The sequence below is a fragment of the Mustela putorius genome, unplaced genomic scaffold (assembly GCF_011764305.1).
Source record: "Mustela putorius furo isolate JIRA1106 unplaced genomic scaffold, ASM1176430v1.1 tig00003972_pilon_pilon_pilon, whole genome shotgun sequence".
NCBI lineage: Eukaryota > Metazoa > Chordata > Mammalia > Carnivora > Mustelidae > Mustela > Mustela putorius.
The window spans coordinates 10,039,398-10,111,486 of record NW_025422115.1 but is presented as its reverse complement, the minus strand read 5'-3'; the positions used below and the strand labels follow the sequence as shown (position 1 = coordinate 10,111,486).

At 37.2% G+C, this 72,089-nt stretch overlaps 1 pseudogene; it reads left to right on the top strand.

The window, feature by feature from the left end:
- Nucleotides 1-22,237: 22,237 nt before the first annotated feature.
- LOC123389279 lies at nt 22,238-60,246 on the top strand (annotated as a pseudogene).
- The last annotated feature ends 11,843 nt before the right edge of the window (nt 60,247-72,089 follow it).

Genomic DNA, 72,089 nt, shown 5'->3' with positions numbered 1-72,089 from the left:
TATTTATAACTTTCTGAGGAACTTCCATGCTGTTTTCAAGAGTGGATGCAGCAGTTTGCATGCCCCCACTGTAAGTGTTCCTTTTTTTCTGCTTTCTTTTATTTAAACAATGAGGTCCTTGACTGTTTCCTACCTTTATACTGATGTGTTTGGTTTCTCCTTTCCACTCAGAGTCCCCTGTAATATTCCTTTCAGGGCCAGTCTCCTTCAGTTTTTGTTTGTTTGATAAACTCTTTACCTCTTCTTGAAACCTGAATGATAACCCTTGTTGGGTAAAGTATTTTGGGCTATAGATATTTGCTATTCAGCACATTGAATATATAATGCCACTCCCTTCTGGCTTGTCAAGTGTTTATTGAAAAATCTTCAGCTAGCCCTATAAGTTTTCCCTTGTAAATTATTGATTTCTTTTGTCTTGTTGCTTTTAAGAGTTTTTTTCTTTATCACTATTTTGCCAATTTAATTACAATATATCACCTTTTGTTGATTTTTTTTTGGGGGGAAAGCAAAGCAACACTTATTGAGTGATAGGAAAGTGGTAATATTAAGCTCCCAAGGAAGGAGGGGACCTGAAGGGGTTGTCACCAGAGTTTCTAAGTCTAGGGGTTTTTATGGGATTGTTGGCAGGCTGTTCTAACTTTATTAATCCTTCCTGTACCTGTTGTCCAATCAGATTTTTGTCACCTATCTATCATATAGGAAGGGGTGGTAGAGGGTGGGCCCCTTTTCCCTGCTTGCCTGCCTTCCAATTATCCTTCATCATTTCCCTCTCTGAGGAGGTAACCTTAACTGCTGTTAGGGAAGAAGGGTGATGATAGATTGTACTTAATTCTTGTTGGTTGACTTATTGGTTGAGGCAGCAGTCAGGGTTTCTCTTGTCCAGATCTATCAAGGGGTCCCCTGTAGATGTCCAATTTGACTTCCATGTGAGGCTCCATCTTAACCACTACTTTATTCTGGAAGATATAAAGTAGGTTAGGACATTTAAGAGACAAGGCCCAAAGCACAGTGCAAGACTGGGTACAGTCAAGAGTCTGGTGAGAGATAGAGGATGTGAGTAAAAAACAGGCAACAGGCAATTCAAGACTAGTTTGAGGTCCTCTCTAGCTTCAGAGGGATTTCAGGTATCTAGGCTTCAACTTCAGGCACTTTGACTGCTGTTGGAATTGTTAAGTCACTGTATGCAGGCCTTACCAAACTGGTTCTAACAAGCACTTTGTTTGCAAGGTAAAATAGGAGAAGTTGGTTATTTTGGAGCTGGGAGTTAGGAAGCTCCTTGCAAGAGTAATGAAATTATTAAAGCCCAGAACCTTGGATACTTATTCTGTTATCACTCTGAAGGGACTAGGGGAGCCCAAACCAAGGGATTTACCAGTGACTTTATCACTTCTGAGGTTTTTTCAGTTTTACAGGTGAAGGCCTCAATCCAGTGCATGGGGGTATCTATCCAAACCAGGAGGCCCTATCTAAATTTCTCCTTGTAAAAAGTTTATGGGTCATTATGTCCACCTAAATGTAAAACTTAATGTAGGGTTTTTAGGACCATCCATTGGATAGCAGCTGGTAGGTGAAACCTACAACCTTCTGTTTGGAGCTGTCCTGTAGAGTGGGGAGTATATCCCTGTTCCATTGCTCATTTTCTCAACTGAATAGCAGGGTCTTCTCTGAGTTATGGAGCCATCCCAGACTAGGGGTAGTTAATCTGGTGGCTGATTTTGCTGCAGCATCAGCCAATGTATTTCAGATACTTCATCCATTCCTTTTTTTGGTGTCCCTTGCAATATATAACTGCCACTTCTGAGGGTTGATGTATGGCTAGTAGAAGCCATGTGATTTCCTGATGATTTCCATATTGTACCATGGGTGTGTAAAACCAGGAAGACGTATTTGGAGTCAATATATATACATTGACTCTTTTGTCCTTACTAAAGTCTAAAGCTCAGGCTTTAGCTCAGGCCCTCAGCTCAGCCAGTTAACGCTTGACCCTGGTGGGAGAGGGATACTCTCTATTGTTTCATATAAAGATACCACAGCACGTCCAGGCTTTCAGGTGCCCTGTTCAATAAATGAGGTCCCATCAGAAAATAACGTCCATTCTGGATTTTCTACTCTGGCTTCTTTTAAGTCCTTCTGGGCAACATAGGTTTGGGTTAAAACTGTTTACAGTCATGCTCTGCTTTTGTTGATTTTGATGAGAATTCTCTATACCTCTTCATCTTGATGTCTATTTCCTTCCCGAGACTATGGAAGTTTTCAGCTATTCTTTTTTCAACTGCATTTTTTGCCCCCTTTTCTCTCTTTTCTTCTTCTGGGACTCAAATATTATTATATTTGATGGAGCACTGAGTTCCTTAAGTTTATACCCTTTTTGTGTAGTTCTTTTTTTTTCCATTCTTTTTCATCTTGAATACTTTTCACTATTCTGTCTTCTAGACCATCAATTCATTTCTCTGCTTCTATACTGGTATTCACTTCATCATGTGTGTTTATCATTTCATTTATTGAGCTCATTATATTTGCTACATTAAGCCTTATCTCTGTGTTAAGACTCTTGCTGATGTCTTCTACTCTTTTCACAAGTACAGTGAGTATCCTTATGATCATTGTTCTAAATTCTCTATTTTTATTTATTTATTTTTTTAGATCTTTTCTGTGGCATTGTCTTGTTCTTTCATTTGGTATTAATTTGTCTGCCTCCCTGTGTTTGTTTCTCTGTGTCTTCTGCTCTTGAAAGTAGTGACTTCTTGGGGTACCTAGGTGGATCACTTGGTTAAGGGTCTGACTCTTGATTTTGGCTCAGGTCATGATCTCATGGTCATGAGATGCAGTCCTGAATTAGGTTCCATGCTGGACTGGAGTCCAGTATGATCCACTTATTTGATCACACCAGATCAAAAGCCCACCAAGTTAGTTTTTTAAATAATTTCTTTGGAAACCCTGAAAATGATGAGGACTCTCCAGAAGGAGCCTCCTTGTGCCAGCCACTCTTCTTAAATACAGTGCTTACAAGGCCTTGCTAATGAGATTATTTCCCCTACATGTTTACAGAAAGTGGAAACCGCCACCCTGGGACCAACCAGTGGCAGTTTGAGTGTCTAAAGAAGCAAAGAAACTCTCCACTTAGTGGACATGACACATATTCGGAGATGAGAGGGTACAAGAAAGCTACAGGTCCTGGCCTTACCCCACACTGGATGAAAAAAAAAAGAAATTCCTTTTTCCCTGAGAGCAACCACAGTAATCCTTAATCAAAAAAACCAATAGCTCAGTCAGAATGAACCCAACCCAAACTCATCTAAAATCAATGTTCTATGTGACTATGGCTATTCTTAGTGCTTTATACAGCCTGGGTGATAGGGTTGCTGGTAAACCCCTCAGGGCTAGTCATCACATGTATATATGATTCCAGCTCACAGTTCATTACTGTATGGAAAAGTGAGGAATGTTGAGAGCCCTTTTGGGACACAGGTCAGCATGCCACTGATTATTGTGGCAGATGGGCTGAATTATTTTTTTTTTTTTTCAGGCAATGGGCTTTCTGGCAGGAATGTTTAAAGTACACTTACCTTTGCTTTCTATACATCAAATATTGTTAAAAGCTGACTTGCTCTATGATTGTCCTTACAAAAACCTATCTGGTTACAGTATTGTAACCCTCCAAGATTTGTCCATTGCCCTCTGGGTGGTTCCAGGAATTGACAAATAGCATCTGCAGATCCCTCTTAGACTGGAATATTTATGTATCCTGAATCTTTATGAGCACTGGGTGAGTTCCTTGGGAAATGAAAAGAAAGCCACTTATTAGGTTACTAAATGTGCCCTTGATGATCCAAAGGAGCTCTTAACAATTTGTTTCAATAGCAGCCAGCACAAGATATGCAATTCAGTCTTCAGGGAAGCCCCCAAGTTATATTTTGACACTCCACCTCTAGCCCATGACCAGTACACTAACTGGATAGCCACGTGGATCACCCATATTCTATGTTGCCAACATAGAAAGACTCGGGACCTCGTCTCTGAGTGATAGAGATTCAATATTGGTAGGACACCATCTCACATGATGTAGCCCCATCCCAAGAGTTCGCTGTTGGTGTCCTATGCCTCCTTCAGCAGTTATGACACTCCAGAGACGAATAACCATGTCAGAGACTTCACTGCTTGTCCAAATGGTCCCACCTCCCTGGTTCACAGTGTTATAATTACACATAAAACTGTCAATTTAAACCCCAAATGGGTTTATTTAGGAATAACAGATAATTGCAATTTCCATGAAAGCTATGGCAAAGCCATAGGCAAGTCTGGGGGAAAAAAAAGGAAAGGACTATTCTTACAGAAGAAATGAGGTATTAGAAGGGGATTTTGTAAACATAAAGTTTATTGGGGTAAACTGGGAATACAAGTGTAGTGACTTTTCACTGGATACTTTTTTAAAGGTCTCTAACAGGTTGAGCTAAAGCCCACCAGGCAAACAAAACAGACAAACAAAAAAACAAACAAACAAAAACTTTTTTTTTTTTTACCTCCTGCTAGGGTAGCAATACATAATTTTCTTCCTCTTCAGGATGCAAGGTACCTCTCTTCTTGATGGGTCTGCAAAGGGCCAATAGGCAGTGATGTGGTGGGAGATCTCCTCTGACTGGACTCCTGACTCATTTTAGTGAAGTATTCCTATATTAATATTGCATTTTCTATTTTGATCAAGATCATTTCTCAAAGGCATCACTGATAAAAATACTAAGTTTTCCATATTTAGTGGTTTTGTCCCTCACAGGCCAGAAGAGATTATCCTGGTTGTCATGTCTCACTTCAGAGGGAAAGAATATATCTGGCAAATTAATGCCACATTTGAGGAAAAAAATTTAGGAAGGGAATTCCAGTACCTTTCTTCTGTAAAGCCCATAGATTCAAAGGTTGTAAGAATTGGGGATCATCTCAAAGCACTGAACCAGCATCTCCTTTTTAGGACCATCATTTTTATAAAAGTTTGACAGGCAATAAATATTGAATAAAAACTGCAATGATAATTTCAAACTGCATGATGACTATATAAACCAGATCAAACATATGTCACCAGCTAAATAGGCTAACTAGGCAGACAAACGTAAGCCATATGATTTGTTACAAAGGGAAAATAGAACAGTGAATACAACAAGAATAGAAATTGGGGAGACAGTGTAGAGATCAATATAAAGCAATAGCTGATACATTTTTTTGCAAGACAGAAAAATTTCAAAGATATTTTAAATTAATTTGTTATTTAAAAAGAACTGTTTGGAACCAAATGCATTATCAGTAATACAGTCTATAAAGATATAAATTCATGAATTCGGATAAGAACCCAGCATGCCATCAGGGAGATTCAAATTAAAACTACATTGAGATATCACCTTACAACAGTTAGAATGGCCAAAATTAGCAAGACAGGAAACAACATGTGTTTGAGAGGATGTGGAGAAAGGGGAACCCTCTTACACTGTTGGTAGGAATGCAAGTTGGTGCAGCCTCTTTGGAGCACAGTGTGAAGATTCCTCAAGAAATTAAAAATAGAACTTCCCTATGACCCTGCCATTGCACTCCTGGGTATTTACCCGAAAGATACAGATGTAGTGAAAAGAAGGGCCATCTGGACCCCAATGTTTATAGCAGCAATGGCCACAGTCACCAAACTGTGGAAAGAACCAAGATGCCCTTCAATGGATGAATGGATAAGGAAGATGTGGTCCATATACACTATGGAGTATTCTGCCTCCATCAGAATTGGATGAATACCCAACTTTTGTAGCAACATGTACAGGACTGGAAGAGATTATGCTGAGTGAAATAAGTCAAGTAGAGAGAGTCAATTATCATATGGTTTTACTTATTTGTGGAGCATAACAAAAAGCATGGAGGACATGGGGAGTTAGAGAAAAGGGGGTTGGGGTAAATTGGAAGGGGAGGTGAATCATGAGAGACTATGGACTCTGTAAAACAATCTGAGGGGTTTGAAGTGGCGGGGGGTGGGTGGGAGGTCAGAGTACCAGGTGGTGGGTATTATAGAGTTCACAGATTGCATGGAGCACTGGGTGTGGTGAAAAAATAATGATACTGTTATGCTGAAAATAAATAAATGAAAAAAAAATCTTAAAAAAAAAAAGAACCCAGCATGAATTAATAATCTAGATGAAGAAAAAACTTTTCTGAATCCTGAACCTTCTAACCCTTCAGAAAAAGAAAAAAAAAAAAGATTTCTTTGCCGGGAGATTATAATAACACTGTTTCTTTTTTGTTTGTTTTGGGAGAGGCTTCTTTTTCCTTTTTTCTTTTTTTCTTTTTTAAATTTAAATTTCTTTTTTTAATTTTAAATTTTTAAATTAAATTTCTTTTTTAATTTAAATTCTAGGGGGAGCAAGGCAAGCACAAACAGGTGGTGGACACCATGGAGAGTGGCAAACACCAGGACAGAGGCAGAGTTTCCTCTCCAGCATGGGTGCTGCAGTGACCAGAGCTTGCGCTCTACCCCTTGTGGAAGCAGCCACTAGCTCTGTGACTGACAGCCCAATTGCCACACCAGGGGTGGTAGCCTTGCCTCCTGGTGCCCCTGTGCTGGACTCACCAGTGCCCCAACTCCCCCAGAGGATAGAGGCCACCAGGCTCCCTGGGTGGCGACCAGAGCAGCAGTGGCAGAAAGACCTGCCTTTAAGATGAAGTCCCCCTCACTTTTCCTTTTTTCTCCTAATGTCCTCCATGTTATTTTTTATGCTCCGGAAGTAAGTGAAACCACATGATAATTGACTTTCTCTGATTGACTTTTTTCACTCAGCTTAATCTCTTCCAGTCCCATCCATGTTGATACAAAAGTTGGGAATTCACCCTTTCTGATGGAGGCATAATTGTCCATTGTATCAATGGACCGAATCCTTTTTATACATTCATCTGTTGAAGGGCATCTTGGTTCTTTCCACAGTTTGGCAACTGTAGCCATTGTTGCTGTGAACATTGGGTGTACAGATGGCCCTTCTCCTTACATCTGTATCTTTCAGGTAAATACCCAAGAGTGCAATTGCAGGGTCACAGGGTAGCTCTATTTTTAATTTCGTAAGAAATCTCCACAGAATTTTTTTTTTTTGGAGGAACAAGAATATTATTTATACAATCATTATCCAGGAGCCACTCTATGCAAAGTGCAATGTTAGTCATGGTGGGGAATACAAGATGAATGTGATCATCTAGAATTTTTAGTTTTTTCTTTGTACAGAGGCTATGCATCCTGGATTTTTTTTTTGATTTTTATTTTTTATAAACATATATTTTTATCCCCAGGGGTACAGGTCTGTGAATCACCAGGTTTACACACTTCACAGCACTCACCAAAGCACATACCCTCCCCAATGTCCATAATCCCACCCCCTTCTCCCAAACCCCCTCCCCCCAGGAACCCTCAGTTTGTTTTGTGAGATTAAGAGTCACTTATGGTTTGTCTCCCTCCCAATCCCATCTTGTTTCATTTATTCTTCTCGTACCCACTTAAGCCCCCATGTTGCATCACCACTTCCTCATATCAGGGAGATCATATGATAGTTGTCTTTCTCCGCTTGACTTATTTCACTAAGCATGATACGCTCTAGTTCCATCCATGTTGTCGCAAATGGCAAGATTTCATTTCTTTTGATGGCTGCATAGTATTCCATTGTGTATATATACCACATCTTCTTGATCCATTCATCTATTGATGGACATCTAGGTCCACAATAGCATCCTGGATTTTTTTAAGGGAAACATTTTAAATCTACAGATTGACACTTTCAATCTTGAATGGATTAAGCTCTTTTGTTGTTGTTTCTTGTTTGTTTCTCAGTAACCTCTGAAGTTTCATTAAATTATATACCTTAACACAGCAGAGAAACCTAGATTTTGTATATAAACTGTCCATCTTAAATGCTGTCACAAGTACCAGGAGAGAGGGGTATCTTGTGCATGATGTTCTTAGAGGTAATAATATATGAACTTGTTTTATACACTCTTGGACTATGTACTTGATGTGTAAAATATGTTCCGTATTATTGTCAACCATCTCTTAAAAGTGAGCCTGTAAATACTGTTGCATAATTTTTTTTTGGTCAAAAATACTTGGACTAAGTAATGCCATCTGTGTCAGGATGTTCTTCAGTGCCATTTAGCACACCAACTCTATTTAGTCTATGCAACTAGCAAAAATTTATATGATACAACAGAACACTTTACAGTTCTCACACTTTGAATTTCATGTGAGGGATTCTTCACTATTCTTCTGGAACCCAGTCTAGCAAAATTAGAGGAAAGGCCCTATGGAGATTTTTGATAAGGAGGAAAAAACCCTTTATTTTCAGGTTCAACTGTTAAGTCTACTATATATAACAATAGTGTCTACTATATCAACCCTCTTGAGTTTACAGAGTATTGGGACTCATTTATGCTTTCTGTGGGGGTACATGAATAAAATAGAGCAGCTCAAGTTTTCAGTTCCATATGCCTCCTAAATAAAAGAAATAAGTAGGTTACACATTGATTTTCAGACACAAGTAGCAAACTATCCTGAGTATTTGTTGTTAGGGGGGTTTGTATCTCTGTGTGTGTCTGTGTGCATTTTTTTTAAAAGGATTTTATTTATTTATTTGACAGAGAGAGAGATCACAAATAGGCAGAGAGACAGACAGAGAGAGAGATGAGGAGAAGCAGACTCCCTGCTGAGCAGAGAGCCCCATGCGGGACTCGATCCCAGGCCTCTGGGATCATGACCCGAGCCGAAGGTAGAGGCTTAACCCACTGAGCCACCCAGGCGCCCCCTGTGTGCATTTTTTAATAAACAGGTGAAATTGTCCAACTAGGAACATGTCATTTAACTTCCTGTCAATCAGACAGTTGTATAAAGCAGCAAAACTGAAGGGTGGGGATACTGATTGTTGTATTCATTCTAAATTGTTTTGTATAGTCTCGTTTGAGATAACTGGTGTAAGAATCTTGAGTGTTTTTTATATTAGAAAAGCAAATGAAAGTGGAAACATATTATCTTTCATTTTACCATAAAAAATTCAATTGTGGGCACTTGGGTGGCTCAGTTGGTTAAACATCTGCCAAATAGCAAAAAAAAATTCCTTTTTCATGGCGGCATAATATTCCACTGCATATATGTGTGTATACCATATATATATATATATACCAAATTTTCTTCCTTCCTTTTAATTTTTTATTACAATTTTAAATTATATTTTATTTTTCAGTGTACTGAGATTTATTGTTTCTACACCACACCCAGTGCTCCATGCAATATGTGCCCTCCTTAATACCCATCACCAGGTTCACCCATCCCCACACCCACCTCCATTCCAAAACCCTCAGTTTGTTTCTCAGAGTCCACAGTCTCTCATGCTTCATCTCCTCTTCTGATTTCCCCCAATTCACTTTTCATTTATTTCTCTTAATGTTCTTTGTGTTATTCCTTATGCTCCACAAGTAAGTGAAATGGTATGATACTTGACTCTCTCTGCTTGACTTGTTTCACTCAGCATAACCTCCTCCAGTGCCATCAATGTTAATGCAAAATTTGGGTATTCATCCTTTCTGATGGCTGTGTAATATTCCATTGTATATGTGGACCTTATTTTCTTTATTCATTCATCTGTTGAAGTGCATCTAGGCTCTTTCCACAGTTTGGCAACTCTAGCCATTGCAGCTATGAATATTGAGGTACCAATGGCCCTTCTTTTCACTACATGTGTACCTTTAGGGTAAATACTACCACTATGGAGTAATAGTGCAATTGCAGAGTCATAGGGCAGCTATATTTTTAATTTCTTAAGGAATCTCCACACTGTTTTCCAAAGTGGCTTCACCAACTTGCATTCCCACCAACACTGTAAGAGGGTTCCCCTTCCTCCATATTCTCTCCAGCACACATTGCTTACTGTCTTGTTAATCTTTGCCATTATAACTGGTGTAAGGTGGTATCTCAATGTTGTGTTGATTTGAGTCTCCCTGATGGCTAATGATGATGAACATTTTTTCATATGTCTGTTAGCCATTTGTATGTCTTCTTTGGAGAAGTGTCAGTAGTTCATGCTTTCTGTCCATTTTTTGACGTGATTATCAATTTTGTGTATGTGGAGTTTGAGAAATTATTTATAGACCTTGGATATCAGCCCTTTTACTGTCATTTGCAAATATCTTCTCCCATTCCATGGGCTGCCTCTTTGTTCTGTTAACTATTTCCTTTGCTGTGCAGAAGCTTTCTATCTTGATGAAGTCCAAAAGTGCATTCTCTCTTTGTTTCCTTTGCCTTTGGAGACATGTCTTGAAAGAAGCTTCTGTGGCTGATGTTGAAGAAGTTACTGCCTATGTTCTCCTCTAGGATTTTAAATAGATTATTGTCTCACGTTAAGATCTTTTATCCATTTTGAGTTTATCTTTGTGTATGGTGTAAGAGAATGGTAAATTTTCATTCTTCCATACATAGTGATCCAATTTTCCCAGCACCATTTATTGAAGAGGCTGTCTTCTATCCATAGTATTTTTTTTCCTGCATTATTAAAGACTATTTGACCATAGAGTTGTGGGTCCATATCTGGGGTCCCTACTCTGTTCAACTGGTCTATTTGTCTGTTTCTGTGCCTGTACCATGCTCTCTTGGTGATCACAGATTTTTAGTAAAGCTTAAATTCAGGCAATGTGATGCCTCCAGTTTCTTTCTCCTTTTTCAACATTACCTTAGAAACGTGGGGTCTTTTCTGATTCCATACAAATTTTAGGATTGTTTGTTCCAGCACTTTAAAAAAATGCTGATGGAGTTTTGATTGGGGTGTCATTGCAAGCATAAATTTCTCTGGGCAGTATAGACATTTTAACAATGTTTAGTCTTCTGGTCCATTAGCATGAAATGCTTTTCCATCTTTTTGTGTCTTCTCCAATTTCTTTCATGAGTGTTCTGTAGTTCCTTGAGTACAGATCCTGTACTTCACTGGTTAGGTTTATTCCAAGGTATACTATGGTTCTTGGTGCTATAGTAAATGGAATTGATTCTCTAATTTCCCTTTTTATATTTTCGTTGTTAGTGTATAAGAAAGCAATGGATTTCTGTGCATTGATTTTGTATCCTGCCACATGACTGAATTGCTGTATGAGTTCTAGTAGTTTTTGGATGGAGTCTTTTGGGTTTTCCATATAAAGTATCATGTCCTCTGTGAAGAAAGAGAGCTTAATTTCTTATTTGCAATTTCAATACCATTTATTTCTTTTTTAAATTAAATTTATTTATTTTCAGCATAACAGTATTCATTATTTTTTCACCACATCCAGTGCTCCATGCAATCCGTGCCCTCTATAATACCCACCACCTGGTACCCCAACCTCCCACCACCCCACCACTTCAAACCCCTCAGATTGTTTTTTAGAGTCCATAGTCTCTCATGGTTCACCTCCCCTTCCAATTTCCCCCAACTTCCTTCTCCTCTCTAATTCCCCATGTCCTCCATGCCATTTGTTATGCTCCACGAATAAGTGAAACCATATGATAATTGACTCTCTCTGATTGACTTATTTCACTCAGCATAATCTCTTTCAGTCCCATCCATGTTGCTACAAAAGTTGGGTATTCATCCTTTCTGATGGAGGCAGAATACTCCATAGTGTATATGGACCACATTTTCCTTATCTATTTGTCCGTTAAAGGGCATCTTGGTTCTTTCCACAGTATGGCGACCATGGCCATTGCTGTTATAAACATTGGGGTCCAGATGGCCCTTCTTTTCACTACATCTGTATCTTTGGGGTAAATACCCAGGAGTGCAATGGCAGGGTCATAGGGAAGTTCTATTTTTAATTTCTTGAGGAATCTCCACACTGTTCTCCAAAGAGGCTGCACCAACTTGAATTTATTTCTTTTTGTTGCCTGATTGTGGTTGCTAGGACTTCTAGTACTATGTTGAACAACAGTGGTGAGAGTGGGCATCCTTGTTGTGTTTCTGATATCAAAGGGAAGGCTGCCAGCTTTCCCCATTGAGAATGATATTGTGTGCTTTTCATAAATAGATTCTATGAAGTTGAGGGATGTTTCCTCTATCCCTATACTTTGAAGATTTTTTTTTTTTTTGTTTTTAACATTTAATCAGGAATGATGCTTTTCAAAGGTTTTTTTTTTTTTTTTGCATCAATTAAGAGGATCATGTGGTTCTTCTCTCTTCTCTTATTCATTTGTTCTATTACATTGATTGATTTGCAAACGTTGAGCCACTCTTACATCCCAGGGATAAATCCTACCTGGTCATGCTGGATAGTCTTTTTAATGTACTGTTGGATCCTATTAGCTAGAATCTTGTTGAGAATCTTGGCATCCATATTCGTCACGGATATTGGTCTGAAATTCTCCTTTTCGATGTGGTTTTTGCCTGGTTTGGGGATCAGGGAAATGCTGGTTTCATGCAAACAGTCTGGAGTTTTCCTTCTATTTCTACGTTTTGAAATATCTTCAGGAGAATAGGTATTTTTTTTTCTTCTTTGAATGTTTGGTAGAATTCCCCAGGGAATCCATCCAGTCCTGGGCTCTTGTTTTTTGGGAGATTTTTGATCACTGCTTCAATCTCATAATTAGATATTGGCCTGAATAGGTTGTCAATTCCTTCCTATTTCAGTCTTGGAAGTTTATAGGTATCCAGGAATGCATCCATTTGTTCTGTGTTACTTAATTTATTGACATATAACTGTTGAAAACAATTTCTGATGATTTTTCTATTTCCTTGACATTAGTCATTATCTCTCCTTTTTAATAACTCATAATTTTATTAATTTGGGTCTTCCCTCTTTTCTTTTGGATTAGTTTGGCCAGTGGTTTATCAATCTTATTGATTCTTTCAAAGAACAATCTTCTAGTTTCAATTTTGATGTGTTCTGTTGTATCTCTAGTTTCTATCTCATTGATCTCTGCTCTAATCTTGATTATTTCTTTTCTTGTGTGTGGGGTTGGCTAATTTTGTTGTTGATTTGCCAGCTCTTTAAGGTAAAAAAAGAGTTGGTGTATTTGGGATTTTTCAAATTTTTTTTTTTTTTTGAGTGAAGCTTGGATGACTATGTATTTTTCCATTAGGACTGACTTTGCTGTATGCCATAGGTTTTGGACCACTGTCTCTTCATTCTCATTGGTTTCCATAAATTGTTTCTTTGATTTACTAGTTGATCTAAACATTCTTAAGGATGGTGGTTTTTAGCTTCCAAATGTTTGAATTCATTCCAGGCTTTTTTTTCTTTTCTTTTCTTTCTTTCTTTCTTTTTTTTTTTTTTTTTTTTTTGTGATTGTGTTCCAGTTTCAAAGCAGTGTGATCTGAGAATATGCAGGGGAAAATACCAATTTTGGGGTACCAGTTGAGCCCTAATTTGTGACCCAGGATGTGGTCCAATCTAGATAAAGTTCCATGAGCACTAGAAAAAATGAGTATTCTGTTGTTTTAGGGTGGAATGTCCTGTATATATCTATGACGTCCACATGGTCAAATGTGTCATTCAATACTCTTGTTTCTTTATTGATTTTTTGCTGGGATGATCTGTCTATTACTGAAAGTGGCGTGTTAAGATCCCCTACTATTAATGTATTCATATCAATATGAATCTTTGTTTGATTAACAGTTGCCTTATGTAGTTGGTGCTCCTATGTTGGGGGCATAAATATTTACAATTGTTAGATCTTCTTGGTGGATAGACCCTTTAAGAATGATGTAGTGTCATTATTTATCTCTGACTACAATCTGTAGTTTAAAATCCAATTTGTCTGATATGAAAATTGCTAACTCAGCTTTCTTCTAGGGGCCCATTGGCATGAAAGATGGTTCTCCATCCCTTCACTTTCAGTCTGGATGTATCCTTAGGTTCAAAATGTATCTTTTGTAGACAACATATGGACAGGCCCTGTACTTTTATCCAATTTTCAACCCTGTACCATTTTATGGGAGCATTTAGGCCATTCATGTTGAGAGTGATTATTGAAAGATACGTTTTTATTGACATCATGTTGCCCATGAAGTCCTTGTTTCTATAGATTGTCTCTGTAAATTTCTGTTCTATGTCACTCTTGGGTTCTTTCTTCTTTTATAGAATCCCCGCTGCAAAATATTTCTTGTAGTGCCAGCTTGGTTGTCACATACTCTTTTAATTCTTGCTGGTCTTAGAAGCTCTTTATCTCTCCAGCCATTTTCAATATTAACCTTTCTGGATAAAGTATTTTTGGCTTCATGTTCTTCTCGTTTAGTGTCCTGAATATGTCTTGCCAGCCCTTTCTGATTAGCTAGGTCTGATGTTATTCTGATGCACCTTCTCCTGTACATAAGAAATCTCTTCCCCCAGCTGCCCTCAGAATCCTCTGTTTAAAATTATGTTTTGTGGGTTTCACAGTCAAGTGTTGGAGGAGTCTTTCTAGATTTGTTAATCTTGGTGGATATACTTTCTGCCTCTGTGACATGGAAGCTTGTTCCAATCCCCAGATTGGGAAAATTTTCATCCATAATTTGTTCAGCTATATCTTCTAGTCTTCTCTTTTTCTCCACTCCTCAGGGATCTCAATAAATCTGATGCTAGAATGTTCCATGGCATCATGATTCTGTTTTCATGGCCTCTAAGCTGTTTTTTTCCATGCCACCTTCTGACCTTTCTTCTCTATTCCTTTATCCTCTAGATCACTAATTCTGTCTTCTGCCTGGATTACCCTACCTGTTAGAGTATTTAGATTAGATTGGATCTCATTGGTAGCATTTTTATCTTCTGGCAGATCAGCTCTCACTTCTTCCCTATGTTGTCACTAATGGTTTTCTCCAACCTAGCTATTTCCAGGGTATTTGTTACCCTGAATTCCCTTACCAACATACTGTTTATGTCTGTATCCAATAGTTCTGATGGAGAGGACACAGTCTCTGAATTTTTACTCTGTGGGGTATTCCTCCTCATAGTCATTTTGGTGAGAGGTGGTTGAGGGGATACATAGCCAAATATATACCACAATACTGGCAAGGTGCTCCCTGGAATGTTTTGGAGCAATCAGAAGTCACCACCAAAAAGAAAGAAAACAGAAAAAAGATAGAAAGAGAGAGATAAAAAAGAGAAAACCCAGCCAAAATGAGACCCAAAAGTAATATTAATAAAGTATATAACAGAAAAGGACAAACAAAAGTAAATGAAAAGACCACATCTTCCTTATCCATTCATACATTGAAGGGCATCTTGGTTCTTTCCAAGTTTGGCGACCATGGCCATTGCTGCTATAAACATTGGGGTACAGATGACCCTTCTTTTCACTACATCTGTATCTTTGGGGAAAGAACCAAGATGCCCTTCAACGGACGAATGGATAAGGAAGATGTGGTCCATATACACTATGGAGTATTATGCCTCCATCGGAAAGGATGAATACCCAACTTTTGTAGCAACATGGATGGGACTGGAAGAGATTATGCTGAGTGAAATAAGTCAATCAGAGAGAGTCAATTATCATATGGTTTCACTTATTTGTGGAGCATAATAAATAGCATGGAGGACAAGGGTAGTTAGAGAGGAGAAGGGAGTTGAGGGAAATTGGAAGGGGAGGTGAACCATGAGAGACTATGGACTCTGAAAAACAACCTGAGGGTTTTGAAGGGGCAGGGTTGGGAGGTTGGGGGAACCATGTGGTGGGTATTATAGAGGGCACGGATTGCATGGAGCACTGGGTGTGGTGCAAAACAATGAATACTGTTAACGCTGAAAAGAAAAAAAAAAGAAAGAAGTTAGGCAGAGAAGGACAATTACCATGTGGTTTCACTCATATGTGGAATGTATGGAATAGTGTGGAGGACCACAGGGGAAGGGAGGGGAAACTGAATGGGAAGAAATCAGAGAGGGAGACAAACTATGAGAGACTCTGGACTCTGGGAACAAAACTAAGGGTTGAAGAAGGGAGGGGGGAGGGAAGGTGGGATAGCTGGGTGACAGGTATTAAGGAGGGCACATGCTGTGATGAGCACTGGGTGTTACACACAACTAATGAATCACTGAACACTACATCAAAAACTAATGTACTGTATTATGGCTAACTGAACATAATAAAATTAAGTAATTAATTTAAAAAAATTAAATGACAAGAGAGAGGAAAAAAAAGAGCCCAGCCAAAATGAACCCCAAGAAGATTTATATAAAACCAGAACAAAAACAAATACACATAAATAGGGACAGAAGGAAAAGATAAGAGGGTGGTTATAAATCTTCGATGTGGGCAAAGAAGTTTATTTCCTGGGCATTATCTTGATATCTTTGTTAAATGACACAATTTTGCAAAGATAAAGGGAAATTAAAACTGGTTTATATATAAGGGTAATATTAAATAGGGAAAAAGGATTACCTTGAAGCTTATATCTATATTTTTAAAAAAGAAAAAGGAAAACATGGGTATGTGTAAGAAAAAACTTCAGGTTAAAAGGTTATTATGGAATATGTTTCATTAAAACTCTAGTTGTAATGGTAAGTAGGTTAAAAAAATTAAAAGAACAAGAATCATAAGAATGAATTTTTTTTAAAAAGTTGTATCTATGAAATATACAGATTGGAGCTTAATATATTGTTTTCCCATAATGTTGGAGTTTCACAGTTTTATGGGAACCCTGTGGCGGTTGTCCTCTTGTTCTTTTGGCTTGCTTTCTGGGGGAAGAGATATGCTGCAGTGTTTTTCAGTCAGTATTGCTTGGATTGAGTGGTCTGTCCCCTATCCAGTGGCTGGGCTCTATGGAAACCAGTTTTTCAGGCTTGTTATCTGAAAGGTTTTTGTTTTGTTTTGTTTTCTGAGCCATTATTATATTTTAAGAAAATGAACTATATAAGAACTGCATTGAAGAAGTTAAGTCTATTGGACAGAAGTACAGGTGTTGGAAAATACCCAGGTTTTTTTTTTTTTTTTTTTTGGTCTTGTTTTGCTTTGTTTTGTTTTTTCTTAGGAGGCCTTTTGAGGCTTTTCAGAGGTTTAATGGGAAGAAAACTGCACCCAGACCTCCACTTCAGATAGCAGCCTCAGTATGCTCCCCTCTGGGTGGTCCAGAATACACAGACTCCCTGTCTGCAAACTACACTGAACAGTGCAACCTCCACAGGTAGTTTGCACCCCCAGACGTTGTCTCAGTGGCTGTCCAAGGTGCCCGCTAGTCTCTGCACTCCTGTGCCACTAAAACCATGAGCAATATTGGTCCAGGGAGCCTGCTTCCAGTGGGTGCATTTGCCAAGACTGCTGTCTGGAGTCCAGGCCCACGCAGGGTACATTCAGACCCCACCAGGTCATACAGGTCGAGCAAGGCTGCTACTGAGGGATCCCAACCAGACATCGTGCTGAGTTCTCTCAGGCATGGCCTGGGAGAGTTCAAACCTTTGGTGGGTGGCAGAAGACCGAGGTCCTAGAGACCACCAGCTGGCACACACACCAAGTTCTCTCAGGCATGGGAGGGAATGTTCTCAGACACTGGGGTCATTCAGGGCATGCAGAGTGTGGAAGACCATGGACCTAGAGAGCGCTGGCGGGTGCCCACACTAAACTATTTCATGAGAGTGCTGGAGGGCGGCCACCAAGTGGTGGTACAAACAGCAGAAAGCCAGAGGCTAGGACCACAGACTGGAGGCTCTGCTGTACTCTCTCTGGCATGGGTGGTCACCAGTGGTGGCTGTTCTGGGCCCATGGGCTTTGGCCTGTGTCCATGACCACCCGATTCCACCAGTTGCCCCTTAAGATCTTTTGTTCTTTTGAGTGCTTTAAACCAGACTCCAAGTTAATGCTGGTCCCTAACCACAGGAAACTTTCATATTGGGGTATTACCTTCCAATGATTCACTTCTGATGGCTCCCTCCCCCTTCTGTTTATCCTCTGATATCAGTCTGAGGTTCCCACTCTGCTGTACCTGTCCACTGATGCTTTCTGCCCCTAGAGATCCTGAAGTGTATAATCTTGCATCTCAGGCTGATTTCCTGGGTATTCAGAGTGTTCTGGTAGATATTTAGCTCTCTTTAAGGGACCGGTTGAAACAGGGTCTCCTACTTCTCTGCCATCTTGCCTCAATATCACTTTCTATGTGATCTCTCCACAGTGTGATCTTGTGATCTTGCTAGACTTCTTACATAAATTTTAGGGCTTTAAAGAAACATGTTCCAAAATGAACAGAGCCAGGCAGAAGATTTACCACCTTTTTTATGACCCACCATCAGAAGTAACACATCACTCCCACTACATCTTATTCATTAGAAGTGAGTCATTACACAAATTCCTAAGGGAGGGCATTAGATTCAATCTTTCAATGGGAGAAGTTTCAAATAATTTGTGGGCATTTTTATATTATTCATGTCCCTTGAAAATAAAGACAAAATAAATATCATTTTGAAACAACCAAAAAGGAAGAGTATTAATTATCAGTGTATCCAAATGTAAATATTACTAAATGTTAATTTAGGTCAAAGTAAAATGATCTCAGCTGAAAGTATGAAAATTAAGAAAGAAATGAATATCAAAAAAATGGTGAGTATTTAGCTTAATTTAAATAATTATTCACTCTATAATGATACCTCAGTGCATTAAAATCTACATAGAAATAAACAACAAAAAACAGTCTAATTGCTGATAGTAAGGAGGAGGAGAAGGTGTTTAATCAAGCTATATTGTTCTAGGATCCTTGTAGTTTCAAGAAACTTCTTGAGTGTTTCAAGAAACTTTTATTTGTTTTATGAAATCTAAGATATAGGCTGTAATCCATAGAGTAATCTCTCTCTTACCCACACACTCTATTACATGTATTTACATATTTATTACATATTTATTACATTTCATATGTAATAAATATCAGATACTTATTACATAGATTAAGAACATAAACTAAAAATCTATGAAAATGATAAATAGTTTAAGAAACTCGCTTACTCAAAGAAAAAGAGCAAAAGAGGAAAAAATTGATGATTGATGAAGTAAGACAAATATAGGATATAAAATATAAGAAGGATAAAGCTGAATCTAATGAGGTTGATGATCTACAGGGGTGATACAGATGAGGAAGAAATGGGAAAGAAAACAGAATAGTAACTCTTCCTTTCAGTACAGTTTAGAACTGTAGAACCATGTTAATGTTCCATACCAGAAAAAAAAAATTAACAAGGATAGGAGAAATTTTCTAAAATGGAATTGTATGAGTTTGTAAGTTCTACCATCATATAATACCAGGTATCGTTTGGCTTAAACAACAGAAATGTATTTTCTCACAGTTTTGGAGGATAGAAGTCCATGATCAAGTTGTTGGCAGGGTTAGTTTCTTATGATGCCAATTTCCTAGCTTGCAAATGGCTTCCTTCTCTCTGCGTCCTTACATGGTCTCCTCTCTGACTGCACACATCCCTGCTGTTTCTTTGTGTGTCCAAATTTATAAGAATACTGCACTAAGTACATCAGGACTGACCCTAACAGCTTCATTTTAACTTAATGACCTCTTTAAATTCACGATCTTCAAGTACATCCACATTTTGAGGTACTAGGGTTTAGAGCTCAATATATAAATTGGGGAACAGCACAAAATCCAGTTCATAACAGGAATACAAAGAAAACCAAACAAACATAACCGTATTTCAAATGAATAATGTAACTACACCAAAGAGGTAAAAAAAGAACTTACCCAATTAATTTTTGAACCAGTATTTTGATTATATGTCCTCACTCTTGAGATAATAAGAAATGTAATCAAGTATTGAACTGTAGTTGGTAGGTTTGTTTTTCATAGCTGTATGGGCTCAAAAAAACTATTTTCTGTGTATTCTAGGATTGAGCAAATAAATGAATATGTTTATGATAATGAGACCAGGTTTCTCATTATGGAGAAGGGAATTACAAAGAGGGCAAGGAAAAGTACATGAATGAATTCTATGGTGTTGGACTGGTATCAGTATGAATTAGTGGTTTTTAATATATATATATGTGTATATATGTATGTAGATATACATATATGCATATGTGTACATGCACATCTGTATATAGGTTTGTCCACTGGGAGGCCTTATAAGGAAAAGCATCATAATAACAATGAGCACACCTAGCGCCACATTTGTTTTCTACAATATCATTTTCCCCTTCAAACAACCAAAACTTCTTGAAGAAATGGCTGATTCCAAGGCAGAGACAAGGAAAAAATGAGGTTATTCTAAAAGTATCCTGTTGTGATTAAAAAATATAAGAAAACACGCTAAAAAACTGATAGATATATGTCAAAAAGATATAGCAGCTGGTTTGAATGGGCTTCCACGAAAAAATTTACATAATTTCAGCATCAAATTCAATACTGATAGTAACCAATTATAAACTACTGAATAAATATCTGTGAGTTCCTCCTGATACAAGTAAATGAACAATAAAGTAGAAGGAAAAGCTCCTCCTTATATAAGAACAATAATAAATGAAGAAAGAATAATTCAGTTATAAAATCAGTTGACAACAATCATAATAATAACTAGTTTACACAGGAATCATGAATGAATATTATATGTATTGGATCACATTCTGAGAAACAAGAGATTTACATAGCCTTAAAATATTTTCCTATAAAATAATTACTAAATAGAACTTAACACATTTTGACCACTAACACTTCTCTTATTATCTCTGGGAGATTTACATCACCCTCAAAATGGAAATCATCATCATCAACCCCTCATCACCCATTTCTACTTTTTGCAATTCCTCTAATACATAAATAACAGAAATTGATAAAATGTATAAAAGAACCCAGCAATATTAGGTGCTCACTAAATGCTAACACATTTTCTCTTTTCTAAAAAGGACCAAAGATCAGCAACTTTGAGTGATTAGGCAACATTTCAGGAAGAATAAAAAGTAACTCATTGGTCAGTGGATCATGGTCTCCTTTTTTGGATAAGCTGTAGAGAACACAACTGGTAAAAAAACAAAAGAAGGCACGAGTTACCCTACTAGACCATATCAGCCAGTCTGACTTCAGGAATGAGATGAACAATTTACTCCACTGAGACCATTAGACCCCTTACCTGATCAATTATTTTCCTAACTTTCCCACCCTAAAAGGTCTTTTGTTCCCTTCCACCCCAGACTCTGTCACCTCCTGACTCAAGCTTCTGGATTGTACTTTCTCCATAGTCTTCCTCTTTCCTTCCCTTTTGTAGTTGTGATTACCTCCGCCCAAGATATCCTTTTTCTGGGCCAAAAGTTGAGGAAGAGTGTAGGCCCAGGAATTCCAGCCTTTCCTCTTTTTCAAACTCTCTAGGTTCCTTCTTTGATTTGTTGTTAGTGGTCTCAAGTCAGAAGTGTTTCCTCTCAGAATGTATTCTTGCTGCTTAGGGTGCTTCTTCCTCCTCCCCTCTAAAATTTTAATTTTCCCTTTGCGCAGGGCTGTGCATGCAAAAACAACATTATGTGGTGGGGACTGGTATCTCCTCTGAGGACCAAAATTAACCCTATTCACCTGCCGAATGATTAACACGTATTCTATAAAATAAAGGATCATAATTTTGGTCACTATCTGACTCTGAAACTAATCCTCTGGCCTCATCCACTGAGGACTGGACAGAGGGCCTTGAGAGGGGGACCCTAGTAGGCTCCGTTCACTGCCAGACTCAACCTACAGAAGGGCTGAGGACAATACAGGTGGTGCCCCAGAAGAGAGGGAATGGAAGTGGCTGGGAAACGTAGTGCTACGAACACACAGATCAGTAAGTAGCACACTCCCTGGCTTCTAGGCGCTCATCACTAATCATAAAGCCACAGGACCGTGAAAGTCGCCCTTGGTGGGGAGTACAGTTCTTATCGTGTTGTGTTGAAATTAGCCATTTGGTCTATCTTTCCCGTTAGACTAGTAAAATTTGAACAGCGCCAACCCATCGCATTCTCAGGACCCAGGACAGGTCCCAGATGAGTCGGAGTGCCAAGAAGTTGAAGCGACTGGGCGTGCCCGGGGAGCATGCGCAGTACGCACGACAGGGGCCTACAGAAGCGCGCTTCCGGAGGCGGGGAAGCACTACGGGCTGAGCGTTTCCAACGTCACCGCTCCACTACGCCCACCCCTTCTTTCCATTCCTGCGCCCCCGGCGCCCCCAACTCCTATGACTCGACCGGCTCTGGACACCTTAAGGCCTAAGTCATTTTCAGAGCAGGGTCAGCTGAGCTCTCAGGATCTGACAGCAGTGCCGAAAGCGGAAATTCTCTGAAGCTTCCTGGACTACAGTCCCCACAATGCCCCTGGCCTCCTTCCGCTTGCTGTCTGCGCCGACTCCGCCCGGTATTTGGGCTCCAGCTCCAGAAGGGCGGTGGTGCTGCGACAGAAGTGCCCTGTCCTTTTAAACTCTGAATTATTAAATAATTAATTAATTTAGTTCTCTTATTTTATTCTGAGCCAACCTCCAAGGTGGGCGGAGGATTTTTTTCTGTGCTGTCGTTTAAATATATTGAGTATGTATTTATACTCATATGTTTTAAATGTGTGTTTTCTTATTATTTGCTCATTTCTCTATTTCCTTTAACTTTTTTTATGGCTTTAAAAAAAGTTCCAGTTTTAACTTATTAAAACAGTAACGAATCAATGTTACTGTTGATTTGAAGTAGATCTTTTTTAAAAATAAATTTTATTAATGAAATTTCCTTTTTTATTATTTATTTATTTATTTATTTTTCAAGTGATCTCTACTCTAGCATGGGGCACAACCCAAAGTTCAGTAGTTGCATGCTCTACTGATTGAGCCAGCCAGGTGCCCTGAAATAACCTTTTTATTTAAATATCAAGTACGTTTTAGATATTTGTCCTTTATTAGATATTAGATATTTTTCCTTTATTAGATATTGTCCTGTGGCTTTATTTTCTGCATATTTTATATACTATATGCTGCCAATATACAGTTATAGAAAAATTGAGAATATTTAAAAAATTAAAATTCACCATCAATTGAAATATTCACATGCCTTTTTGTCATCTCTTCCCAGTTTTATTTCTGTGATGGAATCCCTACTCTTGATTACTGAGCTGAGGATTCTAAATCATTGCACTATTTGTCTTCAGATTACAGAAAGTACTGTGGGATGCCCTGCAAGAAATTAAGGAACTGAGTAGTAATTGTTTCAATACTCTAGCACATATTGGGTAAAAGTTTCTTTTCTACCCAGTGGTTACTTCCGTTTACTGCTCTCAACTAAGAATACTGTGTGTTTGTGTGCATGTGTGTGTATTATATTATATTATAATAATAGTTTTCATAAAAGCAACCAAGAGTTGGCAAAATAATAAGAATTGCCAAACCAAAATCTCAGAGAAGTAAACAGAGTACTTGAAGCTACTTTTACCATGAAGATATATGCCCATCCTGAGGCAACAGGGATGGAATTAAAAACCCAAGGACACCCAGAGATAAGAAGTATAATAGGAGAATTATTACATATTATATTGAAATTTGAAAAGGCTTGAGCTGCATAGGACGTAAAAGTCTAGACTGGCAGCTGTTTCAGCCCTCTCAGCTACTGTTTTGTGGCTTCAGTTGCTATTGAGAAACCAACTGACACTCTGACACTTTTTAAAAGATTTTATTTATTTATTTGACAGACAGAGATCACAAGTAGGCGGAGAGGCAGGCAGAGAGAGAGGAAGGGAATCAGGATCCCTGCTCAGCAGAGAGCCCAATGCGGGGCTCGATCCCAGGACTCTGGGATCATGACCTGAGCTGAAGGCAGAGGCTTTAATCCACTGAGCCACCCAGGCACCCCTAACCAACACTTTTTTATAGTAAAGTATCTTTTAACATCTTGCTCTTTGTTTTTGGTTTTCAGATTCAACATTATTAAGTGGTCTCTGTTCTTTCACATGATGATCTGTCAGGTGTGGCCATAGGAGGAGATACAGGAAAACCTCAGAAAGACAAAGTATATTATATTATCAGGTCCTACAATCAGGAGACACAACACATGCAGGACCACAAGGGGACACACCAGCATTGGGCAGGAGCCAGAGGGTAGTCTAAGCTGTGGTCTTTATTGGGATTTCTGTGGAAAAGTCTAGGTATGACAGCTTAAGCTTAAGCTTACCATAAAAGGCTAGGTAAACAGCTTTAGATTGTTTAGTTAGAATAATTTTAGTGGGCTTTAAGATGTAGGGTGGTCCCTGGCTGCCTGGTATCTGGCACTGAGATGTGTAAGGCAGAGGAGTAATGTCTTCTGGGGTGAATGGGCAACATAGAGGAGGTAGAGCTCTGGACTAGTTAGTTTGCATATTAAAGATATGCTCTTGGCTAGGCCCTTTCCCATCTCTAACAATTAATTAGCCCTGAGAAGGGCAGTCTCCTGAGCTAGGAAGGAGTTTAAGGTGTTAATGTTAGTCAAAAAGAAGTCAAACAAATGGTAGCAAGAAATAACAAATCTGAAATCACCGAAAGAAAAACCCTACAAAAAATACTATATTCAAAAACAACAACAAAAAGAATGTGGGTAAAATGCATTTTCAGATTAAAGAAATAGAAACAAACAAAAAAACTGAGCAAGTCCATGTTGTAGCCATTTTGAGCAAATGGACCGTCCCCTAAAATTTGGTTTAGATACCAAAACTAATGATGACACACACACTCCAGCAAAATATGAAAAGTTTTAAAACTTATATGAGTCTTTCTGAGGAGACTAGGGGAGGCTTTCAAAGCTGATCTCAACATATCTTGAGAAAGCAAGGAAAGAAGACTGGCTTGAGGTTTTTATGATAGTTAAGGGGTAGGGCTCGGGTAAAGGTTCCTGTGCAGTGTTTGAATATCCCACCTTTGACAAATCACCTGGACTTTCTTATCAGCATGCTCAGAAGTGAGACAGGAAAGCTGTGACAGACAAATACAAAAAGAAAAATTTGAGTCAGAGTCTTTACTACAATGCATCACCAACAGAATTTGACCAAAGGAAATCCTAAAAGATGTGCACTTTAGGCAGAAGGCAAGTAAAAGAGAAATACAGAAGAGAGAAAGATTAAGTGTGTGGTAAATGTAACTGAGCAGTATTTTTTTTACATTTTTATTAATTATTTTTACTAACATGTAATGCATTATTTCCTCCCAAAGGTACAGGTCTGTGAATCGTCAGGCTTACACACTTCACAGCACTCAGCATATTATGTACCTTCCCCAATGTCTATAACCCAATAACCCTCTCCACACACCCCCACCCTCAAGCAACCCTCTGTTTGTTTTGTGAGATTGAGTCTCTTTTGGTTTGTCTCCCTCCCATCCCATCCTGTTTCATCTTTTCCTTTCCTACTCCACTCCGCCTTTCAAATTCCTCATATCTGGGAGATCATAGGATAATTGTCTTTCTCTGATCTGAGCAGTAATTTTAAAGAACAACAATAAAAAGATCTGATGTAGTTAAAGAAAAAAAATTTTAAAACACAAATAAAATTCTTAAAATAAAATGAGGGTGCCTCGGGGGCTTATTTGGTTAGGCACCTGTCTTGGGCTCAGGTCCTGGAATTGAGAGGCATGTTGCATTGGATTCACTGCTCAGCTCAGAGTCTATTTTTCCCTCTCCCTTTGCCCCTCCCCCTGTCTGTGCTTTTTCTCTCAAATAAATAAAACCTTTAAAAAAAACCAAAACAAAACAAACAACAATGGCAAATAAGAAGGAGGGTATAACTGGTTAACTGTTTCAAGTATCTTGTTTACAAAAAAGCATTACTTTGATTAAATTTTGGCGTTTCTGCATAACCATTAAAGACAACAATTAGCAGCATATAATTTTTAAATCAGAAGAGGAAAATGATTAAAATGAAAGAAAAAATAGACTATATTTTTGATGTAAAAACAAAATATTAGTAATCACATATAAATCGACTAAGTCCTCTATGTTTTAAAAAACACTGCCATATTATATTTAAAAATAAGCTGTCCATAACACACATCCAAATATAAAATCTCGGAAAAATTAACTGAACAAGTATGGTATAGATATCCAAATGATAGCCAAATGAAAAGTGGTATTGAGGAGAGATTTTAATAGACTCCCAGGCAAAAGATAATTTTAAAAATAGACTTTTAGGCAAAAAGCATCATAAAAGTTTATTTCATTATGATAAAATATTCAATTTACACAGAATATGTAAGTATGTTTGCAACTAATGATATAATTAATAGATTAAGGAAAAATATGAATTCCTAATTAATAGTGGGGTGTTTGGGACATGTCCACTTCAACTGATAAAACAAACAAAAAGATTAGTATAATGGGGTGTCTGGATGGCTCATTCAGTAGAGCATGTGCCTCTTGACCTCAGGGTTGTAAGTTTGAGTCTTACATTGAGGGTAGAGATTACTTAAAAATGCAATCTTTAAAAAAAAACCTCAGTAGACAAAACATCAGTAAAGATATTAATCAAGTTAAATCCTTATTATCAAAATTGATTTGATACAAATACAGGAAACATTGTACCTATGAACTCTAGGATACACATTTATTAAGAACATATCTGGAAAATATGACTATATGCTTGGCCATAAATAACATGCGAATAATTTATAAAAGCCTGAAATCACAGAGAATATGTTCTCTGGTAACAGGTAGATCTGTTACATAAAATTGAAACAAGTCATAAAAATTTAAATAAAGCAACATTTCTATGTTTTCCTGAGTCAAAGAGGAAACCAAAAAGGTATTTGAAGGTATTTTAAAGTGAGCAATTCTGCACATTAAGATCTGTCATAATCAAAAGAAAATATATGAACGTAAATATGCATATGTTAGGGAAAATGGTGAATAGTAATGAGATAGGCAAATGTTATGTCTGATATGTAGCAAACAGCAACATACACTTTAAAACATTTAAAAGAAAATAAAGATGCTAATAAAAAATATCTAGCGCCTGAATGGCTCATTTGGTTAAGCACCTACCTTTGGTTCAGGTCATGATCTCTAGATCCTGGGATTGAGCCCTACATCAGGCTCCTTACTCAGCAGGAAGTCTGCTTGTCTCTCCCCCTTCTCCCCCAACTCTTGCTTTCTCTCTCTCTTTCTCTCTCAGATAAATTAAATTAAATTAAATTAAATTAAATTAAATCTTAAAAAAAAACTTAGCAATAGGCCTACAGCTCCTCTAGGATCACTACCAGAAACAGTAAGTCTATTGTAATTATGAGTGTACTGAAGAGATCTAATCAGATAAGAACGTGGAATACAAGGAAACAATTTAAAGTACACACAATTGGAAATGTCAGTCTTTGAAAGGACATTTATGGGAAGCAAAAGAATAAAAGAAAGGATGAAGTATATGTTGGCATTACATGTTAAGGGGCACATGAAATAGAGACGTTTTAACTAAAAGACAAAGAAAATTGGATCAATTTTGCATCAACCATAAACCAACACAAAACCACTCTATACCTGCAATCTGCTATACTGCCAGCAGAGGGTGCCATTGAACTAGGAATCTTGTAAACACGCCCCCCCCAAATCCACAAAATGAAATCTCAGAGTCTTAGAGAATTATGATAGAAAATTAAATGCAATGCACTTCAGTTAATTGCAAATCTCCCACAATAAAGTAATTATAATTAAAATAAAACTCTCCTCCTAGGACGCAATTCGTTCAGCTATAGACATTTTACTCTCCAGAGTCGTAATTTAAATTTAGCAGTAAGAAGTTAAATAATCTCAACTTTTCTTATCTCTTACAGCTGGGTAACTAGAATTTAACAGAGACTAACATCAATAGCTTAAGGTAAGTTATATTACCTTAGTGACCAGTAGCCTTCAGATAGTGTCCTAATGTGGTAATGACCTACATTGCTACTTTTATTACTACTCCTTTATGGTGAAAGAAATAGATGCACATAGTAGAAATTTTAAAATGCAAAGTGATAATAAGTGAGAAGTGTCTCATCCTTTCTCCTATCCCAGTCTCTATTACTAGCCTTTAACTTTTTAGTCATTTTCACATACCAAAGTTCTGTTTCTGTGTTAATTTACTAAAAGGTGTTCAAACTGGCTTGAGGGGGAATATGTGGTTTCTCATTCCATTTTTTTTCCAATTTTTTTTAATATAATTTTTTATTTTTTATAAACATATATTTTTATCCCCAGGGGTACAGGTCTGTGAATCACCAGGTTTACACACTTCACAGCACTCACCAAAACACATACCCTCCCCAATGTCCATAATCCCACCCCCTTCTCCCAAACACCCTCCCCCCAGCAACCCTCAGTTTGTTTTGTGAGATTAAGAGTCACTTATGGTTTGTCTCCCTCCCAATCCCATCTTGTTTCATTTATTCTTCTTCTACCCACTTAAGCCTCCATGTTGCATCACCACTTCCTCTCATTCCATTTTTCATAAAATGAAAAATTTGGTGATTTTGTGGATTTATGTTTCAAGTTATATTATCATGTTTCTCACTGTCTTTTTAAAAAATTTATTTATTTGACAAACAGATCACAAGTAGGCAGAGAGACAGGCAGAGAGAGAGGAGGAAGCAGGCTCCCCGCTAAGCAGATAGCCTGATGCAGGGCTCGATCCCAGGATCCTGAAATCATGACCTGAGCTGAAGGCAGAGGCTTAACCCACTGAACCACCCAGGCACCCCATGGTTTCCACTGTCTTTGATCATCTCTTTCCTATGGGATGAAGTGTACTGCTTGGCCATGCCTGAGTTATATGACTATTGTACTTTTATAGTACATACACAGGACAGATACATGTTTTCTGAAAAGGGAAAACAAGTTGCTATAACAGAAGGGAAAAGGAATAATAGATAAGCAAATGCAACAGGTATTCATATTCAACTAATAGTTTAAAATATAAAGTATGCACTTTTATATTTTTTAAAGATTTTTTTATTTGTTTATTTGACAGTCTGAAATCACAAGTAGGCAGAGAGGCAGGTAGAAAGGGAGGAGGGGAAGCAGGCTCCCCATTGAGCAGAGAGTCCAATGCAGGACTAGATCCCAGGACCCTGAGATCATGACTTGAGCCGAAGGCAGAGGCTTAACCCACTGAATGACTCATGCACCCTGCACTTTTATATTTAAAGGGTACTTATTTAACTCCTTAATCTGAGAGATTGTTACTTACCACACTAGTACTTCTCCCTCATATCTTATAAAACCATATACAGTCAATTCTCCTTATTGTGGCAGTTACGTTATATAAAGTCATCATAATCACTGCATCAGCAAATACCAAATGATTACCCCCAGGAGAAACAGAATTAGATTCATGAAAGCCCCTGGTCACAACATTTGCATCAACCAATCAATACATAATCTCGTTTTATGTCTATTTCTATTTAAAGACCTCTTTTAAAATGTATATTATTGATTCATCAACACGTAATTCATGGTCAATCGTGCTGTAACTCATGTCTGATCAAAACTTATCTAACATACAAATTTTCTCCATAAGATTTATCACAGCTTTTTTGCACTTAGGTAGAGTAGGCACCATGGCAGCACTAGCCTTGGAGGGCATTTTTAAATAGAGAAATCACCAAAAAAAGGCAAAAACATGCAAAATACATGGCATTAAGTAGACTGCACAAAGAACACTTGTTACATAATACAGGGACTAGAATGATAAGGCACAGCCTCTTGTTTAACCACAGCTGGGAACCTGCCTACTGGGTAATTCAAAATTTTTGCTGCTCTGCACATGTCTGCAAATGATTGGACAACACCATGAGTACTACTTTGGGAGTTACAAATGATTTTGGAGTTATAAAATCAAATTTAGCAAATAAATAAATATGCAAATACAAAATCTGGGAATATTGAGAATCTAATTGGGCCCCAAAAGAAGGAAACCTAATCCTATTTCATTAATCCCATACTGCTTGAAGTGGAATGGTCCAAGTTTAGGTTCAATTATGTTTTCTTTTAAATTTCACAAAATTATTTTGTATTTTTAAAAAAAATTATTTTGTATTTTTTCATGCAGCTTTTTGCTTACTTTATGGTTTCTAATTGTTTGTTTTTTAAAATCCTGTTGAAAAAAGAGCAATGGCAGTTAGATTCACCTAAATTAAATTCATGTAACTTAATCCCTGTATTTGTTCAGTGGTCTAATTTGAACCAAGAATTTTACAGATCTTTTGCACAGATTCAGAGGCTTTCTTTTCATTGGAGGATATCACAGCTACTGGAAGCCTTGGTGCAATTCTGAAAGTAAGAAACTCTGCCCTTTCCCCAGCCAGGTATCCTTCCTATGTAAGAGACAGGGAAGACAGAGTAAATTTCAAAGACAACTGAAACAAAAGGGCAATAAATAGTACCAAAATTCTTAGCTTTCTATGAAAAGGCTTTCCCCATACTATCTCTATCATTACGCTTTGCACAAATTCCACCTCATGTCCTCTCTCAGCAGCAAGAATATAAAAACTAAATAATTACACCCTCTTTTTCATGACTTTTTCCAACGATCTTGTTAACCCAGATTTTTTTTTGCTGATTAGGTCATATTTACTTTCTTACAAATTAGCGCAGTGATTTCTACTGTCATGATTTATTTAACAAAGCATATTCAGGAATATTTGATCTTTACAAAATGTGAAACCTGATCAATCTTATATATGCCTTATATTATATGCTTTATATTTAACCTAATAAGATATCTTATGTTATAATAATAAGTTTTCTTCCAGGTCAGATTTACCCATTAAAACCCTTTGATTCCATCCTTCCCAAAAGAAACTGATATCATCATTCTCAGCCAATGGGATTTACGACTAGCAAATTCTAGGAATATGCCAGTCCAGTTGTAGATCACTGCACAAAATGGACTTCGAACTTTAGATCAGGAAAGACAGAGGTGATTTTAAGATAAATTCTTACCCTAAAATCAGTGGGAAGGATTTATCATCTCTCTCCTTGCACTGGAATATTATCTCTATAAAGAGAAAATATTCTTTAATCGCTACTGAAGCTCCTGTGACTTGCCCTTTGATGGTTTTAAGTAAATACTTTTGGAATGAGTGGATTTTAGCTACTGCTGCATTAAAAAGTCACCCCAGAGCATAGTGACTTAAGATAAAACATTTTTTTAATTTTTAATTTTAATTTTTTATTATATGTTCAAGTAGCCAGCATATGATAAGTACATCATTAGTTTTTGATGTAGTGTTCAATGATTCATTAATTGCATATAACAGCACTGCTCATCCTATCACGTGCTCTCCTCAATACCCATCACCCTCTTACCAGCCCCCACCAACTCCCTCCCTTCTGAAACTGTCACTTTGTTTCCTAGAGTCCAGAGTCTCTCATGGCTCATGTCCCTCTCTGGTTTCTTCCCATTCAGTTTTCCGTCCAATCCCCCCAAGGTCCTCCGTGGTGTTCCTTATGTTCCACATGAAACCATATGATAATTGTCCTTCTCTGTCTGGCTTACTTCACTTAACATAACCCCTCCAGTTCCATCCATGTCAATGTAAATAGTGGGTATTCATCCTTTCTGATGGCTGAGTAATATTCCATCATATATATGAACAACATCTTCTTTATCAGTTCAAGATGAAACATTTTATTGTTATCTCTTGTGGTTCTTGAAGTTGACTGGATTCTTTTGTAGAAGTGGTTCTTATTCAAGGTGTGTCTTGTTTTGCAGTGAAATGGCGAATGCAGCTGAAGTCACATTGAAGACATTCTCACTCATATGTATGGAGGTTGATGCTGTCAGCAGAATGGTGGTGTTCTCAGCCAAAACATGTACAGGAGGCCCATCTACATGGTTTGGACTTCCCCATAGCATGGTGGTTGGGTTCCAAGAGCTAACTTCTAAAGGAAACAAGGAGGAAGTATGTGTATCTTTATGAACTAGTTTTGAAGTTTTTTTTAAGTCATGTGTGTTGCTTCTATCCTGAAGTTTCACCCATGTTGAAGGGAAGGAGTCGTAGTTCCCATTATTTCATGGAAGATATGCCAATGCCATATATTTTTTTAAAAGTCAATGCCATATTTAATGAGAAAGTGGGATAAAGTACATTGTGACAGCCATTTCTGGAAAACTCAGCCTTCCACAAAGCCTGACCAACAACAAACTATATTTGATTATAAGCACATATGAGACATGCCCAGGTAGTATAAAGATAAGTTGGAGAAATAATAAGAGAAACTTTGAAGTCAGATGAAGATCATCTTGTAGCACATAAGTTATGTGCTAAAGATACAGAACGATATTATGGATGTTTTATAAGTCTTTTCATGGTTGTGCAAGATTTGTGCAGATTTGCAGATTCTTTTACTGACTGGAGAGACCATTCAGGGGGATGGGAGCAACAGGGGTGTGGAGCAAGTGGAGGTCTTCTCCTATTCTACTTCAATCAAAGTTTCTCCATTTTTAATTTGCTTTATATAAACTGAGAACTTTGGTTCTGTAGTGATTCAGTTGAAGGGAAATGTCTTGCTGCTTAAAAGGTTGGTAACCTGTGGAAATGTATAAAATTATAAACCTGAAAATATAATCAATTTCTGTTGATTGAACTGCTGTCAATATTTCTTGTTTGTGAGGTTTTTTTGGTCATTTTCAGAGATTTGATGAGAAATATTGAGAGAGAATTTCAAGGAAACGAATTGCAATTACATGGTATTCATAATGCCATTTATACTTCCAGATACCAGATGCTGCTTATTTCCTATAAGTTCTCCTTCCCACATATCCTGGCTGTCACAGTCAGTTGGATTCAGCACATTAAAAATTACTGTTGAGGTACCTGGGTGGCTCAGTCAGTTAAGGTTCTTACTCTTTATTTGGCTCAGGTCATTATTTCAATATTGTGGGACTGAGCCCTGCATCAGGCTCCTTGCTAAGTGGGAATTCAGCTGGAAATGATGCCTCTCTCTCTACCCCTGTGCCTCCCAACTCTCTCTCTCTCAAATTACATATGTCTTTAAAAAATAGCTGTTTACATGGCTCTCTTTGCTTATTAATGTCTCCATCTTTCAAAAAGACCACCATTCCCACAATTCTTATGTGCCAGTCTTGATAGTTCCTCATTCATAAAAAGAAGGAGGCAAGGGGGATTACGTTTATTTTTCTTTTTGAATATCCCTTTAGCAAAAGTTTATAGTGTTTTCTTTATAATTTACCAGTAAGTATGAATAAAAAAAAGACTTATGGGATAAAACAACAAACAATGCTGAGCATAACCCCTGTATTAGGAAATACAAAACTTATGCTAAGGTAATGTAACATAAAAATAGTAGTGACTTAGCACAAAAATTATTTTTGTACATGCAATGTTGGTATAGCTTGAATTAATCTCCAAGTCTGCTATCTCTCACATGGTAACTTAACTGCACAGGCTTCTTTTATTTTGTGTCCCTACTATCTCAGTATACAGCCTCAATAGGGAATAAAGACATTAAAAGTTGAGTAAGATTTTCACTACCTCAGTCCAGAAGTGACTCTTCAAATCACTGTCCACTGGTTGAAACTACTTCTGTATCCCTGCCTAAGCCTAAAGTCGTTGGGAATTATAATCTTCCCATGCCTAGGAAGGAGAGGAAAGCCAAACACTAGATGTGCCTTCCATGGTATCAAATGCTATCAATGTTTTTGCAATCATTTGGAAAGTTCTGAGCATGTTCTTTTTTAAAAAAATTTTATTTTATTTTTTTCAGTGTTCCAAGATTCACTGTTTATGCACCATACCCAGTGCTCCACGCAATATGTGCCCTCCTTAATACCCATCACCAAGCCCTCCCAACCCCCCAAGCCCTCCCCTCCAAAATTCTCAATTTGTTTCTCACAGTCCACAGTCTCTCATGGTTCCTTTCCCCCTCTGACTTCCCCCAACTCACTTCTCTTCTCTTTCACCCAATGTCCTCTGTGTTATACCTTGTGCTCCACAAGTAAGTGAAACCATATGATAATTGACTCTCTCTGCTTCACATTTTTCACTCAGCATAATCTCTTCCAGTCCCGTCCATGTTGATACAAAAGTTGGGTATGCTTCCTTTCTTTATTTTTTTTTAATTTTTTTAGATTAAATAATAATTTTAATGTGTGAAATATAAAACCTAAAATTTCAGTTAATAAATTATATTCAAGCATAATCATATCAACATTTTGTCCTTAATTCTATTTTAGGGTATTACTTTTTTTTAATTTTTTAAAAATTTATTTTCAGCATAACAGTATTCATTCTTTTTGTACCACCCCCAGTGCTCCATGCAATCCGTGTCCTCTATAATACCCACCACCTGGTACCCCGACCTCCCAGCCCCCGCCCCTTCAAAACCCTCATGTTGTTTTTCAGAGTCCATAGTCTCTCATGGTTCACCTCCCCTTCCAATTTACCCCAACTCCCTTCTCCTCTCCATCTCCCCTTGCCCTCCATGTTGTTATGCTCCACAAATAAGTGAAACCATATGTTAATTGACTCTCTCTGCTTGACTTATTTCACTCAGCATAATCTCTTCCAGTCCCATCCATGCTGCTACAAAAGTTGGGTATTCGTTCTTTCTGATGGAGGCATAATACTCCATAGTGTATATGGACCACATCTTCCTTTTCCATTCGTCCATTGAAGGGCATCTTGGTTCTTTCCACAGTTTGGCGACCGTGGCCATTGCTGCTATAAACATTGGGGTAATTGCTAAGGAAATGTTGAAAAACAAAAATAAAATGGGGGGCATCACTCTACCTGATTTCAAGCTTTACTGCACAGCTGTGATCACCAAGACAACATGGTGCTGGCATAAAAACAGACACATAGACCAGTGGAACAGAGTATAGAGCCCAGATATGGACCCTCAACTCTATGGGCAAATAATCTTTGACAAAATGGGAAAATATATACAGTGGAAAAAAGACAGTCTCTTCAATAAATGGTGCTGGGAAAACTGGACAGCTATATGTAGAAGAATGAAACTCGACCATTCTCTTACACCGTACACAAAAATCAACTCAAAACGGATAAAAGACCTCAACTTGAGACAGGAATCCATCAGAATCCTAGAGGAGAACATAGGCAGTAATCTCTTCAATATCAGCCACAGCAACTTCTTTCAAGATATGTCTCCAAAGGCAAAGGAAACAAAAGCCAAAATAAACTTTTGGGACTTCATCAAAATCAAAAGCTTCTGCACAGCAAAGGAAACAGTCAAAAAAACAAAGATGCAACCCACGAAATGGGAGAAGATATTTGCAAATGACAGTACAGACAAAAGGTTGATATCCAGGGTATGCTTCCTTTTTAATGGAGGCATAATACTCCATAGTATATATGGACCATATCTTCTTTATCCATTCGTCTACTGAAGGGCATCTTGGCTCTTTCCATAGTTTGGCAACTGTGGCCATTGCTGCTCTGAACATTGGTGTACAGATGACCCTTCTACTCACTACATCTGTATCTTTGGAGTAAATTGGAGTAAATACCCATTACTGCAATCACAGGGTCATAGGGTGGCTATATATTTTATTTCTTAAGGAATCTCCATACTGTTTTCCAAAGTGGCTGCACCAACTTGCATTCCCACCAACAGTGTAAGAGGGTTCCCCTTTCTCCACATCTTCTCCAACACCTGTTGTTTACTGTCTTCTTAATTTTGGCCATTCTAACTGATGTAAGGTGGTATCTCAATGTGGTTTTAATTTGAATCTCCCTGATGGCTAATGATGATGAACATTTTTTCACGTGTCTGTTATCCATTTGTATTTCTTCTTTGGAGAAGTGTCTGTTCATATATTCTGCCCATTTTTTGACATCATTATCAGTTTTGTGTGTGTTGAGTTTGAGGAGTTCTTTATAGATCTTGTATATCAGCCCTTTGTTTGTACTGTCATTTGCAGATATCTTCTCCAATTCTGCAGGTTGCCTCTTTGTTCTGTTGACTGTTTCCTTTGCTGTGCAGAATTTTTTTTATTAATTAATTTATTTTCAGAAAAACAGTATTCATTATTTTTTGCACCACACCCAGTGCTCCATGCACTCCGTGCCCTCTATAATACCCACCACCTGGTACCCCAACCTCCCACCCCCCGCCACTTCAAACCCCTCAGATTGTTTTTCAGAGTCCATAGTCTCTCGTGATTCACCTCCCCTTCCAATTTACCCCAACTCAGAATTTTTTTTTTTATCTTGACGAAGTCCAAAAGTTTATTTTTGCTTTTGTTACCTTTGCCTTTGGAGACATGTCTTGAAAGAAGTTTCTGTGACTGATTTTAAAGAGGTTACTGCCTATGTTCTCCTCTAGGATTTACTAGATTCCTGCCTCACATTGAGGTCTTATATCCATTTTGAGTTTACCTTTGTGCATGGTGTAAGAATGATCGAGTTTCATTCTTCTATACACAGTTGACCAATTTTCCTAGCACTATTTATTGAATAGACTGTCTTTTTTCCACTGTCTATTTTTTCCTGCTTTGTCAAAGATTAATTGACCATAGAGTGTGGGTCCATATCTGGGCTCTTTCCACTGTCTATTCTCTGTTCTATTGGTCTATGTCCCTATCTTTGTGCCAGTATCACGCTGTCTTGGGGACCACAGTTTTGTAGTAAAGCTTGAAATCAGGCAACATGATGCCCCCAGTTTTGTTTTCCTTTTTCAACATGTCCTTAGTAATTCGGGGTCTTTTCTGATTCCATACAAATTTTAGAAGGAATTTGGGGTAAATTGGAAGGGGAGGCGAATCACGAGAGACTATGGACTCTGAAAAACAATCTGAGGGGTTTGAAGTGGCGGGGTTTGGGAGGTTGGGGTACCAGGTGGTGGGTGTTATAGAGGGCACAGATTGCATGGAGCACTGGGTGTGGTGAAAAAATAATGAATACTGTTTTTCTGAAAATAAATAAATTGAAAAAATTAAAAAAATATTTTAGGATTGTTTGTTCCAGCACTTTGAAAAATGCTGGTGGAATTTTGATTGGGATGTCATTGAAAGTATAGACTTTTTTAAAATTTATTTTTTATTTTCAGCATAACAGTATTCATTATTTTTGCACCACACCCAGTGCTCCATGAAATCCATGCCCTCTATAATACCCACCACCTGGTGCTCTGACCTCCCACCCCCCGCCCCTTCAAAACCTTCAGATTGTTTTTCAGAAAGTATAAACATTTTAACAATGCTTATTCTTCCAATCCTTGAACATGGAGTGCTTTTCCATCTTTTTGTGTCTTCTTCAATTTATTTCATGAGTGTTCTGTAGTTCCTTAAGTGTAGATCCTTTACCTCTTTGGTTAGGTTTATTGCCAGGTATCTTATGATTCTTTGTGCTATAGTAAATGGAATCACTTCTCTAATTTTCTTTTTCTTTCTTTCTTTTTTTCTTTCTTTCTACATTTTCATTACTAGTGGATAAGAAAACAATGGATTTCTGTGGATTGATTTTGTATCCTGCCACATGATAGAATTGCTGTATGAGTTTTAATAGTTTGGGGATGGAATCTTTTGGGTTTTCCATATAAAATATCAAGTCATCTGTGAAGAGAGAGAGTTTGGCTTCTTCTTTGCCAATTTGAATACCTTTTATTTATTTTGTTGTCTGATAGCTGTTGCTAGGACTTCTAGTACTATGTTGAACAACAGTGGCGAGAGTGGGACTCCTTGTCACGTTCCTGATCTCAAAGGTAAGACTGTCAGCTTCTCCCCCTTAAGAATGATATTTGCTGTGGGTTTTCATAGATAGATTTTGTGAAGTTGTGTGATGTTTCTTCTATCCCTATGCTTTGAAGTGTTTTAATCAGAAACAGATGCTGTATCTTGTCAAATGTTTTTTTCTGCATCAATTGGGGATCATAATGACGTCTCTGGTTTGACTCTGGGTTATATTATTTGTAGACATCTTCTTCTCTTGCTTTGTTGTGGACAGTACTGGGTGTCATATTTCATATAAGCATTAACCAGAATCCTCCCATGAGTCTGAGAGAACTAAATATGCTTCAGGTTGTAAAAGACCAAGTGGGAAAGTTGGCATGAAGATCAGAACTTGATTCAAATTTATCTTACACCCATATTGTCTCTATGCCCTAGCCCCTTTTGGTCTAAATGTCCCCTTCTTCTGCACCAGTGTAGAACTGAGTTCCTACATGGTTCCTAAAAACCAATACCTGAAATATAGGTAGTATGATCCCAAGTCCAAACAGAATATGAGAGGGAACAAAGATGAGAATGCACATGGCATATATAGACATGATAATAGACTACAGTTTTGAGTAAGCAAATGGTTTTCACTAGAGATGGCACACATTCAGGCTTAAAAGGAAGGTGGGAGCTATGTCGTGGAACTCTTTGAATGCTAGCTTAATAGAATATGAATTTAACCTGCAGAGAAAAAGTCACTCTAGTGCAATAGGACCTGAACTTGTTATTAAACCCAAGCTGGGCCTTTTAATTTTTGTTCAATTACTCATTCCCTGTATGGTTAGACAAATGATTCTAATTATAGGAACCTCCTGCCAATTGAGCATACCATTTTGCTGATTTGTATTAGAATAAATGAATAACTAAAACAGTGACCACAGTGCTGTCAGAGAGCAAGTATTTATAACGGGCCAAAGTATCACTAAATTTTGGGGAGAATGTGTGAATAAGAGTGGTATTTTAGGAAGAGTAGCTTGACTGTTTATTCAATAAGATTGTAGTTTCAGCATATTATAATGTCAAAGGGAATCAATCATTTTATATATATAAAATATATAAATATATAAAATTTATAAAATTTTAAAACTATATAAAATGATTGATTCCCTTTGACTTTATAATATGCTGAAACTACAATCTTATCCAATTATATATATATATATATATATATATATATATATATATAATTTTCAAATATTAAAGAACCACGTTCTGGACCAAGATAAGATTCTGTATGTGTATCTCCAAATTTCAAGTAAGTGGGAGAATGTTGGTGCTGAGGAAGCAGATTGGTGATGAAGTTAAGATTTTACTTTATAGCTATTGATTTTTATTTCAAAGTGGTGAATCCAAGAGGATATGTATGTCTGAGATATATGCTGGACCCAAAATGTTTGGCTTTGGAAACTTTCTGCACGTAAGTTGTATTGGGAACAAAGACAGTGTTTGAGTTCTGTTACAAGCACAAAAACATGATTCTAAAGGTCAGTAGGGGAAAAAATAACGCAGTGAACATGCATGTACATATATACTAAAGATGGAATTGTACTCCTATCTCTAAAGTTGTGTCATTGGGTCCATACAACTTATGTACTCTGCTCCTGGATGCATACGTGTGCTTTTCTCATGTCACCACCAGGAGGAGCACATACCTCACTATATCTAATGCTTGAGGCTGTGAGCTAAGTTCAAGAAATTCATGGTTTTTTATTGTCTACTTCACTGAAGATATTTTGCACAATAATTAGTATAGATGGGATTTGCAAAAATATCCAAAATCAGGACTGTATGTCTCCCGTATTTTCCTAGACATGGGCTTGTTTTCATAGAGGGCCTTTGCAGCTATTTTGATGTAATTAATTGGAAGAAATGAGTAAATAATTTCTGTTATCTGAAGTCACTTTTATTTAGATGTGCTTGCTGTACACAAACTTTTACCTTTTCCAAACCACAAATCCATATATTAACTGTTATTTTAATTCTGAGCAGCATAAATCTCAGGAAAAATAGCGTTAAAGAGTATTACAGTAAAATTAAGTCCTACTCTATGAAGTTTTTTTTAAAAGTTTTTATTTAAATTCCAGTTAGTACAGGTGTAATATTAGCTTCAGGTGTACAATTTAGTGATTTTACATTTCCATATAATACCAGGTTCTTATCACAAGTGCACTGCATAATCCCTATCACCTATTTAACCCATCCTTCACCAACCTTCCCTCTGGTAACCTTTAAATTTGTTCTTTATAGTTAACAGTCTGTTTCTTGGTTTGCCTTTCTCTCTCTCCTTTTTTTCCCTTTTCTCATTTGCTGTACACAAACTTTTAGAGTATTTTTGGTTGGAAGTTTTTTGCCCCACCCCTTCAGCACTTTGAATATTTTATGCCACTCCCTTCTTGTTTGCAAAGTTTTTGCTGAGAAATATGTCAATAGCCTTATGGGATTTTCCCTTATATGTAGCACTTTGTTTTTGTGGGTTTTTTTTTTTGATTTGCTAGTATTTTATTGAGAATTTTTTTAAATTTTTTTTAAATTTTTTATTTTTTATAAACATATATTTTTATCCCCAGGGGTACAGGTCTGTGAATCACCAGGTTTACACACTTCACAGCACTCACCAAAGCACATACCCTCCCCAATGTCCATAATCCCACCCCCTTCTCCCAAACCCCCTACCCCCAGCAACCCTAATCTTCGACAAAGCAGGAAAGAATGTCCAATGGAAAAAAGACAGCCTCTTCAATAAATGGTGCTGGGAAAATTGGACAGCCACATGCAGAAAAATGAAATTGGACCATTTCCTTACACCACACACAAAAATAGACTCAAAATGGATGAAGGACCTCAATGTGCGAAAGGAATCCATCAAAATCCTTGAGGAGAACACAGGCAGCAACCTCTTCGACCTCAGCCGCAGCAACATCTTCCTAGGAACAATGCAAGGCAAGGGAAGCAAGGGCAAAAATGAACTATTGGGATTTCATCAAGATCAAAAGCTTTTGCACAGCAAAGGAAACAGTTCACAAAATCAAAAGACAACTGACAGAATGGGAGAAGATATTTGCAAACGACATATCAGATAAAGGACTAGTGTCCAGAATCTATAAAGAACTTAGCAAACTCAACACCCAAAGAACAAATAATCCAATCAAGAAATGGGCAGAGGACATGAACAGACATTTCTGCAAAGAAGACATCCAGATGGCCAACAGACACATGAAAAAGTGCTCCATATCACTCGGCATCAGGGAAATACAAATCAAAACCACAATGAGATATCACCTCACACCAGTCAGAATGGCTAAAATCAACAAGTCAGGAAATGACAGATGCTGGCGAGGATGCGGAGAAAGGGGAACCCTCCTACACTGTTGGTGGGAATGCAAGCTGGTGCAGCCACTCTGGAAAACAGCATGGAGGTTCCTCAAAATGTTGAAAATAGAACTGCCCTATGACCCAGCAATTGCACTATTGGGTATTTATCCTAAAGATACAAACGTAGTGATCCAAAGGGGCACGTGCACCCGAATGTTTATAGCAGCAATGTCCACAATAGCCAAACTATGGAAAGAACCTAGATGTCCATCAACAGATGAATGGATCAAGAAGATGTGGTATATATACACAATGGAATACTATGCAGCCATCAAAAGAAATGAAATCTTGCCATTTGCGACAACATGGATGGAACTAGAGCGTATCATGCTTAGCGAAATAAGTCAAGCAGAGAAAGACAACTATCATATGATCTCCCTGATATGAGGAAGTGGTGATGCAACATGGGGGCTTAAGTGGGTAGGAGAAGAATAAATGAAGCACTTTGTTTTTCACTTGGTACTTTTAAGCTTCTCTCTTTATTTGTACCTTTGAAATTTTAAGTATAATATGTCTTGATTTGGATCTCTTTGGATTAAATTTATTTAGGAGCACCTTGGTGGCTCAGTGGGTTAAGCCTCTGCCTTCAGCTCTGGTCATCATCCCAGGGTCCTGGGATCAAGTCCCACATCAGGCTCTCTGCTCAGCAGGTAGCTTGCTTCCTCCTCTCCTCTGCCTGCCTCCTTGCCTACTTGTGATCTCTCTCTATCAAATAAATAAATAAAATCTTTAAAAAATTATTTGGAACCCTCTGTGCTTGCAGAACCTGGATGCTATTTCCTTCTCTAGGCTAAAGAATTTTTAAGCTGTTATTTCTTCAAATGAGTTTCTGTCCCTTTATCTCTCTCTTCCTTTTTCTGGGACCCCTATAGTGCAAATGTTATTATGTTTGATTTCTCACAAGTCCCTTGAGTTACCTTTATTTTTATTTTCTTATTCTTTAAGTTTTTATTTGAATCCCAGTTAGTTGATGTACAGTGCATTATCAGTTTCTGATGTTGTATAATGCATAATATAGTCATTCGATACCTCCATACATCACCTTGTGCTTATTATGACACTCCTTAGTACCCACCACCTATTTAACTTATCCCCCTACCCCTTCCCCTCTGGTAACCATCAGTTTGTTCTCTCTAATTAAGAGTCTGTTTCTTGGTTTGTCCCTCTCTCCCTCTTCTTTTTTCCCCTCTTACACATTTGTTTTGTTTCTTAAATCCCACATGTGAAAATAAAAAGCTTCTGCACAGCAAAGGAATAATGAAACTTAAAAGCAATATACAGAATAGGAGAACATATTTGCAAATGGCATTTCTTATAAAAAGTTAGTATCCAAAGTATGTAAAGAAGTGATACAACTCAATACCCCCTAAAATAATCTAATTTTAAAATGGCAGAAGATATGAACAGATATTTCTCCATAGAATGCATCCAGATGGTCAATAAATACATGAAAAGACTTTATCATCACTTATCATCAGTGGAATGCAAATAAAAACTACAATGAGATATCACCTCACACTTAGAATGGCTAAACAACACAAGGAACAATAACTGTGGGCAAGAATGTGGAGAAAAAGGAACACGCATGCACTTCTGGTGGGGAGACAAACTGGTGCAGTGACTCTAGAAAACAATACGGAGTTTCCTCATAAAGATAAAATAAGATTACCATAATATCTAGCAATTGTATTACCAGGTATTTAGCCAAAGAATACTAAAACACTAAATCAAATACACTAAAAATACACTAAAACACTAAATCAATACTAAAATACAAAACACTAAATCAAAGGGATGTATGTACTCCTAAGTTTATAGCAGCATGATCTACAATGGCCAAGATATGGAAGCAGCTGAAATATCCATTGATTGGTAAATGGATAAAGAAGACGTGGTATAGATGTATACAATATTACTCAGCCATAAAAAACAATAAAATATTGCTATTTTCTATTATGTGGATACAACTAGAGTATTATGCTATATGAAAAAGGCAGTCAGAGATAGTTACAATTTTAAAAAATAATTAAAATGCTGATATTTGATTTACTTTTAAAATTTTGGTATGTCTTGCTTCATACTATACATCTGGATTTATCTTCTTTTACACTCACTGGGTTGAACTATGTTATTTTAATTGAGGTACATGAAGAAAATCTGAACTTCTACAGACATATGTTCAAAAAAGCTTAACACTTTATTAACCTTTACATATTTTCTTCATATAACTCAACCAAAATAACATAATGCAACACACTGAATGTAGAGGTAGATATGTGACAATCTCTTTTGATATGCCACTCTCTTAGTCCTTTTGAGATGTTTTAACAAAATGCCATTGACTAGGTAATAAACAACAGAAATTAGTTCCTCACAGTTCTGGAGGTTGGGAAGTCCAAGATCAAGACCGTGACAAATTTGGAGTCTGATGAGAGGCCGGTTTCTGGTTTATAAAGTTATCTTTTCCTTGTGTCCTCTATAGAAGAAGAGGCAAGAGGTCTTTCTGAGGGCTTTTCTTATAAAGACACTAGTCCCATTCATGAAGGCTCTTTCCACATGTCCTAGTCACCTTCCAAAGGCCCCAGTTTAAAATACAACACATCAAAGTTTAGGTTTGAATGCATAAATTTTGGGGGGAAACTACCATTCAGCCTATGGCAACCAGGCACACATTCAATAAGTGGCAGCTATTTTAAAATTAACTAATATATAGTGTCTTAAAACATACCAGTGATTCTTGTACATTGGGATACGCTGTTTCATTTTCTGTGAGAGATGAATGCATAGTTTGTAACAACACTTCCAAAAGAACTCTCTATGGTGTGTCTGGGTGTCTCAGTTAGTTAAGCAGCTGCCTTCAACTCAGGTCATGATCCTGGCATCCTGGGATCGAGCTCCCCCCTCCCCATTCAGGCTCTTCATTCAGTGGGGACCCGGCTTCTTCCTTTCCCTCTGTCTCCCTTCCTCCTGCTACTTGTACTTCCTTCCTCTCTCTAAACAAATAATTTTAAAAAGACCTCTGAAAAAATGAAAATGTTCTAATCTGCACTATTCACTGTGGTAAGCACCAGCCACATGTGGCTATTGAACACTTGCAATATAAGTAGTGAGACTGAAGAGCTAAATATTTATCTTATATTACCTCAATTAAAATCAAAATTTAACTTTTTGGTAGGGACTTTCCCTGATTTGGGGAACAATATCACTGATGAATATGGATGCTAAGATTCTCAACAAGATCCTAGCAGACAGGATCCGAGAGCACATTAAAAGATTGTCCACCATGACCAGGTGGGATTCATCCCTGGGCTACAAGGATGGTTCAACATTCACAAATCCATCAATGTGATACAACAAACCAATAAGAGAAGAGAGACGAACCACATGGTCCTCCCAATTGATGCAGAAAAAGCATTTGACAAAATTCAGTATCTGTTCCTGATTAAAACACTTCAAAGTATAGGGATAGAGGGAACATTACTGAACTTCATTAAATCTATCTATGAAAGACCCACAGCAAATATCATCCTCAATGGGAAAAAGCTTACAGCCTTCCCTTTGAGATCAGGAACACGACAAGGATGCCCACTCTCACCACTCTTGCTCAACATAGTATTAGAAGTCCTAGCAACAGCAATCAGACAACAAAGATAAATAAAAGGTATCCAAATGGGCAATGAAGAAGTCAAACTCTCTCTCTTTGCAGATGACATGATACTTTATATGGAAAACCCAAAAGACTCCACCCCCAAACTACTAGAACTCATACAGCAATTCAGCAACGTGGCAGGATACAAAGTCAATGTACAGAAATCGGTGGCTTTCTTATACACTAACAATGAAAATACAGAAAAGGAAAGTAGAGAATTGATTTCATTTACTATAGAACCAAGAACCATAAGATACCTGGGAATAAACCTAACCAAAGAGGTAAAGGATCTGTACTTGAGGAACTACAGAACACTCATCAAAGAAATTGAAGAAGACACAAAAAGATGGAAGACCATTCCATGCTCTTGGATCAGAAGAATAAACATTGTTAAAATGTCTATACTGCCTAGAGCAATCTATACTTTTAATGTCATTCCGATCAAAATTCCACCGGTATTCTTCAAAGAGCTGGAGCAAATAATCCAAAAATGTGTATGGAATCAGAAGAGACCCTGAATCACTAAGTAAATGTGGAAAAACAAAAATAAAACTGGGGGCATCACGTTACCTGATTTCAAGCTTTATTACAAAGCTGTGATCACCAAGACAGCGTGGTACTGGCATAAAAACAGACACATAGACCAGTGGAACAGAGTAGAGAGCCCAGATATGGACCCTCAACTCTATGGTCAATTAATCTTCGACAAACAGGAAAAAAATATACAGTGGGAAAAAGACAGTCTCTTCAATAAATGGTTCTGGGAAAACAAGATATTATTCTTTTCCCAAGACTTCTTTCACAATACTTTAAAATATCCAGTTAGTTTTTTGCTTTAATCTGTTCATTTTTCTCATTTTGGGGAAAAAAAAGTCATTCTACTCTAGAACAAAATTAAATTACTTTTTTATCCCTTAACAAGGATACTTTTTATACTTTTTTTTAGAAAAGGTAACAAATATCTGTAGCAAATTTTTGAATACATTATTACATAATTTTCTAGTGTCATATCTTTTTTCATATTTTAATTTCCCACGTTTACTAACAGATTTAAATATATTTAGCTTCTTTTTATCTTATTAAAATATTTGAAAACCAAATAAATTTATGATCAGCAAGTAATGTTTAAATATTTTTGATCTAGAAATTCAATGAATACCCATTGTGTATCTTAACTTACTATAGATTTAATTATCAAATAATCAAAAAGATTTTTTAACTTACCTTTAAGGTGACATATAAAATGTAATTATTATTAGCAAGGTCATTTATAAAATTTTATTCCACTTACATCTATTTAATTCACTTGTTCTGAATAATTATGTTTGAACTGATCATGAAAATTTCATGAGACGTCAAACAAAGCAAGCCATCATTATAATTTTCTTGTTGACAAATTAGGCAACTATAAAAATAATAGAAGCAAAGCAGCTAAAAAGTTAAACATATGTCCCTCCCCATTTTTTTACTGTTGTGCTTGACAGAATCAATAATTTCAATTTTATTGTACATTTTCTTTTTTGATTAGATTTACAGATTTATGATATTAAAAGTCTACTAAAGATAACATAAGCTAATTTCACTAGTAAACCTAGACAAAATATCTTTTCATTATATTGGATGCTCTGAAGACATGCCTGCTGGGATTTTATCAATAGGTTTAAAACTAGCTTTATTTACCGAAGACTTAAAGTACTTAAGTATGTAAAGTACCTAAAAATAAAACAAAACCTTTAGGATAATTTCTTTATTTCTAAGAGTTTTGGAGATATTTAGACTTTTTTTACACTCATTTATGTCTAATTCAATTTACATAGAACCTTTGTAGGGCATTTTGTAAGTTAATTTGACAATGCCATCCAGAAAGAGAAAAATATCACATATACATAATTTATACATGCATACATATGTACTCACATAAACAGACAAGTACAAATAGAGATTTTAGAGCTGCCCTTCTAAAATTTAACCATGAGTCAGTTTATTTTTTTATTTAAATTCAATTAGCTAACATACAGTACATCATTAGTTTCAGATGTAGTGTTCGATGATTCATCAGTTGTGTATAACACCCAGGATTCATCACATCACCTTCCCTACTTAAGTCCCATACCCAATTATCCAATTACCTCTTCCTCCTTCCTCCAGCAACCGAAGTTTGTTTCCCAGATTCAAGAGTCTCTCATGGTTTGTCTCCCTGATTTCTCTCCATTCAGTTTTCCCTCCTTTCCTCTAAACTATTTCTTATATTTCACATATGAATGAAACAATATGATAATTATCTTTCTCTGATTTAATTATTTCACATAGTATAATAGCTTCCAGTTCTATCCACATCAGTGTAAGTGGTAGGGATTCATACTTTGTTATGGTTGAGTAATATTCCATTGTATATATGAACCATATCAACTTTATCCATGAATCTACTGAAAGATATCTCAGCTACTTCCAAGGTTTGGCTATTGTGGACATTGCTACTATGGACATTAAGATGCATGTGCCCCTTCTTTTTACTACCTCTGTATTTTGGGGCTAAATACACTCTAATGAAATTGCTGGGTTGTAGGGCAGCTTTGCTTTTAACTTCATGAGGAACCCCCATACTGTTTTCCAGAGTGGTTATACCAGCTTGTATTCCCGCCAACAGTGTAAGAGGGTTCCCCTTTCTCCACATTCTTGCCAACATTTGTTTTTCCCTGTTTTGTTAATTTCTGCCATTCTAACTGGTGTAAGGTGGTAACTAAATGAGGCTTTGATTTATATTTCCCTGACGTTGACTGATGTTGAGCATTTTTTTTCATGCGTCTGTTAGGCATTTAGATGACATTTTAAAAATTCAATTGTATTTTTTCAGTGTTCCAAGATTCATTGTTTATTCACCACACCCAGTGTTCCATGTAATACATGCCCTCCTTAATGTCCATCACCAGGATCACCCATCCTCTCACCCCCTTCCCATCTAAAACCCTCAGTTTATTTCTCAGTGTTCACAGTCCCTCATGATTCATCCCCCCCCCTCTGATTTCTCCCAATTCACTCTTCCTTTCCTTCTCCTAATGTCCTCCATGCTACTTACTCCTTATGCTCCACAAGTAATTGAAACCATATGATAATTGACTTTCTCTGTTTGACTTATTTTACTCAGCATAATATCCTCCACTTCCAACCATGTTGGTACAAAAATTGGGTATTCATCCTTTCTGATGGCTGCATAATATTCCAATGCATATATGGACCATATCATAGTAGCAATGACCACAATTTCCAAACTGTGGAAAGAGCCAAGATGCCCTTCAACAGACGAACAGATAAAGAAGATATGGATGTCATTTTTGGAGAAATGTCTGTTCATGTCTTCTGCCCATTTCTTGACTAGATTATTTGTTTTTTGTTTGTTTGTTTGTATGTTTATTTGTTTGTTTTGTTGCTTTGTAAGTCTTTTATAAATATTGGATACTAGCCCTTCTAGTCTGATATATCATTTGCAAATATCTTCTCCCACTTCATAGGATGCCTTAAAGTTTTGTTCCCTATATCATTTGTCATGCAGAAACTTTGTTTTATCTTGATGAAGTCGCAATAGTTCATTTGGCTTTTGTTTCCCTTGCCTTTAGAGATGTGTCTTGCAAGAAGTTGCTGTGGCTGAAGTTGAAGAGGTTACTTGCCTATGTCCTCCTTTAGGATTTTGATGGACTCATTTCTCATATTTAGGTCTTTAATCCATTTTGAGTCTATTTTTTTGTGTGGTGTGAAGAAATGGTCCAGTTTTATTCTGGTTTTGGATGTCCAATTTTCCCAGCACCACTGATTGAAGAGACTTTTTTCCATTGGATATTTTTTCCTTCTTTGTCAACAATTAGTTGACCAGAGTTGGGGGTCCATTTCTGTATTCTGTATTGTGTTCCATTGATCTAAGTGTCCTTTATTTGTGCCAGTATCATGCTGTCTTGATGATCACAGATGTGTAATAAACTTGAAGTCAGGCATTTGATGCTGCTAGCACTGTTTTTTGTTGTTGTTGTTGTTGTTGTTTGTTTGTTTTGTTTTCAACATTCCTCTGACTATTCTGGGTATTTTTTGGTTTCATACAAATTTTAGGATTATTTGTTTCTGCTCTGTGAAAAATATTGATGGTATTTTGATATGGATTGCATTTAATGTGTATTGGTAGAATAGACATTTTAACCATATTTATTCTTGCAGTACATGAGCATCAAATGTTTTTTCCATCTTTGAGTCTTCAATTTCTTTCATAAGTGTTCTGTAGTCTCTAGAGTACAGATCCTTTACCTCTTTGTTTAAGTTTATTCCTAGGTATCTTTTGGTTTTTGATGCAATTGTAATTGCAATAGATTCCTCAATTTCTATTTCTTCACTTTCACTGTTAGAACATAGAAATGTAACTGATTTCTGTGCATTGGTTTTGTATCCCGTCTCATTGCTGAATTGCTGTATGAGGTCTAACAATTTTAGGTTGGAGTTTTTTGGGCTTTCTTCATAAAATATCATGTCATCTGTGAAGAGTGAGAGTTTGGCTTCTTTGCCAGTTTGAATGCCATTTATTTATTTATTACTTACTTTCAGCATAACAGTATTCATTATTTTTGCACCACACCCAGTGCTCCATGCAATCCGTGCCGACTCTAATACCCACCACCTGGTTCCCCCAACCTCCCACTCCCCACCACTTCAAACACCTCAGATTGTTTTTCAGAGTCCATAGTCTCTCATGATTCACCTCCCCTTCCAATTTCCCTCAACTCCCTTCTCCTCTCTAACTACCCTTGTCCTCCATGCTATTTGTTATGCTCCACAAATAAGTGAAACCATATGATAATTGACTCTCTCTGCTTCACTTATTGCACTCAGCATAATCTCTTCGAGTCCCGTCCATATTGCTACAAAAGTTGGGTATTCATCTTTTTGATGGAGGCATAATACTCCATAGTGTATATGGACCAAATCTTCCTTATCCACTTATCCGTTGAAGGGCATCTTGGTTTTTTCCACAGTTTGGCGACAGTGGCCATTACTGCTATACACAGTGGGGTACAGATGGCCCTTCTTTTCACGACATCTGTATCTTTGGGTTAAATGCCCAGAAGTGAAATTACAGGGTCATAGGGAAGCTCTATTTTTAATTTCTTGAGGAATCTCCACACTGTTCTCCAAAGAGGCTGCACCAACCTGCATTCCCACCAACAGTGTAAGAAGGTTCCCCTTTCTCCACATCCCCTCCAACAAATGTTGTTTCCTGTCTTGCTAATTTTGGCCATTCTAACTAGTGTAAGGTGATATCTCAATGTGGTTTTAATTTGAATTCCCTGATGGCTAGTGATGATGAACATTTTTTTTCATGTGTTTTTGTTGTCTGATTACTGAGGCTGGGTCTTCTAGTATGATGTTAAAGCACAGTGGTGAGAATGGGTGACCCTGTTGTATTCCTGACCTTAGGGGAAAATCTCTTAGTGCTTCCCCCTCTGAGAATGATATTTGCTGTGGGTTTTTCACAAGTAGCTTCTGTGATACTGAGGTATGTTCCATCTATCCCTACACTCTGGACAGTTTTAATCAAGCAAGAATGTTGTATTTTTGTCAAATGTTTTTCTTCATCAGTTGAGAGGATTATATGGTTCTTGTCTTTTCTTTGATTAATGTCTTGTTAATGGATTTGTAAATGTTCAACCACCCTTGCATCCCAGGAATAAATCTCTCCTGGTTGTGGTGAATAGTCCTTTTAATGTACTATTGGATCTTATTGGCTAGGAACTTGGTGAGTATTTTGGCATTCATGTTTATTCAAGGATATTGGTCTTTAATTATCCTTTTTAATGGGGTCTTTGTCTGTTTTCAGCATCAAGTCCACCAAGCTGGCCTCAATGAATGAGATTGGAAGTTTTCCTTTCATTTCTATTTTTTAAAACAACTTCAGTAGAATAGGTATTATTTCTTCTATAAATGTATGATAGAATAGCCCTGAGAAGTCAACTGGCCCTGGACTATTATTTTTGTGGAGGTCTTGGATTACTCTTTCAACTTCCTTGCTGTTTATTCATCTATTCACTTTTTTTTAAAACTCTTTCTGTTTCAGTTATGGTAGTTTAAAAAGTCTTAGGAAACCATCCATTTCTTCCAGATTCCCTAATTTCTTGGCATTTAGTTGCTTATAATATGTTCTTAAAATTGTATTTTCTTGGTGTTGGTTATGATCTCTCTCCTTTCATTAGTAATTTTATTAATTTGGGTCATTTTTTTCATAAGTCTGCTTAGAGGTTTATCAGTCTTATTAATTCATTTAAAGAACTAGTCTCTAGTTTTGTTGAGCTGTTCTACTGTTCTGGTTTCCATTTCATTGATTTCTGCTCTAATCTTTTATTTCTCTTCTCCCCCTTAGTTTAGGCTATAGTTGCTGTTCTTTCTCCAGCTCCTTTCTGTGTAAAGTTAGCTTGTATATTTGAGATTTTTCTAAATTCTTTCAGGAATGCTTGTATTCTAAACTACCTGACTCCTAGGACCCAAATGTTTGCTGTACCCCAAATTCTTTGAACCAATATGTTTTTATTCTTATTAGTTCTGTGAATTTTTATAAACCCTTCTTTAATTTCCTGGTTGATCCGTTCATTTGATATTAGGATGCTCTTCTCTTTAATCTCCAAGTCTTTGAGTTCCATCCAAATTTGCTTGGGGTTGTTTAGTTCAAATTTCAAAGCATTGTGGTCTGAAAATATGCAGGGAATAATCTCAGTATTTTAGTATCAGTTGAGACTTGATTTGTGACCCAGTATATGATCTAGTCTGTAGAAAGTTCCATGTGCACTTGAGAAGAATGAGGGTTCTGTTGTTTTAGGATGAAATGTTCTGTATAAATCTGTGAAGTCCATCTGATCCAGGGTGTCATTCAAAGCACTTACTTCTTTGTTCATCATCTACTTAAATGATCTGTCCTTTGTTATGAGTAGGGTGTTGAAGTCCCCTAATGTATTATCAACGTATTTATTTGTTTTGGTTATTAATTGGTTTATATAGTCAATCCCATTTACAATTGCACCCCAAACCATAAGATACCTAGGAATAAACCTAACCAAAGAGGCACAGAATCTATACTCAAAAAACTATAAAGTACTCATGAAAGAAATTGAGGAAGACACAAAGAAATGGAAAAATGTTCCATGCTCCTGGATTGGAAGAATAAGCATTGTGAAAATGTCTATAAATATAAATATAAAGGCATACCCCTTAATATTTTCTGTAGGACTGGCTTGGTGGTCACATATTCTTTTTTTTTCAATTTATTTATTTTCAGAAAAACAATATTCATTATTTTTTCACTGCACCCAGTGCTCCATGCAATTTGTGCCCTCTATAATATCCACCACCTGGTACCATAACCTCCCAAAGAAGTTTGAAGTGGCAGGGGACACATATTCTTTTTTTTTTCTGTCCTGGAAACTCTTTATCTCCCTTTCCATTCTGAATGACAGCCTTGTTGGGTAAAATATTCTTGGCTGCATGTTCTTCTCATTTAGTACCATGACTGTATCTTGCCAGTTCTTTCTGACCTGCCAGGATTCTGTGGATAGGTCTGATGTTATTCTGATGTTTCTCCCTCTATACGTAAGGAACGTCCTCTCCTTAGCTTTTCTCAAGATAGTGTCTTTTCCTCTAAGATTTTCAAGATTCATTATTGTATGTTGGGGTATTGACCTATTATTATTATCGATTATTATTGATTTTGGGAGGACTCTTCTCTGCCCCTGGGGCATGTATGTTAGTTTTCTTCCCCAGATTAGAAAAGTTTTTGGCTATGAATTGTTCAAATATACCTTCTAGTGGTGACTGCATGGTTCAGTCACTAAGCATCTGCCTTTGGCTCAGGTCATGATTCCCCACATCAGGCCCCCTGCTTGTGAAGGAGCTTGTTTCTCCTTTTTCCCTCTGCCTGCTGCTCCCCCTACTTTCACTCTCTGTCTCAAGTAAATAAAATAAAAATCTTCTACACCTAAAGGAGCTGGAGAAAGAACAAGAAAGAAACCCTAAACCCAGCAGGAGAAGAGAAATCATAAAAAAAAATCAAATATACCTTCTAGCCCTCTCTTTATCCACAAGCCCTTGGGGATTCCAGTAATTCTGACATTGGTTTGTTTCAAGGCAACATTAAAATTCTTAAAGTCTTTATTCATGAGCTATTAGCTGTCTCTCTATTTTCCTCAACTTCCTTCCTTTCCATCAGCCTATCTTCTAGATCACTTATACTCAGAAAGTGACATAACACTGGCATGCAAAATCAGAACCCCTAGAAATCTGGTCCAATGAGAAACATCACTTTCTGAAAGGGGCTCAGGGGATGAAAAGGGCAGAATTCTATGTAGGTCACTGCGGTCTCAGGATCCCAGGAGACACAGAAAGAGCAGGGTTCCTGAAACAATAGAGTGCCCAAGCAGTGGAGCAGGAAAACTGGTCCAGTCAATGAGCCCAGGAATGACTTTCAGCTTGGTAGTCATAAACTGTGAGCTAGGCTGAAGGGGTGACAGCTCTCTTCCTGGGCACCCTGAAAAGGACTAGAATAAATGGATATCAGACATATCCACAGAAACCTGGCAAAATATATTCAGGGTACTAAATGAAAAGAACATGCAGCCAAGAATACTTTATCCAGCAAGGCTGTCATTCAGAGTGGATGGAAAGATAAAGACCTTCCGGGATAGAAAGAAACTTGAAGAATATGTGACCACAAATGCAGCCCTACAAGAAATATTAAGGCAGGTATCATAAGTGAAGAGAGAGCCCAAGAGTAACATAGACCATAAGTAAGAGAAAAAATCTATACAAATAAGAACTTTACTGTTAATACAATGGCACTAAATTCATATCTTTCAATAGTCAATCTGCATTTATATTGGTTGAATGCTTCAATCAAAAAACAGTGTATCATATTGGATAAAAAAAGAAAGAGCCATCCATATGTTGTCTACAAGAGATTCATTTTATCCTAGTCACCTCCAGATTGAAAGTAAGGGGGTGGAGAACAACTTATCATAGTAGTGACATCAAAAAAAGCTGGGGTAACAATCCTCCTATCACACAAATTAGATTTTAAACCAAAGACTGTAGTAAGAGGTGTAGAAGGACACTATATAACACTTAAAGGGTCTATCCCTCAAGAAGATCTAACCATTGAAAATATCAATGTCCTCAACATGGAAGCAGCCAATTATATAAACCAATTAATAACCAAAGTAAAGAAACACATTGATAATAACACATCAATAGTAAGGGACCTCAACACCCCTCTCAGAGATGGACAAATCATCTAAGCAGATGAACAAAGGAACAAGGGCTTTGGGGAGTGGAGCCCAAAATGGCAGAGGATAGGAGACCTTAAAATTGTTTGGTCCTAGGAATTCAGCTAGATAACTATCAAGGCATTCTGAACACCTGTGAACTCAACTGGAGATTGAAAAAAAGCATAGATGCAATTTACAAATAGAAAGGTGACCACTTTCTGCAAGGTAAGAGGTGTGTAGAAGTGAATCTGTGGTGATATATGGGAAGATAGACCACAAAGGGGAGGGAGCCTCCATAAGGTTTCTACCAGCAAGTGATGGAGCAGCAGAGCACAAAAATGGAAATTTTAGAAGTCTGCTATGGTGAAGGTTGTCAGTCACACAGCTTAGAGTGGTCCTGGAGGAGGGGAGAGATGGAACCCTCACTGGGACACTGTGGTCTCAGACCCTCAGGGTCACAGGAAGAATAGGTGAACCTGACTGCAGTGGAGCTCCCAGGTATTGGAACAGGAAATCCAGCTACAAAGAGTTAGCCAGGAGTGGGATTTCACCTCAGGGTTGTGATATACCATGGATATCACAGTTGAGCCACTGCTTTTCACGCAGGAGCCCAACAAGCAGCAGAACTGGGGAGACCCCTATTTTTCCCCAGGAGGAGTGGCCTAAGAGTGCACTGCAGGAGTCTTTGGGTTTGGAGACTTGAAACAGCGTTGCATGCCTGAAACAATCACCATTTTCATTCTCATCCTTTAAAATTGCAGGGAAAGCTTTCAGGAGACAAAAGTCACATAGAGCAAACCTGAGCAGATTACTTAGTCTGGCCCCCTGACAAGGGTGTTGCAGTTCTACTTGGGCCAAAGACATTTAAAAACCAACAGAACAGGCCCCTCCCCCAGAAGATCAACAAGAACATCCAGCCAAGACCAAGTTTACCAATCCATGAGAACTGCAAACCTCCCGTGCTTGGGGAATACAGCACATAGAATTCATTATTTTTTCCCCGTGATTCTTTAGTCTTTCAAATTTAATTTTTTAAAAGTTTTATTATTCTTTTCTTTTTAAAAATTTTTCTTCTTTCCTTTTTCAACAACTTCTTATCAACTTATTTTTAAAAACATTTTTTTAATTTTCATTTTTACATAGTCTATCCCTTTATTGTATTTAACCTTATTTTATATATATATTTTTTCTCTCTTTTTTTCCTGATTATATACAAATTTTAGGATTGTTGCTCCAGCTCTTTGAAATTGCCAGTGGAATTTGATCAGAATGGCATTGAAAGAATAGATTGCTCTAGAGTGTAGACATTTAACAGTGTTTATTCTTCCAATCCATGAGCATGGAATGGTCTTCCATCTTTTTGTGTCTTCAATTTCTTTGATGAGTGTTCTGTATTTCCTTGAGTACAGATTCTTTACCTCTGTGGTTAGGTTATTCCCAGGTATCTTGTGGTTCTCAGTGCTATAGTAAATGGAATTTTTTCTATAATCTTCCTTTCTGTATTTTCATTATTAGTGTATAGAAAGCAACTGATTTCTGTACACTGATTTTGTCACCTGTCACATTACTGAATTGCTGTATGAGTTCTAGTAGTTTGGGGGTGGAGTCTTTTGGGTTTTCCATATAAAGAATCATGTCATCTGCGAAGAGAGAGAGTTTGACTTCTTCATTGCCAACTTGAATACCTTTTATTTCTCTGTGTTTTCTGATTGCTGTTGCTAGAACTTCTAGCACTATGTTGAACAAGAGTGGTGAGAGTGGGCATCCTTGCATGTTTCTGATCTCAAATGGATGATATTCACTGTGGGTTTTTCATAGATAGGTTTTATGAAATTGAGGAATGTTCCCTCTATCCCTATTCTTTGAAGATTTTTTTAATCAGGAATGGGTGCTGTATCTTATAAAATGATTTTTCTGATCAATTGAGAGTACCATGTGGTTTTCCTTTGTTATCTTATTGATTTGTTCTTTCACATTGATTGATTTGCAAATGTTGAACCCAGGGCTAAATCACACCTGGTCATTGTGGATAATCTTTTTAATGTACTGCTGGATCTTATTAGCTAGGATCTTATTGAAAATCTTGGCATCCATATTCATCAGGGATATTGGTCTGAAATTCTACTTTTTTGTGGAGTCTTTTCCTGGTATGAGAATCATAGTAATGCTGACTTCATAAAGAGTCTGGAAGGTTTCCTTGTGCTTCAGTTTTTTTAAACAGCTTTAGGAGAATAGGTACTATTTCTTCTTTGAATGTTTGGTAGAATTCCCCAGGGAATCCATCAGGTCCTGGGCTCTTGATTTTTTTTTTCAGCATAACAGTATTGATTATTTTTGCATCACACCCAGTTCATCATCACTAGCCATCAGGGAATTCAAATTAAAACTACATTGAGATATCAACTTACACCAGTTAGAATGGCCAAAATTAACAAGACAGGAAGCAACATGTGTTGGAGGGGATGGGGAGAAAGGGGAACCCTCTTCCACTGTTGGTGGGAATGCAAGTTGGTGCAGCCTCTTTGGAGAACAGTGTGGAGATTCCTCAAGAAATTAAAAATAGAACTTCCCTATGACCCTGCCTTTGCACTACTGGGTATTTACCCCAAAGATACAGATGTAGTGAAAGAAGGGCCATCTGTACCCCAATGTTTATAGCAGCAATGGACACAATCGCCAAAATGTGGAAAGAACCAAGATGCCCTTCAACGGACGAATGCATAAGGAAGATGTGGTCCATATACACTATGGAGTATTATGCCTTGATCAGAAAGGACGAATACCCAACTTTTGTAGCAACATGGACAGGACTGGAAGAGATTATGCTGAGTGCAATAAGTGAAGCAGAGAGAGTTAATTATCATATGGTTTCACTTATTTGTGGAGCATAACAAAAAGCATGGAGGACATGGGGAGAAAGAGAGGAGAAGGGAGTTGGGGTAAATTGGAAGGGGAGGTGAACCATGAGAGATTATGGACTCTGAAAAACAATCTGAGGGTTTTGAAGGGATAGGGGGTGGGAGGTTGGACTATTGTTTTTTTTGGAGGTTTTTGATCACTGCTTCAAACTTGTTGTTAGATATTGATCACAAATAGCATGGAGGTCATGGGGAGTTAGAAAGGAGAAGGGAGTTTGGGGAAATTGGAAGGGGACTGAACCATGAGCGACTATACACTCTAAAAACCAATCTGAAGGGTTTGAAGTTGCAGGGGGGTGGGAGGTTGGGATACCAGGTGGTGGGCAGTATAGAGGGCACAGATTGCATGGAGCGCTGGGTGTGGTGCAAAAATAATGAATACTGTTATGCTGAAAAAAAAAAGATATTGATCTATTCAGGTTTTCAATTTCTCCTGATTCAGTTTTGGAAGTTTTAGGTTACCAGGAATGCATCCATTTCATGTTGGTTGCTTAACTTATTGGCATATAACTGTTGATAATAATTTCTGATGATTGTTTCTATTTCCTTGGTGTTAGTAATGATCTCTCTCTTTCCATTCACAATTTTATTAATTTGGGTCTTCTTTCTTTTCTTTTGGATTAATTTGGCCAATGGTTTATCAATCTTATTGATTTTTCCAAAAAACCAGCTTCTAGTTCTGTTGATGCATTTTGTTGTATCTCTAGTTTCTATGTCATTGATCTCTGCTCTTTCTTGACTATTTCCCTTCTTGTGTGTGAGGTTGGCTTAATTTGTTGTTGATTCTTCAGTTCTTTAAGGTGTAGAGACAGCTGGTGTATTCTGGATTTTTAAAATATTTTTGAAGGAGTCTTGGATGGCTATGTATTTCCCCCTTAGGACCATCTTTGCTGTATCCCATAGGTTTTGGCCCAAAGTGTCTTCATTCTCATTGGTTTCCATGAATTGTTTAAATGCCTTTGATTTCCTGGTTGTTCCAAACATTCTTAAGCAAGGTGGTCTTTAGCTTCCAGGTTTTTGAATTTCTTTTAATTCAATGTGGTTGAGTTCCAGTTTCAAAACATTTTGGTCTGAGAATAGGCAGGGAATAATCTCAGTCTTTTGATATTGGTTGAGGCCTGATTAGTGACCCAGTATGTGGTGTATTCTGGAGAAAGTTCTATGTACACTCAAGAAGAATGCGTATTCTGTCATTTAGGGTGGAATGTTCTATTTTTATCTTTGAGGCACATCTGGTCCAATGTGTCATTTAATGCTCTCGTTTCTTTATTTAGTTTCTGCTTGGCTGACCTGTCTATTAATGAGAGTGACATGTTAAAATCCCCTACTATTAATGTATTCATATCAATATGACTATTTTTGTTGATTAATAGTTTCTTATGTAGTTGGCTGCTCCTATGTTGGGGGAATAAATATTTACAATTGTTAGATCTTCCTGGTGGATAGACCCTTTAAGAATTATGTAGTGTCCTTCTTATCTCTGACTACAGTCTTTAGTTTAAAATCTATTTTTTCTGGTGTGAAAATAGCTACCCCAACCTTCTTTTGAGGCCAATTGGCATGAAAGATGCTTCTCCATCCCTTCAATTTCAGTCTAGAAGTATCCTTACCTATCATCTTCTACGTGTCAGAATAACTAAAATTAAAAAGACAAGAAATATCAAGAATTTACATGGTTGTATAGAAAAGGAACTCTCCTATTCTGCTGGTGGTAATGCAATAATACTTCTCAAAGAATTAAAAATAGGAACACCGTATGATGTAATAATTCCACTATTTAGCCAAAGAAAACAGAAACACTAATTCAAAAAGATATATACACCCCTATGTTTATTGCAACATTTACAATAGTCAAGATATGAAAGAAACCAAAGTGCCCATTGATAGATGAGTGGGTAAAAAAGATTTGAGATATAGATAGATTACACACACACACACACACACACACACACACACACACACACTGGAATATTACACAGCCATACAAAGGATGGAATCTTGCCATTTGTGACAACATGGATGGACCTAGCAGGAATTATGGTAAGTAGAGTAAGTCAGAGCAAGACTATTACATCACTTATGTGTGGAATATAAATAACAAAGCAAATGAATAAACAAATAAAAAGCATAATCAGACCCATAAATACAGAGAACAAGCTGATGGCTGGCAGAAGGGAGGACAGTGTAGGAATGGGAAAAATGGGTGAAGGGAAGTGGGGGATACAGGATTCCTGTTATGGAATGAGTAAGTCGTTAGAATAAAAGACACAGATTAATCATAATGTAACAGAGATGTATTGTGACAGATGGTAGCTACACTTGTGATAAACAGCATAACAGTATAATGTATAAACTTGTCAAATCACTATGTTTTACACCTGAAATTAATGTAACATTGTCAATTATACTTAAATAAAAATATTTTAAAATAAAGTGAGTCTCTTGTAAAATACTATTCTAGGAGTGGGTAGGAGGGTCCATGGGAGGAGATGCTGTGTCCCCTTGGCAAGGTGTAGTGTATCTGGGGTCACAGAATGAGCACCCCACAGACTTACTCATTCCAAAGCAGCCCAAGTCCCTCATTTCTGCCCTAGGGTGCTCTCAGTAGCCCAGCACTACAACTACCAGCAAAACATAAACTTGACATCCCAGCCTCTGGGGCAGCCAGCCCTCCAGACGGCCCTGCTCTCCTGCTCTGTCCCCACCACTGTCCCAGCTGTAAGAGGAGCAAGAAGCAATCTATGGAGGAGACAACAACTCAGGCTGCAGCAAACCATACCTGGAGAAGCTGACTCTGGATCATAGGAGTCTTAGAATCTTTCCCGGGTGTGACAGAAGTGACTATGATAGAAAAGTCACCCACTGAATGCCATCTAATTTCTTCATGGAAACAAAAATTAACTCTGTGCTACATAAAGATGTGAAGAATTTTTACCAGATGACCAATGGATTCCACATGACATGGAGTGTGAAACTGCATGAGCACACCATTCCACTAGGCAGCATGGCAATTAACAGTATCTCAAAACTGACTCAACTCAACCAGTCTTCTTGTATTCACTCCCTAATGAAACAACTGTGGTAGACCTGGAAGATGATGCACATGAAACCAGCGAGAACCAGCCAGAGAACCCTCACAAAGCATTATATTGCAATTTTCTCTCAGATAACTTTACATGCTCCTCATGCACCTAGGCATGCTGCAGTGGTAATATGACTTCATCAGCTATGTCATTAGCCTCAAGCCAAGAAATGGTTTAACATGTAAAAGCCCATCACCTACAACACAAACCTGCTCAAAGAGACCAACTCCTTCATGAACAAGTTGGCCCAACAAAGTGTTCAAGGGCAAGAACAAGACCTTAATCCCCCAAAGGAAAGGACCCGTCCATCTATGGAGAGTTTCAGAACTTGCTTCAGTAGCTAAATAGCTCTGTTAAGAGTTTTCCTCTCTTTCTACCCCCAAGCCTCTAAAGATGTCAGCAGTGACTAGAGAAGAAACCACTGATTTTGACTCATGAGCTATGTTGTTCTTTTGGTAACCACTAGGCACATGTGGCTATTTATATTAAATATTCAGTTCTTCTGGGATGCATGGGTGTCTCAGGCAGTTAAGTGTCTTCCTTCAGCTCAGGTCATGATCCTGGGGTCCTGGGATAGGTTTCTGCATGGGAGGGGGGTCCTTGCTCAGTGGGGAGCCCACTTCTCCCTCTGCTTGCCACTCCCCCAGCTTGTACTCTCTCTCTCCCACTCTCTCTCTGGCAAGTATATAAATAAAATAATTTAAAAAATTCAGTTCCTCAATTGCATTAACCATGTTGTGAATGGCAAATAGGTTCTGTATTAGACAAAAATAGAGATAATGGAACATTTCCATCATCACAGAAAGTTCTGTTGTGCAGTACTCTATTAGAATATTTTCATGCTGCCCTTTCTTAGATTTCATTTTCATTCGAGAATGTGGATGCCTTAATTTGATGGGTCATAATGTTCCATGAAAATTCTTGAAGGTATAATTGTATGTTCTTTTTATTTTCTAGTAAGTAATTCTCACTTCACTTCTTTTTAAATTTCCTATAAATTTTGTTATTTCCAAAAATATGTTCTTGGCACTCCTGTGATGTTTTTGGATGAGAATTACATTTAAATCAGGAGACTGAGTGAAGTAGGCTGCCCTCCATAATGTGGTCTTCCTACATCCAGTCAGTTGAAGGCCTGAGGGGACTAAAAAGGCTGACCCTGAGTGAGAGAATGTTCTCATCTTTTCTTGCCAGGTGATCTTTGACTGGGGCATTAACTGTTTTCCTTCCTCAGACTTGAACAGAAACATTGGTTCTTCCTGGGTTTCAAGCCTCCTGGCCTTCAGGCTTTAGCCACACCATTGGATCTCCTGGGTATCCACCCTGTCCTGCAGAATTTGGCATTTGCCTGCCTTCATACTAGTGTGAGTCAATTCCTTATAATAAACTCGAGTGTGTGTGTTTAAATCCTATTTGCTGTATTTCTCTGGAGAACTCAGACTGATACAGATGGATTAGTTTTTCTTTAAATATGTCCCTAAACTACCCTGGCTTCTCCAAATGTTAAACATAATTGTACAGATAGTATTTGATTATATGTTATATAAGTGCTATTCTATATGTTACTATTCTTATTTTCTATATGCTGAAACAAATTATGATTTTTTTCCTGTAGGAGAGCTAAGTACCTAAACCAAGCCTCAGGGGGATATTGTAAAAGTTACTGGCATATTTGAGGTGTTCAATCCTTGCACATTCTGAAGAAACTGACCTTGGGAGCAGGATTTGTCATAGGCTGCCTGACAAGAGTGTCTTTGTATACCTGGGGACTTGGGCCTCACGAAAAAGGCTATGTTAAACAGTGTGATTTATGGTGGAGACATTGGGCCATGATGTATTTTTTTTTTTAACCTCTGGAGTAGATGGAGACTGAGTAGTGCAAGAGCATTTTATGTTTACATATCCAACCTCAATAAAAACTCTGAATTCGGGCAGAGTTTCTGGTTTACAATAATTTATATGTGTTGCTATACATCATGCTGGGAAAAGTGAGCCTTGTTCTATACAGTTTCACTGAGAGGGAAAACAGAGAACTCATGCCTTATCTCTCCTAGACTCTTCTTTTTGTAACTCTTTTACTGATTTAATCTGTATATTTTTGCCATAATAAATTAGAACCATGATTACCATAGTTGTCTTAGTTCTGTTTCTTTCTAGTGAATCATATAACCTGAGGGTAGTTTGGGGTCCCTGAAACAATATTAGCCAAAAAACTTATTATTGGCAACTTTTAAAGTGTGTATGTACATACACACAAACATGCATTATATTTATACATATATATGTGGGGTAGGAATGGGTTTGCTGAGAAGATCAGTTCAGTCCCATTGTGGATTAAGTCATTCTCAATTAATGGTTTTGGTCATTATAAAGTTCCAAAGTCATAAAATAATAAATAATATTTATTTAGTTCTAATTATGTTCCAGGCCAGGTGTTATAGACTTTACTTCACTTCCCAAACTAACTTGAAGTAAAGTTTATCTACTCTATGATTTTTACTTTTATTTTATTTATTTTATTTTATTTTATTTTATTTTTATTTCTTTTCAGCATAACAGTATTCACTGTTTTTGCACCACACCCAGTGCTCCATGCAATCTGTGCCCTCCTTAATACCCACCACCTAGCTCTCCCAACCTCCCACCCCCTACGCCTTCAAAACCCTCAGATTGCTTTTCAGAGTCCATAGTCTCTCATGGTTCACCTCCCCTTCCAATTTCCCTCAACTCCCTTCTCCTCTCCATCTCCCCTTGTCCTCCATGCTATTTGTTATGCTCCACAAATAAGTGAAACCATATGATAATTGACTCTCTCTACTTGACTTATTTCACTCAGCATAATCTCTTCCAGTCCCGTCCATGTTGCTACAAAAGTTGGGTATTCATCCTTTCTGATGCAGGCATGATACTCCATAGTGTGTATGGACCACATCGTCCTTATTCATTCATCTGTTGAAGGGCATCTTGGCTCTTTCCACACTTTGGCGACCGTGGCCATTGCTGCTATGAACATTAGGGTACAGATGGCCCTTCTTTTCACTACATCTATCTTTGGGGTAAATGCCCAGTAGTGAAATTACAGGGTCATAGGGAAGCTCTATTTCTTGAGGAATATCCACACTGCTCTCCTAAGTGGCTGTGCCAACTTGCATTCCCACCAACAGTGGAAGAGGGTTCCCCTTTCTCCACATCCCCTCCAATACATGTTGTTTCCTGTCTTGCTAATGTTGGCCATTCTAACTGGTGTAAGGTGGTATCTCAGTGTGGTTTTCATTTGAATCTCCCTGAGGGATAGTGATGATGAACATTTTTTCATGTATTTGATAGCCATTTGTATGTCTTCATTGGAGAAGTGTCTGTTCATATCTTCTGCCCTTTTTTTGACATGATTATCTGTTTTGTCTGTGTTGAGTTTGAGGAGTTCTTTATAGATCCTGGATATTAGCCTTTTGTCTGTACTGTCATTTGCAAATATCTTCTCCCATTCCATGGGTTACCTCTTTGTTTTGTTGACTGTTTCCTTCGCTGTGCAGAAGCCTTTGATCTTAATGAAATTGTTTCCTTTGCCTTTGAAGACATATCTTGAAAGAAGTTGCTGTGGCTGATATCAAAGAGGTTACTGCCTATGTTCTCCTCTAGGATTCTGATGTACTCCTGTCTCACATTGAGGTCTTTTATTCATTTTGAGTTTATCTTTGTGTTCAGTGTAAGAGAATGGTCGAGTTTTATTCTTCTACATATAGTTGTCCAGTTTTCCCAGCACCATTTATTGAAGATACTGTCTTTTTTCCACTGTATATTTTTTCCTGTTTTGTCGAAGATGATTTGACCATAGAGTAGAGGGTCCATATCTGAGCTCTCTACTCTGTTCCACTGGTCTATGTGTCTGTTTTTATGCCAGTACCATGCTGTCTTGGTGATCACAGCTTTGTAGTAAAGCTTGAACTCAGGTAACATGATGCCGCCAGTTTTATTTTTGTTTTTCAAAATTTCCTTAGCAATTTGGGTTCTTTTCTGATTCTACTCTATTTTGCTGCAGAAGTAACTGAGGTTCAGATCTGTTAGCCAATGTGTCCACTCTCTCACAGCTAATGGGCTCAATCTCAGTTCTGTCTCATTCTGCTCTTTCTGCGTAGGTCCAACTTCCTGTTTCCATTGATATTTTGCTGCCCCTATATTTCAGCATTGCTGTGTTTTATTATGTCCAGTTCATCATTAGTTTTTGGTGTAGTTTTCAATGATTCATTAGCTGCATATAACGTCCAGTGCTCATCACCACACATGCCCTCCTTAACATGTATCACCTGGTCAGTGTTTTGTTTTGTTTGTTTTAATTTAAATTCCAGTTAGTTAACATACAGTGTAATATTAGTTTCAGGTGTACAATATAGTGACTCAACACTTCCACACATCACCTGGTGCTCATTACAGTGCCCCCCTTAATCCTCAACACCTACTTCACCTATCCCCCACCCTCCCCACTGAAAACTACATCAGTTTGTTCTCTATAGTTAAGAGTGTTTCTTGGTTTTCCTCTTTCTCTCTTTTCTTTTTCTTTTTGCTCTTTTGTTTTATTTCTTACATTCCACATATGAATGATATTATATGGTATTTGTCTTTCTCTGACTTATTTCAATTAGCATAGTGTTGTTTAGCTCCATCCACATTTTTGTAACTGGCAAGATTTCATTCTTTTTTTGGCTGAGTAACATTCATATATATATATGTGTACATATATATACACACATATGTATACAAATATATGTGTATATATGTGTATACACATTTACATGTGTGTATATATATATGTATGTACATATATATATACTCATATTCATTTTTATTGAGAGAAAATAAAAATATCATAAAATTCACCAGTTTTTTTTTAAAGATTTTATTTATTTATTTCACAGAAATTACAAGTACACTGAGAGGAAGGCAGAGAGAGAGAGAAGGAAGCAGGCTCCCTGCTGAGCAGAGAGCCCGATGCGGGACTCAATCCCAGGACCCTGAGATCATGACCCGAGCTGAAGGCAGTGGCTTAACCCACTGAGCCACCCAGGCGCCCCTAAAATTCACCAGTTTTAAGGGTATAGCTATCCTTGTGAGTTTCAGTACATTTACAGAGCTGTATAACCATCAGTCATACAAATTCATGAATTCATGAATCTTAAACAATTTTTATAGAGATGAATCTAAGTTATTTCCTTTCTCTGTATATTACCCATTATACTTTAAAATAGACTTTTGCATTAGAATTTCCAGAGTGCCCACATTTCATTCTTGAGGTATCCTGGAGCCTCAAAGAAGTTATTTGACCTACTCAAGTCTACATGGCCAGATTGATGACTTAAACTGAAACCTCTGATTCCAAAGTACACACACTTTTCATGGAAAGAACAAGATTTAAGTCTTTGTTCTTCCTCAGTGACCGAAGATAAAATGACTACTTGGGTAAAACCTCCTATCTGCTATTAAAGTTTAATAGGATCCATAATCTCGAAACCTCTGCAAAAGCACTTCGGTACATTACTTTCTGAATTTTCTCAGTTGTTGAGCTTCACTTGGAAATGACTAAATAAGAATGGTTGGCCTTGACTTTGCCTCTATATTTAATTTAGCTTGTGTTTGTCACATTTAATCCAGAGTGAAATTGAATCTTCTATTAAAACATTTGGTTTGTTCTATTTTCAACATTTTGAGGAACCTCCATGCTGTTTTCCAGAGTGGCTGCACCAGCTTGCATTCCCACCAACAGTGTAGGAGGGTTCCCCTTTCTCCGCATCCTCGCCAGCATCTGTCATTTCCTGACTTGTTGATTTTAGCCATTCTGACTGGTGTGAGGTGATATCTCATTGTGGTTTTAATTTGTATTTCCCTGATGCTGAGTGATATGGAGCACTTTTTCATGTGTCTGTTCGCCATCTGGATGTCTTCTTTGCAGAAATGTCTGTTCATGTCTTCTGCCCATTTCTTGATTGGATTATTTGTTCTTTGGGTGTTGAGTTTGCTAAGTTCTTTATAGATTCTGGACACTAGTCCTTTATCTGATATGTCGTTTGCAAATATCTTCTCCCATTCTGTCAGTTGTCTTTTGATTTTGTTCACTGCCCTATGACCCAGCAATTGCACTATTGGGTATTTACCCTAAAGATACAAATGTAGTGATCCAAAGGGACACATGCACCCGAATGTTTATAGCAGCAATGTCCACAATAGCCAAACTATGGAAAGAACCTAGATGTCCATCAACAGATGAATGGATCAAGAAGATGTGGTATATATACACAATGGAATACTATGCAGCCATCAAAAGAAATGAAATCTTGCCATTTGCAACAACATGGATGGAACTAGAGCGTATCATGCTTAGCGAAATAAGTCAAGCAGAGAAAGACAACTATCATATGATCTCCCTGATATGAGGAAGTGGTGATGCAACATGGAGGCTTAAGTGGGTAGAAGAAGAATAAATGAAACAAGATGGGATTGGGAGGGAGACAAACCATAAGTGACTCTTAATCTCACAAAACAAACTGAGGGTTGCCGGGGGGAGGGGGTTTGGGAGAAGGGGGTGGGATTATGGACATTGGGGAGGGTATGTGATTTGGTGAGTGCTGTGAAGTGTGTAAACCTGGTGATTCACAGACCTGTACCCCTGGGGATAAAAATATATGTTTATAAAAAATAAAAAATAAAAAAAAAATAAAAAAAAACATTTGGTTTGTACAAACCCTAAGTAATGTTGCCTTTACCTGAAAATATCCCTCTGTACTCTTCCCATAATGAATGAACATTTTATTTCTAATGTGTGTGGACTCTAGAAGCTCAAAGGGTAGAGTTGCTGGAGCCTGATGTGTTGCTGTTGCTGTTGTTCTTTTAATATAAAAAAAAAATCCACAAGGAAGACACTAAGTATTTATTATTATATACCAGAAAAAGGTAACATTAACATGTTTGCTTATGTATATCTAAGTTTATCTGAAGAAAGGTTTGTTAGCTCTGTATACAGCAACATATGAAGTCGACTGAGCACAGGCTGTAATGTCAGAAAATGTAGACTTTACACTTGATACCGTGATGGTGATTAAATATTATAAACTTTTTTCCCCATTTCTTTAATGCATTATAAGGAATTAATTTTCCTAAGAGATTTGTTGAGAGAAAATAAAAATATCATAAAATTCACCAGTTTTAAGGGTATAGTTATCCTGGTGAGTTTCAGTACATTTACAGAGCTGTACAACCATCAACACAATCCAGTTTTAAATATTTCTGTCATCTCCCACAAGTCCTTCAGTCTACTTTTTCCCTCCCACCTCACAAAATCACAGCTCCACTTCTTGTTCTAATAGTTTTGCCTCCAAGCTTCCAGATTTTTTTTTAATTTTTTACTTTTTATAAACATATATTTTTATCCCCAGGGGTACAGGTCTGTGAATCGCCAGGTTTACACACTTCACAGCACTCACCAAAGCACATACCATATTGGGACTATATTTGGCATATCTGACACTGTGTAAATTTAAGTCGTACAATGTTTTGTGATGTTTTGATACACACATATATTGTGAGATTACCACAGTAAGTTTAGTTAATAATTTATTACCTCATGTTATTACCATTTCCCCCCATAGTGGGGATATTTAAAATTTTCTCTTTTTGCAACTTTCAGGTATATAATACAATATTATGAACTATAGTCATCATGCTATCCATTACATTCCCAGAATATACTCATCTTACAACTGGAAATGTATATCCTTTGATCACCATTGCTCATTCTCTCCACCATCCAGGCCCTGATAGTCACCAATCTACTTTTGTTTCCTGTGAGTTTTTTTAATACTCCACATATAAATGGTGCCATATAGTATTTGTCTTTCTCTGTCTGACTTACTTCACTTCATATTACATTCTCAAGGTTTATCCAAGTTATTGCAAGTGGCATTATTTCCTTCTTTTTATGGCTTTATAGTATTCTAGTGTGTGTGTGTGTGTGTGTGTGTGTGTCTGTGTGTGTGCATGCGTGCAGGCATGAGTGTGTGTGTGTCTGTGTATGTGTTTCCCTTTATCCACTTATCCATCAATGGACACTTAGATTGTATCTATGTAGTGGTACATAATGCTGCAGTGAACGTGGACATATCTCCTCAAAATAGTGATTTAATTTCCTTCAGATATATACTCAGAAATGAGATTGTTTGATCATATGGTAGTAATAAGATCATACAATATTTTGTGTTTGGTTTCTTTCACTTAGTGCAATGCTATTGATGTTTATTTATGTTGTAGTGTATAGTTTGTTCCTTTCTGTTTCTGGGTCACATTTATCTCTCAATTTAAAAAAAACTATACCCATTATTTTGGAGATAAATCTGGGTTTATAATTTCCCATTACACAGCGTTTTGAGGTCCTTACTTTCCTCAAATCTCTGAAGTTGTATGCATCAAATAATGATGTAGCTAAAATGTAGTGTGTAGGGCAAAATAGGTTTTGTAGTACAAAATGCTCTTAAGGACATTGTTTCCATCTTTATCTTAGGGAATTATCTGTATTCCAAACTTCTGAAACCATAATGGATCACTTATTTGAAGGATAATATGCTCCTGATAAAACTGAATAATTTCTGGAGAGCTAATGCACAGCATAGTGATTATAATAGACAAAACTCTGTTACAAACTTGAAAGTTTGTAAGTCTCTACTAAGAAACTAGATTTTAAACCTTCTCACCACACACAAAAAGAAAAGTGATAATTATGTGACTTGATAGAGGTTTTAGCTAATGATACAGTGGTAATCATATTGCAATGTATAAATGTATCAAATCAACATATCATATACCACAAACTTAAACAATGTTGTATTTAAATTATAATCTATTTTTTTAAATGATGGATATTTATTAATGAGCTATATAAAACAGAGGAAAGCACATCTTAAAAGGTGTGCAGGGCAGGCATGGTGGAGCCTGGCTAAAGGCATGAAAAGAAGAAATAGGACACACAAATGAAGAGTAGCCCAAGGTCAGCTCTCAGAACTTTTGCCTCTCTAATCTCTTCCTCAGCCTCTCTATAGTTGATCTGCACAATTACCAGCAATTAGGAGTTTCCCTTAGGTAAAAACAAAAACAGTAAAACCATGAAACAATAATGACAGAAACACTAGACAACTATTCTCTAGTTTAAAAAGCTGTTTGAGGATCTATGGGTAGTTTGAACCTCTAGAAAAATATCTCAAAATTCTGATGCATTTGAAATGGGGAGCAAGAAACCTACTATCCTCCTTCTATACAGCACCCTCAAGATCACTTCAAACCTCTACAGGGCTGTGGCAGAGCCTCCCAGATTCCTAGTAATTAGTCAACTTACTCCTCTATTTTTGAATGTCAGTAGCAACCAAGAATCAAAAGATTTATGAAGAAAATCAACAAAATAAAAAAATACAAAAAAAACAAGGAGATAAAAAACAACTGACATCATGGGAAACAAAAATAGTTTAATAAGCCCATAATTCAGTAGAATAGGTCAAATAAAAAAAATTTCAGAGAGACTCAAGAAACTATTTCACACCATCATAACATGATGTTATGAAAAAAGAAAAGGTTATCAATGAAGCATAAAAGCCTTTTGGAAATTAGAAATCTAATGGCTGAAGTAAAAATTCAATAGAATAATTGGAAAATTTGAAGGAGTTTGTTAGAACTTAGAGAAAATACAGAAAGGAGAACTGTAATAGAAATATAACAGATTAAATAATAAGTGCATAAGTTATGACTTTCAACTAATAAAAGTTCCTGAAAAAAATAGACAATGGAGATAAATAATAAATGAAATAAAATAAGAATATTTTCTAGAGCTAAAAATTAAATTTCTCAGAGTTGACTATCTGGCAGGGGGTAAATGCAACTAAGACTCACACTTCCATGTCATGGAAAATTGTTGCATATGTGAAAAATAAAAGAAATGATTGAAATAATTCCAGAGAGCAACCTGGCTACCAATAGCAAAACAAGAATCAGACAAATTCAGAGAATGTTAAAAAAAAAAGCATTTGTTGTTGAAACTCTTCAGAATAATGTCTAAATTTAAAAATACTTAGTATTTTGGCTAATTTTTTCTAAAACTTAGAAAGTTAGTATTTTTTCTAAAACTTAGAAAATGGGCATAAACCAAGGAAGCATGGCAGCTATGTTCTAGATTCAGAGAATATATCAGTCAAGAGAGCATTAAACACACACACACACACACAACAACCAATACTGTGGTGTTTGGGTGGCCCAGTCAGTTAAAAACCCAACTCTTGGCTTTGGATCAGATCCTTGTCTCAGGATTGTAAGGTCAAGCCCCATGTAGGGCTCTGGGCTCAGCATGGAGTCTGCTTAAGACTTTCTGTCCCTTCCCCCTGCACTCTATATAAATTAATAAATAAATTTTTAAAAAATAAGGACTAAGAAAATTCACCTCCCATATGCCCTGAAATAAAACTGCTTATGGATATATCCCCCAACATGAGAGGAATAAAAAGCAACAAAAACTAAGGCTGAATAAGGCTCTCCCAAAGATATACATATCCTAATCCTGGGAATCTGTGACTGTCACCTAATATGGCACAAGTGAACTTTTAGATATGATTAAATTAAGTATCTGGAGATGAGGACAGTATCCTGGATTATTTAAGTGGGGCCAATATAAACACAGGGAACATATAAAAAAGATTTAAAAATGATAGGTAACTATATAGACAGATAAATGATAAATGACATGTACATACATACATACATACATACACACATGAATGAATAGGATACGTTGAAAATGTGAAATCCAGCCTTGATTTTGTCAGTTGAGTGTATCTTCCCAGATGTTCTTTATTAATGATCTCAAATTCAACATGTTAAAAAAACTAAGCTTTCAATATTATTTCTTATTACAAACTACTTTCTCCCCTTGTGTTTTCATTAGCTAATTTATTGTTCCTTTATTTTCCCACATCCAGCGATTGATTTCCTATCAATTATATTTTTAATCTATTTCCAGACACTTTGTATTTTTATATTATCAAAGTACTTTATTGTGTGATTGCCAATAGTGACAGACAAGAGATTAGAGGTAAATATAGAAATAGAGATGAGAGAATGAGAGATCCCTATGAGTGATAACTAATACTCTCTCATTGTCTACAGCCATTTCTAAATGTATTTTTATAGAAAAAAAGTTATTTTTCTTTTTTTAAAATTTCTTTTCAGCGTAACACTATTCATTGTTTTTGCACCACGCCCAGTGCTCCATGCAATCCGTGCCCTCTCTAATATCCACCACCTGGTTCCCCCAACCTCCCACCCCCTGCCCCTTCAAAACCCTCAGATTGTTTCTAAAACATAGATTTAATTATCATTTTCCTGCTCTCAGTTGGACATGCTACTTTAATTTGCCCTTTATACTTTGTTTTTTCCCTGATACTACTAGTCAAGTCTTCTGTGCACAAACATACAAAACATCCAAATTTACTTATACTAAGGAATTTCTATCAGGATTTTGGATAGCTTATGGAATTGATTGCCGCCAGTAAAACTTAGAAAATGGGCATAAACCAAGGAAGCATGGCAGCTAGGACTACAGTCAAAATCATGCCGCACGCTTGTGCATACACACACACACACACACAGCACAGCCAGCTGCTGCAGGACACTGGACTTTCTCCTTCTACATAATGGGCTCTGTCTAAATCTGCTGTCCCCTTGAATCCCCTGACATCACCATTGCTTGGCATGACTTGTTTCAGATCCAAAATATTGGTCAGAAACATTTGTTAGCTGGATTAACATTCAGGCACAAACTGCAGTTGCCATAAGTAGCAGGGAGGTCATGTCTGGACATTTTGCTACTTGTAGTGATATTCATTGAGACTGAACACCAAGAATTTGTGCTGCTTGAAAAATTCACCAAGTGTTTTCAAGTTAAAAAAAAAATTACAAGTGTCAGAATATTCCACTCCTTTGGTTGTTCAACACCCATACGTACCTTTCTTCTAAAAATATCCCACCCAAATTAAAATTTCCTCATAAAGTGGAAAGTCTGCCCTTATCCTCACCACCAAGATCCAGCAATCAATCTGCATATGTGGTAGCTATTCTGACTACACTAGAATATCTCATCAAAATCTTCTTGTAATAACTCTCATACAACATAT